The 53,360-nt window shown below is 41.1% G+C and overlaps 2 protein-coding genes across 5 annotated transcripts; both read left to right on the top strand.

Moving 5' to 3' along the window:
- Window positions 1–3,697: 3,697 nt before the first annotated feature.
- mfge8b (milk fat globule EGF and factor V/VIII domain containing b) lies at window positions 3,698–32,929 on the top strand. Of its 4 annotated transcripts, none has more exons than XM_030053766.1 (11): window positions 3,698–3,885; window positions 13,439–13,561; window positions 14,258–14,389; window positions 16,265–16,297; window positions 23,048–23,161; window positions 24,509–24,690; window positions 25,203–25,358; window positions 25,957–26,101; window positions 27,753–27,955; window positions 28,328–28,483; window positions 29,675–32,929. In XM_030053766.1, exons 1-11 carry the CDS (start codon window positions 3,783–3,785, stop codon window positions 29,816–29,818), a joined length of 1,491 nt encoding a protein of 496 aa, XP_029909626.1. In that variant the 5' UTR covers window positions 3,698–3,782; the 3' UTR covers window positions 29,819–32,929. The 4 variants fall into 4 exon arrangements, with proteins under 4 accessions (XP_029909626.1, XP_029909627.1, XP_029909630.1 ...); XM_030053767.1 differs by having other exon boundaries at window positions 3,699–3,885; window positions 27,771–27,955; XM_030053770.1 differs by lacking the exon at window positions 16,265–16,297 and having other exon boundaries at window positions 3,699–3,885; window positions 27,771–27,955.
- A 9,760-nt stretch (window positions 32,930–42,689) lies between these two features.
- On the top strand, window positions 42,690–52,216 carry hapln3 (hyaluronan and proteoglycan link protein 3). Its single transcript, XM_030054709.1, has 5 exons — window positions 42,690–42,766; window positions 43,810–43,975; window positions 46,753–47,151; window positions 48,257–48,559; window positions 49,915–52,216. The coding sequence occupies exons 2-5, from the start codon at window positions 43,843–43,845 to the stop codon at window positions 50,202–50,204; spliced, it is 1,125 nt and encodes a 374-aa protein (XP_029910569.1). The 5' UTR covers window positions 42,690–42,766; window positions 43,810–43,842; the 3' UTR covers window positions 50,205–52,216.
- The last annotated feature ends 1,144 nt before the right edge of the window (window positions 52,217–53,360 follow it).

Below are 53,360 nucleotides of genomic sequence, written 5' to 3'. Positions count from 1 at the left end.
GCTTCATAGTGTTTGTGAATACATGTGCTTTAGTTGAATGGTATTTCTTGAAAGGACTGGAGAATCAAGTCCTTCCAGCCACAACTGTGAAATTAGTGGTGCCTGATTGGCCAACAACTATTGACTAACCAGCTCCTCTACAGTAATTCAAATGACCACAGCCAACTGAGTGGAGGCTTTCCAGTTGAAATGCTAAAAATATGTCTGGTTGGAGGAATCCCTAAGACAAGTGACAGGAACACAGTTTTGATGTGTTGATTGAAGTCCAGAACAGCCTAAATAAGCTGAAATTCCAATATCTTTACTGTAGGGCACCTTTAAGTTTTACACCTTTTAATGCAATTAAGTTGTGTTTTAGACACCCTCAATGCAATTACAGATGCCTTAAAGCAAATTAGTCAACCGAAAACACTATATCAACAATACCAACAACCAGAGATGATACATACGTTAAAAGTGACAGCACAGGCAATAGCCCCCATCACTGTACCTAACCCATTTACATCACATTACGCTTGGTATGTATTTATGGAAACTACCTCAGGCTACCTCCATGCATTTAAATTTACATGAGATTTATGGAAGGAAGGACCACATAAACCATTTTTAAGGCATATTTTACCTCCTCAAAGAGAGGAGAGATATCAATTGTCATGATTTTTTGTTTCCTGTACTGCTCATCTCTCGGGTGCTGGGGTGAGAAGACATTCGATTCCAATATTATGGAGTATTCGCTCTCTCTTTGACCTTCTGCAAGCCCGCAAACTAATGAGTGGGAATATATAAGGAGCTTTGGCATCACACTATAGCTTAGAAATCCGCCTTTGATGTGAAAAGGTCATCTGGTGGAAGATATTTTTTCTCCAACAATGTGAGAGGAAGGGCCCTAGGTTTTGTACAGTTTTGAGACCAAACAATGTCTTGAGGTGCATTTCATTTAACTGTGATTGGGAAGATGGAGACACACCAAGAAATGAGATGTAATGAAAATGGACCATTGGACCAAAGCCTAGCAACCTGTTTTCTCTTTAATTGTACCAGCCGTCAAGCATAAGATAACTTTGAGCTGCATTTAAAGCACTCTGCCTTGTTACTAGGTTACAGGAGGGTAAATTTTACCCTGCCAATCAAATGGTGTAGATTTCATATCTGAGAATATTAGTTTTACAGTGAGCCACCCTGTAAGCCACACAGGCAGACATATTAAGAAAATACTTTGCATCCAGCCACCCAGGTCTCCCATCATTTAATGGTGACATTCATGTAAACTGGAGGTACACATGAATGAGGTTTACCCCAATCATTTTCTCCTAAATGTGAAGCAGAGTAAAAATTAACAGACAACATACATGACTGATTCATCCACAGGGGAGGGGTGAGGTGAAAGATTTAAAAAGCCTGATATAGCTGAATTGCCTTTTCACAGTCCCAACTACTGAAAACCATTCTGGCCTGCGCCCACTCTTTCTGACAAGAAGAAAACGGACCCTGACCCACCGCTGGATCTCGGCTCAAGCAACGCCCACACATCAACCTTTCAGCACACAATGATGAAAAGCTAGCCTTAATCTGCAATGTAGATGGGGATTTCATGCATGGCACCATCATGCGAATTTTCCCAGGACTATCAAAGAGCAGGCCTACACATCTGCCAGACTCAATAAAGAAATGATATTAAAGAGTAAGTTAGTGTTCAGTTCACCACTTGCTTGCCTATTTGCGTACAAAACAGGAGTAAAACGATGCATATCCAGTCTTCTTTACTGGGTGCTGAACAGCAAAAATGTTTAATTACATTTCCATGATAGCTGAAACATATAGCTATAGGCACATAGGTAAAGTTTATTTGACTGGCATTACAAAAATGTACCTTGAGATTAGCCATAAAAAGGAAATCATTAGAAATTAGGTTAAGTTTTCTGAAACTTTTCTATGTCAAGGTTCCACAGACAGATGTGCTTTAGACTCTGAACCCTGAGTTGATAAGGATTTCTCCCGATTTGAGGACTTGTGTTATTATATCTGACAAGGCAGGTAACACTGGGTAAAGTGAAACCTATAAAAAGATTAGTCATCAGCCTGTGTGTCTTCTTTGGTAGAGGGAAATAAAAGTGAAATTTAACTATTGCTCATTTTGCCAAGAATTCCCCAGTGAAACCACACTGTAGAAAGCAGTGAATTAGGTCAAAGGTCAAACAGAGTGGAACTATGACAGCAAATTAAAAATTTTGCTAACTTTTTTTTTTCACCCTTGAAAGTTTGTTGTTAAATGTATTTGTAAATGTTTTTCTTTGTCTTTCCTTCCATAAATGTCATGTACATTGGAAATTGTGGCCTAAATCTTGGTGTGATTTTTGACTGTAGTCTTTCACTAGTCACTCTTATCAAAAACACTATGAAAACTGCCTTTTATCACCTCCGCATTATTGCTAAATTTAGGCCGATGCTAAGTATGGCTGATACAGAAACTATTATTCATGGATTTGTCATGTCTCTCCTCGATAACTACAATGTTGTGTACTCTGATTCACCTGCCTCTCATACCAAATGTCCTCGGCTGGTCCAAAATGCTGCTGCCAGAATCCTGACCGGAGCAAAGAAGTTTGACCACATCACACCTGTCCGGGGCTCCTGTCATTGGCTCCCAATTCATGTCAAGACAAATTTCAAGGTCCTTTTATTGACTTACAAGGGGACACACACTTTCTGCCAGTTTAGGTGTCTCTCAGTCTCGTTTTCTTAATCGTCTCAACCTTAAGTCTTGACTGTTTTTTTTTTTTTTTTTAATCTTACGAACTTGTTCTCCTTTGTCTGTGTGCATGGTTGTTGTCTGTATTTTGCTGAATTGATGTGGCTCCTACCTTTAGCTCGGTGGCCTGGCTCTGTGCCCGTGCCCTGCTGTATCTGGTCCTGCTCATCCTGCACGGTCCTGTTTACTCCTACACCTTCCACAGTCATTACCTTTGCTGCATTCATGCATTTATGCACCATACTCTTTATTTGCTTTACTAAGTCCTGGTACCCCCCACTCTCTGTGTGTGTGTGTCTCATTTGCTTAAGTATGAATACCCTGTGTGAGTGTAACTGTCTTACTCCCAAGTGTGCCCACCCCCATGTCCCTTCATCCTTTCCCATCATCTTCCTTGTCCTCTTCATCCCCCTCATCCTTGCTGTGGTGGTGGCTACATGGCTGATCATTGTACTGTGCTCCTGTGACTCTGTGCCTTGCCTGTGTCTTCCTTTTCATTATGACTGTAATATTAGTAATTTACCCACTGGGTAGGGACCTATTGCACATGTGTTTGGCCATGAAGTAGTGTCTTCTCTCTGTCGTCCTTGTCAAGATTTCTTCCATTCTTTCCTGTTCCACCCTAGGAAGTTTTTTTCCTGCCTGCTATGAGGATTAGGTCATGGACTGTCCTCCTGTTAAACATGTGGGTCTGCAATGCCCTTTGAGACTGTAAACAGTGATATTGGGTTTTAAATAAGCTTGAAGTTGACCTTGATCTTCAGTTTACCCCGACACCTCCACATTGCGCCCACGTATTTTTTTCACGTGTAAATACTTTGTGGTTATTAATTTGCTTTTCAAACCAGCGACGGAGGAAGGCGGGGCTTACAATTAAAAACCACGACGTGATTGGATGAGAGCTGAGTTGCACGTGCTCCTTCTTTACGCCTGCTGGGGTCTCAACCTCACAACAAGCCGAGCTGCAGCAGCACTGCTCAGAGCGCCGCGAGCGTCCTACGTCCCGCGCTTCGTCCTGGAACAACCTTAACAAATGCCGGGAAAAGCAGAAACCATGAAGAAACAAACGTATTTTCCTCTTTTTCTGCCACTTCTCTCCGCCAGTTTGATCTTCGGGACCATTTCCACTGTAAACGGTAAGTTGCTTTTGTTTTTGTTTACAGTTCACCCGCCGTACCCGTCCCAAGCACGTTGTTGGTGAAGGTTGCTCCCACCGTACGGAGTTCGTGTTTTGCAACTTGCTCTGTTAGGGAAAAAAAAAACATCTATTGAGATGTAGTCGGCTCATTTGCTGGATGTTTCTGTGTTTTGTTCACATTGTTTGGTATGTGATGATGAATCCTAACCTGGCGCAAATGTCACCGCGAATTCATCACCAAAGTAACAGCAGTGGGTATTTGTGGGTGTCAAGTTGGAGAGATCCCTCAGTAACTGGACAGGACGAGTGGGAATCTGCATGTGGCGCTCTCTTTCTCTATAATTGCAATGGAAGACTAGACCGATGACTGCATTTTCAGTGGCAGACTGTTGTGGTGTTACACAACATGCAGCCTAAATAATGACTTTAAAATTACTTGCCAAATTGGTGAAATTGTACAGCGTGAGCTTATGTGCATTTTTTTTTTTAGGTTTTGTAGGCTCAACAGTCCTAAACTGGAAATGCGACTTTTGTTATGGGAGAATGCATGGTTTTATTATATTCCTTAAAGAGTTAATACCTAAGGGCATTCTGTGCAAAGTGCCTCTTTCAAGAGGCACAGCACAGACTGGCTATTATGCTTGACCATGTTAGACTCATGCCATTGGCACTTCGCTTTGTTTGCGTTTGCATGCAACACATCTAGGTCGACAGACAACAGGGAAAATGCCCTGATTCTCTGCACCTTATTTTTTTCTTCGTTATCTCCTCAGACCAAAGAGAGGACATCATGAGTTAACAGCAGTTTCTTTCATATCCTGATTTTTTTTTTTTTTTTTAAACACTGTTGAAGGATTCTTGTTTCTCTCAGCGGGTCTTAAACATTCATTACAGGCATAATTCATAACTCCATTTTTGGCAGAAGAAATATTTGGATTTTCTGACTTGTGAGATAACAAATGGTTGACCTTTGACTTTTCCTTCCAGTGCTTCAGGCTTCCTTTGGCCTATCAGCCAGAACACAAACAGTACAGTACTATCTGGATTAAATTGCTTTTCACACATACACTGTACATTTTGACTTAAGTTCTCAAAATGAGAATGAGCGAGTGACATCACTTTAGGTACGAAGAGCAGCCAGTTTGATGGTGGAGGACCAGAACCCCCTCTGCTGTGCTCACATTTGTTCACTACTTCAATTCCTCACACAGTAGCATATATTTATGAATTATTTGAACCTGTATAGATCTACAAGCCCCACTCATTACACCTTGACTCTTCATTTTGATGTACTTTCTTCTCCCAAGACATTTGTTTGAATTAAAACCAATGATGAATCCGGACCACTCTTTCTAAAAAGTACAAGTATTGCAGCAAGTTTGCTCTTCAACGCACAAGTACAGCCGTGGAGAATAGGTGTGGCAGTGACCGTAACACTGAGTCACTTTTCCGGATGTGGCCGCAAAAACAGATATGCCAGTGAACTTCCGCCCAGTAATAACCACTCAATCATCGCCTTCCCTGTAGCAGAAGCAGGGGCTTTATATCCTACCAGGGAGAGAGGGTCAGACTTGTTGCTGTGTCACAGAAAATGTTTACAGGGCAGAGTAGGAGCTGAGGGGTTTTTTTTGTGCATGTTTTCAGCTGATTGAGGTAGATGCCGCAGGTTATAACTCACTTGTTTGCTGCTGAAGAGGGAAAAGTGGAAAATGGTGTTCTGTGTCAGGGCTGAGGCAGTCTTTTCTCACAACAAGACCACTTAGGGCAGTTGAGTGAACCAGGGCTAAATATAGCCAGATGCTGTGCCAGTGGCATGGCATGAGCGTATGTGAAATTTCTGGATGCATGTGGGTGTATACACATTAACATGCTCACTTTTGTGTCAAAGTTCATTCAGATTTATGTGAGTGAATTAGGATTTGACCAATATATCAGACTGACATTGACCTTCTTATGAGTCAGCTGCTGGCCAGTCATATTGTCCACTGCTGATAGATGTAGATTGACTTACGTTTTTGTAAATTATTTCCTCATTTAAAGGCCTTCCTTTGCATCTTTGTGTCCTGTGGTCTAAACGGAATAGTGTGAAGATACTTTTCCATCAAAATTTGGGCAGGAAAACCGGAATGTGTGTAATGTTATCAAAATTGTCAAATTTAAAGCTATTGAATATTGGCACAAAATATCAGGCAGCAATGAAACCAGTCTAAAGATATTGGCATCCGCCTTCAAAACCAAAATCAGTTGAGCCCTAAAGTTGATGTGTCAGGTGTGTTCAAGTCAGCAAGTTTTGACGCCCTCAGGTCACGTGTATTTTAATATTTTGTCACTGTGTGTGAGAAAAGGACAGAGGCATGTGTGTGCCAATCTGTGTGTGTGCCATCTGCCAGCATGAGGTCTTCCCTTCAGGGCCCTGTCTCCTTCAGCCTTGATGACTTGATTACTTGTCCCTCCAACTCCCCCAGGGGGTGACAGACTCTTTTTCCATCTGAATTTTGAATGGCATCCTTTATCAATGTTTCACTGCAATATGGATTATCTTCTAAATTGGGCCCGTCTATTAGTGTCTTCCGCCCCACATTCCAATCTGCCGTGTTGAATATTTTACACGCCGTCCCATGGTTATTACACATCCTGCCTAGAAGAAAATTAGAATCATGTAAATTAACAGGAACAATACACAAATAGGAATTTGGTCTCCTCATGTACAGAGACACATTGACAACTTTGAGTCGCATGCATGATACGAGGACGAGAGGCGCTCTCATGCAGTATTTTTTTTTTTTTAAATTCTGCTTGCAGAGATTTCACCCAGAGTTAAAAGCTATTAGAGTGTTGTTGGCATGACTCTGCTGCACACTCTAATTCAGTTAACTTCAGAGAAAAGCTTGTTTTGTTGATGGTGTGTGACGTGAGTGTATTTTTAGCGGCCACTGTTTTTGTTTTTGGAGGAGCAGATGGCTGTGCTGCTCTGAAGCAGCACTTGCAGCTTACAGGAAGCTCACCTGCAGCTGGAGTCCTGGCAGTGTTAGTGTTAGGACAGTTAAGGAGCTGGGCAGGCCTGGCCCAGATAAATCAACCTCCTGTTACACATCTTGAGGTTTCCTTTCTTTACCCCCCCACTTCGCAGCACTGCAAGCATCGAGTGCCAAGTCATCAGACCGGATGAGTGCTCTATACGTCTCAGGCCTTTTTATTATGCTTCACTGCGCTCTTAAAAGTTTTAACTAAGACTGGATGTGTGTGTGTGTATGTGTGAAAAAGAGAGAGTGAAAGAGAGAATGTGTGTGTGTGTGTGTGTGTGTGTGTGTGTGTGTGTGTGTGTGTGTGTGACGCAGACTCCTCTCTTGGGCTCTTTGGAACACTGAGTTCCCACACTATCCAGCTAGCCTATATGCTTCAGCAAGCTGGGATGGTTAGTGGTGTGTGCATGACAGAGCTGAGGGCAGAGCGTTCAGGCCTCAGGATACATGAAAAATGCACACTGACGTGGCCGCACACACTCACATGTTCTTGCTCATTATTCTCTCCTGCACATGCATTCAAACCCTACATAAGCATTACATATTGAGAAGTCTTGACTCATTACAGCTGCAGTTTTGTGCCTTTTCTATAGCTTCCTTTGAATGAGTTAATTCGCTCAAAACACTTTTCATGTTATTTATTTAATATGTATCCCTGATTGACTTCACATCATCTTTGATAACTCAAGAGTCCTTCAGACTTAAAGAGATTTCGCCCGAGGCGGCATAGTGTGCATTTCCCCAAAGTGGGAAGACGCGTGCTTTGTTACGGAACCATTTCTAAAACACCGCAGCTTTGACAAATGATTTTACTGTGCATCAAACTGATTAAAGCTCACCTCCCCATTTATGTGAATTTTGTCCAGAGCTGCCATTTTTTTCTCTGTAAAATATTAGTTCTCCCCTTAGACCTGCCAAATGTCCTCAAAAGGTCCACTTCCATCCCCATGTCCTGAAATGCCTCCCCCTCACACCCCTCCTCCTTTGCTGCAGTGCCCTCAAATGGGTCCTGGGAGCATGTTAAGCTGTTTTCCAGTCATGTAAACAGCTCCTCGCAAGGTGCTTCTTTCCCTTGTTGTGACCAATCTCCAGCCTGGTATAAGGATTATTTCTCCCCATTGTCTTTCTGACACTTGGACCCTAATGCAGTCAGAGGGCGAGTGTGTGTGCTGTGCTGGTTGATTCCTCTCAGCAGCAGCTGGTTAATTTAGACCACCTCCTTATTTCTGGAAGCTCAAACAGGAAACTTAGCCATGTGCTGTCCTGTCTGCTGTCTTGTTTCCAAGAGGAGACGGCTTGTGGCAGTTTCTCATGCCAAACGCAACCCCCCCTCCAGTAAAATGTCAATGGATACATTCATTGAGTATCTGGGCCCAGTTTCCTTAAGTGTAAAAGATTCACCACACACAGGACAACTTCTTCAGCCAGCTTGCAAGTGCAAAGCTTAGGACAGTGCTTGTCAAAGTTTTTATGTATTGGCTGAGCTGTTAGCCGACAGAAGACATATGTATACACATCCGTCTAAGTGTAGGTAAAGACGCAATACTTTTTGATGCTCTTTGATAAATTATGATGCATGAAAACTGACATTGCTTCATAAATTTTGCATCTTTTTTTTTATGTCCATCCCTATTTCAGTCCTCATGCCCCAGGCTGAAGTTTAGGTAGTCAGATCTACACTCTTTCTTTGTGGACCTGATTAGGGACTGAGTCATTATATTGTGCTGTCTCTCGTGGCTGTGTGCTCTTGCTGTGGTATTTGGATCTCATTCCTGGGCTGAGGCATCATGGGAAAGGCATGGGCCATGACTCATAAGGAGTGAGAAAAGCACAATGTCCTGTGGTGTTGATTTGTCCAGCCAAACATAACTCCACATACCTTCCTAATCCATCACTGTGGTTGGGATAAAGTGGAACACAACATAGGTTACTTTTACTTTTAGGCATAGCACACCTTGACTAGATCAGTGGCATTTAAACTCCTGGTTGGCATATTGACTATACTATCTGCAAAAATTTTGTTGGCATACATCTTAGGATTACTCATAGATTTCATTGTTACCAATAGCTGAATTGGTTTCACTAGAATGCCATCCATTGTGTGGTTTTTGTGGTGATGATGAAAACATTTTAGAGTGAAACCCTTCATTTACATTACCACATCTGCATTTCACACAGGAATCAACATTAGGAACACCCTCAATGTCATTTCCCTTGTAGTTCTTGTAATACAGTGTTTTACATGTCTTGGCCCATCCATTTAAGTGCATTAATTCCTCACTAATTTTTGACTATAAACTTAATGTTTTTCCAACACACTTGTTAGGGACCTTCCAGTTGTATCTCTGACTGTGGCAAAGCTAATCAATCGATGTGATAATAGAAGTGTAGCCTTAGTGGAACTCACTACGCAGCACCTGACTCAACAGCCCAGCTGCTGATCAAACAGTTCAGCCATTCAAGCACACAGCAAGTCAGCAAGCCCCTCTGAAAGTCCACCCAATACTTCATTATTCATTCATTATAACTGTCAACATGACAAGCAACCAGCAGTGAAGGGTGCAAGGGTCAAAGACAATGGATGTAATCAATACTCCTCTTTTCCCAGAGTCATCATGTGGGAACAGAAAAAGCTGCAAATGCAACAGTATGGTGTAACCTCTAAGTGTTGAGGACATGTAGGAACATGTTGAACACCGATTCATTGTCTTTATTAGTTACAGGCAGTCTTCCAGTGGGGATTTTTCAGTAAACAAAACCGAGACTTCAGCCACCGATTTCCCTTGTAATGTCAATTCATGCTTGTCTAAAACATGATTTGTTTTGCTGTGCATTGCATATAAATAATGGGGAAGAACAACTCTTTGGTTTCCTCTGAAACCAAAGTGGAACATAGTGCAGCATAGGGTGAAAACCACACAACTACAGTGTTTGTGTTTTTCTTACTTTAAATCAAAGTCATTTATATTTTGAATGAGTTTCATGACCCTTGTTCATGCAAATAACCGTCATATCCTATTGTATTTCAAAAATACATTGGCATCAATGAGATATTAGGCATTTTTCTCTTCATTCCTGAATATACTTTGACACAGACGTGGTTTTTTACCAGACAGTAGCAGCATTTAGGGGATTTTCAGTGATGCTCTGGTGGCTTGACCACTGTCTGCTGCCTGACCACCTTGACTAATGTGTCAGTAATTTTATTTCCTTACCAAAACCAGTAGGCTCAGTGTAAAATAACACCGCAACTAAGACAGTCCACAGATAAAATATCTCTGATGCACTTTGCTACCTTCCTAGAGACGCTTTACTCCTTCCTTTACTCCTGAGAAGGGCTGTTAGACATTAAATGAATTTGGATGTTTCTAATTTTAGTTTTGTGTTTTAAACCCTTCTGTCTCAGGGAACAAAGGAGCAAATTATAAGATCATTTGTCTGTTTGATCCAGTGAAAAAACAAATGTGCAAATTACTAGAAAGGTCATTCTTTCAGCAGGGCAGTCTTGTTAGCTTGGCACTAAAAGATTTTCCTGAAGGGAGCTGCCACTGTAGGAAGAGGGGGGTTGTGTTCCTTCCTAAAGATAAACAGGCAGCAACATTTGGATAAGCATGTGGTGGCCGTGCCAGCCAACTCTGTTGCCTAACAGTCTCCTCAGATTGAAGACTGTGACGCTGGGTACAGCACTGATAGTCCTGGACAGCCTTGGGAAATACAGTTGCATTGATTAAAAAGTCAAACAGGATGTTGGTGAAAAGGATCTTTAACATAGATATCTGTCCCAAATCTCCAGGACTGCTAATCTGCGATCAATAGAGGACTTCTAAGTCAGTATATTTGAGGTTAAAAATGTCATTGCAAAGAACTCCCCGGACACCAGCTTGTACAATTTAGTCTTCCCACAGTACTGCAGTGTTGGCTGGTGTTCACCCTGAATAAACTTTGCTCAGAGTGCTCTTGTCCTTGAGTGTTTGGAGGAACAAAAAGATAGTGAGTTGGAGGGTAGAGGTGGAGGAGAAGAAACAGGGACGCACAGGAAGCTGGAAGACTCTCATAGAGCCAAAGTGCCATTTTCAACTGTGGCCATGTGGGGAAATCCAGACTGGTACAGGGCCTCTGAGAATTATACCCTCTGCAAAACTGAAATGCCTCCTTTTTTATTCTTGCTGTCCAAAAACATTCCTTATCTACTCCCACCAGTCTGCTTTATGTGAGGTGGGAGGAGGTGCCCCACTCAGGAGCTGAAAAAGAATAGGGTCAGTCTTCTGTTTTAGCCTGTATGGCAGACCGTTTGGTGTGAAAACCAACAATTTCACACTTGGGCCCAAACTTCTGTTTCCTTGACAATTATCCAAATGATAAGTGTCAACTTGGGAAAGACCTACGTTGCCTCCAGTCGAGTTAAGAACCTCAAGCTCATTCACTTCCTCCATAATTCATCCAAACGTCATAAACGTAAGGGTATAATTGAAGAATTCACTTCCAAAATACTGTTTATCTGTGATGAGAATAATGTAATTATTTGTGGTTCATTATTATATCTCAGTTGAGTCTCCTTTATGTAAAACTGTCGTCAGCCAGTGATTTAGGCTGCTGTTCTCCTCAGCACAGCTTGATTTTCAGTTTTTACCATTAATTATTTTATAAGAGGTGGTGTCAGATTTCTCACAGGGTGGCTTTCTCCTTTTAGAGATAGCCACCAAACGTGCTGACTTTAGATTATAGCTCTTTCAGTCTTGGTGTTTTTGAAAACCACTGCTTGCCTCTTAATGTTTCTCTTTCTCACTCACTCTCTCTCTCTCTCTTTCTCTTTCTCTTTCTCTTTCTCTTTCTCTTTCTCTCTCCCTCTCTCCCTCTCTCGCTCTCTCCCCCTCTCCCTCTGTTTTTTGTTTTTCTTCACTGCTAGCTGACACTATCTCCCTCGTGCCCCAAAAGCTGCCAGATTGTCAGGTTCAGGCCAGGCAACAGAGATGCTAGTGGAAGCATCCAGTATCTGTTTTGTGTGTACTGTGTAGTGATGGCTTACTCAGCTGTTCCAGACCGTTGCATCTGACCTACAGTAGGTCATTCCCTCCCTACTAAGCAGGGAAGTTAGGAAATGCCCACTACTGCAGGAGGAAATGTCAAACAATAGTGGAAAAAATATTTTTGCTTAGCTGAATATTCTCCATAACATAGATAATATTAAGGATTTGCATTTTTTTATAATGAATCTGCACCAGCAAGAAAAATGCACATAAACATAAACGTGTATCAAAACCAAAATTACTTAGCTAAAATGACTTCCAAGTCACCAGTGCAACAGTATCACATAGAGAAGAAACTGTACTATACTTGTGTCTTTCTGCCCTGATGGATGGACCTAGACCTGGAAGTATCAGATGTTGCTGCTTTGCCCTAGGGACAGCACAAACAGGAAACACTGAGCTGTCATGCATTTATGAATTTGCAATGTGGAGTTCAAACCAGAATAGGGTCAAACAGGATTTGCAAGTCCTTTTTATCATACTGAGGTGCCAGTTGGGTGGAGTTGTGTTGCAACATTGCACAATTATCAACTGATACATTATTTTGTAAATTAGTTTATAATTAATTGTCTAATTTAAATGAACCCTTGACTAAAAAATATATTTTTTCCACTGTTTGGAAATTTCTTATTTTAGATTGATGACTATTTATGAGATTTATTATTCTGTAAAGCACTATCATTGGGAGTTTGTTTTCATGCACAAGGCCTGTGCTGCTACTGCCTTTTATTGTCAGTAATCCCACTTCAAATATTATTGTTGCTTATGAAAGATCAAAACAAGTAAACATATTGCCCCACACCAGTGGTGCATCCCCACACTTTGATCAGGACCATATGTGGTATGGAGTTTTTCATTTAATTAACATGGCTTGAGATAAATGGAAACAAATTAATGAAACAAATAGCTCTGGTCCAGATTCTGTAATACATAGCAAAAGCAGAGGTGGGCATGGGCGTTTGTCAAGAAACTTGTTGGCTGCTACATGCTGAGTCAGGCAGCAAACAATAGCAATAGCTGGTTCTTAATTTAAAAAAGGAGTTTACTTCTGTTTTCCACTACTTTACTGTGTCACTTCCCGTATCTTGTATCACTTATGTACTTGTGTAGCTTTGTTTTTTTGTTTTTTTTCATGTCACTGACTGGAACTGGTGTATTAGCAAGACTAATTAGTTTTAAGTCAAGAGCAAGTGTTGCAGAAAGAAATGGCACAACTGGAGCCTGACTAAGGTTAGAATACTTTTAATTGTAATGAAAAGAGTTGTGTTTTTCTTTTTAAAGAGAAGAAGAAAAAAGCAGGGCCCATAAAAACCCACAAAATTGACTTTTTTTTTAATCAATTTAAGAGATTTCCATAAGGGAGAGATTGGAGTGGGGAAAAAAATAGCTTGTTAGTCAATTCTGTGGGCTTTTATGGGCCCTACTTTTACCTAATGGTAGACTGGCCCTGATTGAACATACTGCACTGTAGCAGTGACCATCCCCTCCCCCCTCTCTGCAGGTGATTACTGTGAGGTGAATGTCTGCAGTAATGGGGGAACCTGTGTAACGGGAGCAGGAAGTCCATTCATCTGCATCTGCCCTGATGGTTTCACCGGAGAGACTTGCAATGAAACTGAGACTGGTAAGTTCTGGCTAACGCTGTGTCCCAATCCAGGGGCCATCTCCTTCACAGGTCATTTTTCCAGACTGCAGATGTCAAACTCACTCGACAAGGGTGTCCCAATCCAAAATGTCCTCTAATTGCAACCCAGATATTATGTTGCCTTCTTTTACATGAATTTGGAAGACACAACAGATCCTTTGCTGTCCTCAGTATCCTATAATTCATTTTGCACAGTTGTCATTTTGGAAAGCTACAGTGGCAGCAAGTAAAATGGAAAGTGAAAAGTACATACAAATAAATCTAAGTTCAGTGTGGTGTTTCTAATGTCCATTTTACTTTAGAATAAAAGAAAAAATTGAAACCATCCCAGGGCTTTTATATACAGTGTGCTTCATCTCCTCAAGTAGTTTCTCACTGGGAGTAGACAAAGTTGGCCTATGCAGTGAGATAATTTCTGTTTATTTATCTGTATATGTCTGTCTGTTATGCTTCTGTCATCTGAAAATCTTACATTTTAGTGGTTTCAAAGTTCTATTGGGAGATTAAAGCTCATAATTTTTAAAATGAAATCAATGAAATTACAAGCCAGTTTTTCTCATTTTTTTTCGAATAGCGATTTTGACTTTGGGACTGTAGACTGGGATTGTAGACTGAGATTATACAGGAAGAGTGGTCATCTTCCTGTCTAATCTGATTCTCTTCCTTTTCCTCAAGGGCCCTGTAACCCCAACCCATGCAAGAATGATGCCATCTGCGAGGTGACGGGCCAATCCCGCCGAGGCGACGTCTTCAGCGAATATGTCTGCAAGTGCCAGCCGGGCTTTGACGGAGTCCACTGCCAGAACAGTAAGCCTCCCTCAGTCTACTCTTCCCACTGAGTAGTAGTTTTTTTTCAGGGTTTTATCATTCAATTTTCAATTCAATGCAATTTTATTTATTTATATAGCCCTGAATCACAAATTACAAATTTGTCTCAAAGGGCTTTACAGGAAAATACAACATCCTCTGTCCTTAGACCCTCACATTGGATGAGGAACAACTCCCTAAAAAAACCCTTTATCATTAATTATCAGTGTTTCCTGCAGAATTTTATTACAGATACAGGATGGGAGTTATACTGTGGTTTTAACACACAGGTTTACACCTTTTTGCTGTTTCAGGATCAGTTTCAGTAGATATTACAGTGGGTCTTATTTTCATATTCCTATCGCAATCTTTGGAAAAGTATTCTGCAATTTCATTTGTGTTATTATTTTTATTTTATGAAAAAATGTGAACAAAATTATCTGACTTTCCTAAGATACAACAGTTATAGCAGTACACACAGTTATGGCTTTGAGCCATAATTTGAATTTCCTTCGGGATGAATAAAGTATCTATCTATCTATCTATCTATCTATCTATCTATCTATCTATCTATCATAATGTAGTTTTTATTCTAGGCGCTGTAACCACAATCAATTATATTAGTATTTTACAGCTTTTTTATATCTTATTAGGGCTGAATGAAATGGTTTAAAAAATGTTATTTTGTAAGCAGATGCCCCTTTGGCCTGTTGGTGGCGCTGGAGTAAAGGTCATCAAGTCACCAAAATTGACAGGTTTCATAGAGGACTGGATCCCAACTTGGGAACCAATCAAAGGTCCTTGAGTGGGTTCCAGAGAGTCCACAGAAAACTAGGGAATATTTTAATTTCATAGATATGTATGGAATACCTACATCTTATCAGATGGGGATCCCTGAGACCACATCTGATCAAATACAAGTCCACAACCTGATGTGTATTAATCTCAGGGAACCACTGCTCTAAGCAAAATGAATGTTACTAAATTTCATGAGTGACATGGTGACGTAGAGGCCCCTGGTCCCAGTTGGGCAAAACATCAAACTGCAAAGACTTTGATAGATGTTGTAATTGCGGTATGTTTCTGGTTTTTGTGGAAATTATCATTTTTGCATCAGAATTTTTCCGCAGACAAATAAATAAAATGATGATGTTATTGATGCTTGAGTCTGTCCTAAACAAGCTAATCTCTGTAGCACCACAATACTTCATTTATGATATATTTTTTTTATCACTTTTTATCTAGATGAAAAAATTTAAGCTCCTGATTTGATTATTGCTTTTGGCCATTTTGCAGTTTAACTAATATTTCATTTTTTTTTATCAGCACTATATCTTACAGTAAAATCTTCAGTGTATTCAGTTGCAGCAGCGATACACTAATTTGTGCTTGCCGATATGGACCGATTAACTGCAAACCTCGACATTGTGACAATATTGTAAGGATGTCTGTTTCATAAGATATTTACACACAGGAGATTTCTAAAAAAAAACATTATAGTAATGTCACTATGATCAGAATCATGATATAGACCATTAACTGTACAGACCTATAAACTATACAGGTCCTATACACAACCTGACAGAGACAGCTGTTCTCATGCTGGCCACCAGGCAGACAGCTGTCGCCCTTATGTGAGCAAGTGACAAGCAGTCAGGTTGGTTCAATCAGGGTCAGCCTGGGTGAGGGAAGCAGTGCTGCACAAATGCTTAATGCCCTGCACACAGAGACAGATGGCGTCTGCTTGTAGGAGAAGGCAGCAAAATAAGAGTTGCCAAGTGTACACAAAGAACTAATTTAGTAGGAATCAAATTGGGCTTGTCGGAAATGTTGAAGTGTATTTTGTGTTTGATCATGTATACCTTTTTGTCCTAGGTGTCACAGGGGCAGACTTAAGTGCAAAAGAAGGTAATAATGGACCTGCCTATTGACTTTGAGAGAGAGAGAGAAAGAGAGAGTGCGTGTGCCTGCTGTGGTCTCTTTCCCGTCTTGAATCTAGGTGTTCTCTGTTCTCTTGGCTGCATGTGGGGGCAGAGGAATGCAACACACACATGCACATACACAGAACTGCTGAGGTTGGCAGTGTCCCTCCTTGTCTTTGAGTCAAGGCCTGCATCAAGTGCAACAGTGAAATCATATCAATGATAGGGCCTTTATCAGTTCACCCACCCTGATATGAAGTTGTGTCATACCAAAGATCTGTTGGGGGAACACAATCCTGCTTTAAAACCCCAATCTGTATTTATATTCCAAATGTTCTCATGTGACTCACAGAATTCACAGCCAAGTTTTGTATTTTTTTTTTTTTTCCCCAGAGAGCCTCAAATCATAGTTTATCAAAACCTGTATATCCATGCACAAGGCTTCTGGCAGGCGCTGGTGTTTTAGCTGCCAGAGTAAGAGTGCTCTGCGGAGCTAGCTTTTACGCTAATTGGGTAATGCCTCAGGAAGGATGATGAGGAGAATTCATTTGACCGTGTCGGTTTGTAAGGACCCCACTAAATGCTGCTGAGGGGCATAGGTTCCCCCTCCCTTACAGCTGATGACTGTCTTTTGGCAACTTTAGTGCTCACTAATTTGTGTGTGTGTGTGTGTGTGTGTGTAGGGGTTGGGGGCCAAGGACTGAGTGTCATCACAGCCAGCTCCTGTGGTCCATGTGAGCTGTGTGCAGCAAAGCAGGAAGCTGGTTGAGTGTCTGTGGTGAACCTCAGGAGGCATAGTGAGGTTAAACATTGAAGTAGCTTCTTCACACATTCACTCATTTACTCAGTTGAAAGTGTACTCAGATGAAAGTGTACAATGAGGCACTGAATGTCCAACCTCAGGGTCAGAAACTACAATGGCTGTGTCTGCTGTGGTACACACACATTCAAAATCAAAACCACATCTGGAGGACTTTGGTCTTAATGTGATCTTGGGACAAAAATGCCCTCAACAAAAAGGTCTAAGGGGGCAACTCAGCTCAGGGAAGACCATGCAAAAGTAATAATATTAGACAGTCTATATGCTTTTCTATGCTTTGATACACATCAGCTCAATTCATTCATAGAACAGGATAGCATTCACTTAAGCTTTTCTTATTAGCCTTTAAATCTGTGTTGTTAGCTATGAAAATTCTGCAGGGTTTTGAATGAACGTGTGAACACGGAGTGGTCGTCAAAACAAGTTAAGCTGGACTTCTCTCCAATATGGCGTGAATGCAGTACGGAGAGGGGATTTTTTTCAGTGCTTTCGAGGTGTGAAAAATTGAGCGTTTTTTGATTGGACAATGCACACAGACTGAGGCGGAAGGAAATATTGACACTGTGCACCAAGCAGTTGGAAAAAAGCGGATCCCGCACAGAGCACTGTGTTAGTAAAAATTTAAATACCCAATATGGTAAAAACCCAACAGTTGAGGGGTGGAAGATGGAAAATGGCACCATCCTGTTTATATGCCAATAAGAAGTGCAGATATATTATAGAGCAGCACAGGTAAATAAAATTGTCCCCAAGAAGGACCAAAATGCTCCTTAAATGGATCACTGGGGCAAAAATCATTTAATTACATCTGTGTGCATTTTAACTTAGTATTAGTGCTGGTTGCAACATTTTGGCGTTATACATCCTATATGGACATACACGCACGGCACATGCTTTCTATTATGTACAGACAAATACACAAGCAAACACATATGCACACAGATCATCCCTTGTGCCATTGTAGCCAACAGAAAGAGGCGGTCCACACCAAGTGCCCGCAGCGTCAGTGCCGCCACTGTTGCTGGGTGGAAAAGTGAACGCGGAGGCGGAACAGTGAATTAAGTGTGCCCTCCTGACAATGTCACACTCGCTACTCAGGTCTGACTGCAGCGCTTCTAACTGCCCTGTCAAATTGGCCTGAAAGCCTCAATGGTTTGCAGGGAAGGGGGAGGAGGAGGAGGGAAGACACTCAGAATCACTCAAAAAGGGAGATGAGGTGACAGAGAGAGAGGGACAGTCAGAGACGGGCATGTCCAAAGCTGCTGACTTCGCTTTGGGTCACAGTAGAGAGAAACAGAGAGGAGGAGGACTATTTGCTTTGCTCCTTCTAAGTCACAGATTTTCAAAACAGATTAAGGCAGCTCTTATTTGTTTCTTGGAAATTTAAAGATATTTGCTGCCAGTGGGCGGGTGTGTGTGAGTGTGTGAGTCACAAAAGGGTGAGTGTGCTGCTCTCTTAGTTGTTTTTTGGAGAGTTTTCAGCCCCTCCCAGGATGTGGTGGTGTGGGCAGACTGGGCTCCATGCCCCCTGGGGAGGAGAGGGTGTGCGTCTGTGTGTGTGTGTCTGTGTTAGTGCTGTCATGGATCTAACTCTAATCCTGTAGTACATTTCTTCCTTTAATACTTCTAGTATTAAACAGGCTAGATTAGAGCACTTAAAGCTCCTCATATAGAGTCACAATGTTCAGGGATAGAGCAGCTCCTCTGTGTTTTCTCTAAAGTGGAAGGACCTTAAACAGAAAATATCAACACACAAAACAGCTGCCAAGGAGCGCTGGAGGGTTATGATTTATTTGCTAGATGCTGTGATCAAATTATTAACACTTACTTGTCACAGTCATTGGGGAAAAACATTCTTCTTCACATCTGGTATCAACATCTCTATTAATATGTGCTTCTTTACTAGTGGATGCTCTAAATGAATTGTTCTGTGTCAAAACTTTCAAAATCACTGGTATGGTCTCTTTTTTAAAAAAAAAAAAAAAAAAAAAAAGTGCATACCAGGGCATACAAAAGCTTTTTTATTCACTCTGGCCTGTGTTATTCCACAATGCATTTTTTCACCTTTGCCACGAAGTCATATACATAACATTGTATGCCTCTTATGTAAGTACTTGGTCTTTGCGTGTGAACATGGCAAAACATCTTGCAACCCACTTCAGGGTACCGCCCTACCAGTTAAAGCTGCTACGTGTAGCAATCTGAGCTTCAAAAAGGATGATACTACTTAGTTGTCCTTCCTTCCAATCTTTGCGTCAGTCTGTGTGTGCTTGTTTTCAGGAACATGCAAAAGAAAAAATAAGTATAAAAGCTAATAGCGGTCCTTGATAATCAGCAAATATATGTTTCAACACGGTAAGCTTAGTTGCAGTTGCCTTTAGATTAGTGGAAATGGAACCAAGTTGTGTATTTCTTAGAAAGTAAAGAGGTCCTTGTTTTGTTTCATAAATTTTGTTCTGGTAGCACGGTGTGAAAGCAAACACACACACAGTTACACTCACCCGTTCCCCCAGCAAAAAGCGGGGCCATGGCAGTGATCTACATCAGAGCTATTCTGGGTGCCACTAGAGCTCCTTGGTATACTGCTGCCAGTCCACAGTACATGTCCACACAGCAAATTACACTTCTGGTCACATTTAATTTAGCAGTCTTTTTTATAATGCCTGTGTGGTTTTATCTGGGGGCCATATTGGCTTTGGGGTGCCCCCTTGGTTGTCGTACCATGGCAACAACAGGAGTGAAGATAAAAAAAAAATATATAGTATGTAGTTTCCTTTTTTGTCACTGCCATTGGTGCGGAGCAGAATGGCAAACCTCAGTGATGACACAGTCTGCAGGGAGCTGAGCTCCAGTACAAATGTAGACAGCAGACACTTTTGTGTTTTAAAGGTCAGAGGTCACAACTAAAATTTAGAGTTGATATAAACAAAGGTATACCTATAAATGCTTCTGAATGTTGTTGAGAAGATACTTTCACAATACTCTTGGGCTTTGCAGGGTAGTAATATTATCTACTTCTACAAACAGATCACAGATTTGAGTACAACTTAAGTGCAAACCACAATTTTGGGCGTATGGCAAATATAGCATGACATAATCTAGTCTTCTCTGGCACCAAAACATTAGCAGATCTGAGCAGTCTGATCTAGGCCTGAATGCATTTTGCTGCCGCATAGCTCCCGGTGCGTAGTTCCAGAGATTGCTCTGTGTATCGTCATATGCACAGCCAGCTGACCTTGGGTTTGCATTGATCGGGGTCAGGTTGCAAACAAGTCACATGAGATTTGTATTGGTTTTTGCTTCATGCTGAGACAGTGGCTGATATTGATAGTGTGGTAGTTTCATTGAGTTGTTTCCGTTAAAGCATAGAGTTGGCTGGATGCAGGCCATGGAGCACTGGTCTGTGTGACACATCCACTCTGCTCTAAAATCTATATATCTAAGTTGTGTGTTGATAGCAGATACAGCTAAAAATGCAAAAGCTATGCATGCAATTCTAACAGTCTAATAATAAAAAAAAAAATGTTAGGATTTGAATCTGTAGTGATCTATGTGCATTTGAGATGCAAAACCAATGACTGGGCAGCATGTGTGTGACACACTAGTGTGTTTTTTGCCTTTATCAGCTGAAAACCATCTCCACTTTTGGTCATTTTCAGGTTTTAACTTAAATTAAAGGATTATTTTCTTATCTGTGGGTGAGTTCTATGATTTGAGGCTGTTTTTTTTTTTTTTTAGTTCTTTAGAAGGTGTTGGAGATAAATTTTCACCTGACAGCAAAAATATGCAATTTGCTACTCTGTCAAGGTGTCTTGTGTGCCATGACAGCACACATTTTAAGTATGGTTGGCCACAGTGGAAAACAAACACTGATAGTGTCGGTCCTCAGGTCTCAGCCTACACCCCTCTGCCTCCCAGTTGTCTGCTAATTGGATTGGGGTTTGGCCAGGTATAGGCTGACTGGGCTTTATGGTCATCCTGGTGCCCAATCCTCTTAATGGCAGAGCGCCACCAGCTGACGTACTTCAGGTTTTGACCAGGGTGTCCATCAGTCTGTCATCAATTACTGATGTCGGTCTGTGGGTCGTTGGCAATGTGTTGTTACACATGTCTGTCCATCTGGAGCATGCTAACTTTTTGCCCGGTAAGGTTTTTGATAAACTGTTGTGCACCAAGAATATTTAGGATCTACACAGCTCCTTCATAAGTCTGAATATATCTTATATATATCCCATCTTTGCACAGTGTGCCAGCTTTATAAAATACACTGATAGGACTCATGGGAGTTTTGTGATTAATGCTGAGTAGAAAACACTGATTTGCCTTGTTGGGTCAATAGCCTATATATAAAGGTTAAAATTTCCAACTTTAAGACCAGACTATTTCAATTTTGATGAAACTTGGGTGGATGTCGTCTTTTGTTACTGATGAGCCCAACGGATGGCTGCATCATTTGTGACGGACGTGTTCTAAAAATACACCACGTTTGGCCATTTTATTGCACTTTGGCACAAAATAAATCCAAATACAGGTAAGGGAAGCTGCTACCTATCTTGTGCCATCAAGGTAAATTGATCAAAGAGTCTATTTGTAAAGTTGGTGTCGAGGGCTTGATGTTAAAAATATGCCGCTGCTGCTGCTGCAGCAGCTTGAAATAGTGTGTTTTGTGTGATGTGAGCTCCCAGAGCCAGAAGTATCCAGGCTGTGCGCCTTGTTATCCAGAGTTTGTGGATGCTTGTGTCACAATTACCGTATTCCTACTGAGACTATGTGAGATTGAATGTTTGGAGACAGAGCTATTTATGGAGAGTGTATGTGGGTAGAGATATTGCCATATGTGTTTGTGTTGGGAAGAAGCAGAGCATCTGTTTGCTCTTTATGTGCATTTTCATCCATAATAACAACCACTATGGGGATTAAACCCTGTGAGGTTAAGTGAAATGCCCCTTTTTTCACATGCAGTCATCTGCACAGCAGGCTAAATTTGTGCTTTTTTTTCTTACTTGTATGGTCAATATAGGACATGTTCAAAGGCAGTTTAGTCACGCTGGCAGTTCTTGTGGGCGAGAGACGAAAAAGACTTTGAGTTTATGCCCGTTCCATTCTGCTGATGCGCTTTCCTCTCCTGACTCATGTGTCCCAAACAGACTCTGGGCTGAATGGATTGTGTTGGTGAAGGCGCCATCAAGAGGTGATACAAAGAATCACAGCAATGTGAAACATCAGTTAACTTGGAATGAAGCAGAAAATTTACTTACCTTGCAAGACAGTGTTATTGCTTGGTTGAAAGCATAAGGTAGGAATCAAAAAAAGAGGAAAGGGATGTTGAGAGGCAGCTAAAAAATGTCATGTGGAAAAAGGTGAAGTGTCTCGGCTGAGAAAAATTCTTTGTGCGTTTGTGCCAACCAAAGGGCCTTTGGTTTCCTGTGCACTTGATTATAACCAGCATGCAGACAGAATGCAGGCTTTTTAGTTAAACCTAGGTTCACTCACACACAGCTGTGTAGATTTACACCTTCACCCTGAGTTACCTGGAAGGCTATAACTATATCATCTTCTCTTGTCCTTTGGTGCTGCTCTTAGATTTCTTGCTCAAAGGTACACTGGACAGGAGATGATACTCATTCACTCTCCCTGCTCAGGTTTTCAGTCTCATTGGGGAAATCAAACCAGTGACCTCACAGAAACAAGCTCATCTGCTTAACCTTCCAGCGACTACTCGTCCAATCCTTTTGCATGGCTGAAGCTAACTTTGATCTGAGACAACATAAGGAGGATCAAAAATTGTATCTCATGCATGATCTGTAACTCACTCACACCTCTGACTCTGTTGTGCTTTCAGATTTGGTGCTAACAGTCGACTAGACAAGCTGTTTGATTAGATGACTAAAGTGATGCTGTGGTTTATCTCTGTAGATGTGAACGACTGCGCTGGCCAGCCGTGTCAGAATGGTGGCTCCTGCAGGGACCTGGATGGAGATTTCAACTGTCGGTGCCCCTCCCCCTATGTGGGCAAACACTGCCAGCTCCGTAAGTGAGAGCAGTCAGCATTCACACACTCAAAGGGTGGCAACATGGTTTAAAAAAGGCACTCTACAACCAAGTTGGGAAATGGCAGTGTCTTTTATTAGAGCAGAAAGGGAGTAGTGTTGGCGAGGGAGGTACAGCCCATACAAACACTCATTCATAAATACTTTTTGGGAAACAAAGCAACCTGATAAAATACATGCATGTATGCATGTAAGAGGGCAGGGCAAAACAAAATTCAAATTAGAGTTTGTGATATAGCAGGAAGTGGATATTAGCTGTTGAAATGAAGAAATGTAATGAACAGTGTTTACTTTTTTAATTTGATAAATCGTTATCACTGTCATCACATGCACTTTGCACTCTGTAATGCTCTCAAGACTGTTGGCCTAGCCCATCCAACTGAATACTGTAAAATGGTAACCCTTTCTACAAGCACTGACTTTCATAGGGCTAAATGTTTACTGTTGCCTTAGCATTGCTTTTAAAAATCGAAGAAGAAATCTGACTCATTCTTTGTTACCATGGCTGCTCCCATGTCTCTCTCTCTCTCTCTCTCTCTCTCTCTCTCTCTCTCCTTCTCACTCACCCACTCTCTTGCTCACACACACACACACACACACACACACACACACACACACACACACATGCTGGATCCATATCAAATGGTTAAATGGTATGATATTACTGGTGTAATAGTAGTGCATTAAGATAAATGTGATTGAAAAAAGACATTAAAGTTAATGGGATTTGGAAGGCGGCCCAGCTGGCAAGTTTCTAGAATGATCAATAGGAGGCATGCAGAGAGATTGCATCCAAATGAGGAATCAATATTTTATTCTATTAAGCTGATTCCAAACTCTTTTCTATTTTTTATGGTTTTTACAACTCAGGTAGACAGTTAGTAAATACCTGGACGCCTTGAACACACAAGGGATTTGGATAAACTTGTTTTCTTATATATTTTTGGCTTTTTTTCCCCTTACATAGTCAATACCACAGGTTTTGAAGGTTATATTCCACAGAGGGAAAATTGGGGAATTTGATAAGTTCTCTGCAGAAATCAGGGACTATCAGACAATTATATGAATGGATCACACATTCATTGCATTAGATGGTGCATTTAAGCTCTTCTTCTCCACTGTAGCAGCAACTGTTGTGGACCCTTGACACCACACCACTTTACATTTTTTATGAGCTGGAGAACAACAAAATTTTGCATTATGGCAACAGTTGGAACACTGACATCGTGATAGGATACTGGAAGTATATAAAGACCCTATGACTAGTTCCTGTGTGTTATACTGGGTGAATAAAGAGACGCTGATTCTCCCTCCCCACGCCCCAAAGGCTGTATATCCCTGCTGGGCATGGAAGGAGGTGGAATTGCTGAGTCCCAGATCACAGCCTCGTCCGTCCACTATGGCCTCCTGGGCTTGCAGCGCTGGGGCCCTGAGCTGGCCCGCCTCCACAACAAGGGCCTGGTCAACGCCTGGACTGCCGCTGCACACGACAGGAACCCGTGGATAGAGGTGAGACACAAGACGTAGCAGAACTGACAGTGCAAAGTTGTGAATGGTTGGGTAGGTAGATTGACAAATATATAAGCACAATAAATAGGTAGAGTGAGATTTTTCTTAGGGTCTTGACCTGATTACAAGTGCATCTCCTGTATTTAAATATCTGGGGCTGATACAGCTTCGGAACAAATTGAAATTCTTAGAAGTAAAAGTTAAATTACTGGGGATAGAAACCGTTCCAAACATGGCATTGACACAGTTTGTTCAGATGGTTTTGGGTTAAGATTGATTCCTCTGTGGCTCATTTGGAAGGACAAACAAGTAAGTCACTTTCAGGCTGATAATCTTTGAAATATCTGATATTTTTACAACCATCTGCCATCTGCATTGCCCAGATTCATTTGTATCACTTGATGTTTTGGTTGAACTTATATAGAGACTCAGGCTCTATGTAAGGGGAAGGTGACCATTTGCTTTTATTTTCATGTATAACTCTTTGTCGGCTGGCTTGCCCACAATTCCAGATCAACATGCAGAGGAAGATGCGCTTTACAGGCATTGTGACGCAGGGCGCCAGCCGTATGGGATCAGCAGAATTCATCAAGGCCTTCAAGGTGGCCTCCAGCCTGGACGGCAGGACCTACACCATGTATAGACCAGACGGAGACAGGAAGGATCATGTGAGAGGACAACACAATACAGAACAGCCCACCTCGACACAGTGCAACACACCAACTTTTCAGCTGCTTTATTTACATCATTGCTACTTTGAAAGATACAACAGTGCAGATATGGCAGTTGAAACACAGGAAAATTAGGGTACTGGGGGGATTATTTTAGGGAATGGGGGATTGGTTTTTGACTAAAGCAGGAGTTGTACAATGGCATCAACCTCAAACCAGGTCACCACATTTCCAAAAGACAGAAATGAACCACTAGAGGGAGCAGCAAGCTGATGTTTCCTGCACAGTTCAGTCATTTGCACTCTCACAATCATTTGCAGAAGAATCATTGTGTCTCACTAAAACATGGCCATCTGCATCAGTCAAGTGACAATAGACATTTTACTTTAATGGCTCTTCTGAGAAGAGACATTTTAAGGAAAAAGAAGAAAGTGTTCCTTAGAGAATCAGAGAATGTTTCAGATCATACTATGAATTCTGTCCAGTTTTTTGGGAATAAATCAGAAATTTTGCATGAAATTCTGTTATTATGACCACCAATACTATTAATAATAATGCAGTTGACATTTATCTAAAAATTCCCTTATTCATGTAGGTTTTTGTTGGGAATGTGGACAATGACGGCACCAAGACCAACCTGTTTGACCCACCAATCATCGCCCAGTACATCCGCATCATCCCTGTAGTGTGTCGCAAGGCCTGCACCCTGCGCATGGAGCTGGTGGGCTGTGAGCTCAATGGTAAAATCTTTCTCACAAACTGCATAGGCACACACACACTTTATTTACAGCCAACTGTTGTTTGTTTTCAGTTTGTTGATTTGTGGTAGCAACTGAACCATGCTTTTCATGTTCGAAATCAGTTACCAAAGTAGGAAAATAACTGTCATCTACTGTACATTCATTTACCAGCATTTAACTGGTGTTTGGTGCTGTTTTTACACACTACATGTTACTTCATTAATAGTTTTCTTTGAATCCCGCACACAGAGATTGATCATAATATAAAGGTTTTGCGTCATTGTGAAGATAGCAAAAATAAGAGCAGCATGATAGATGATGCACACCGCCTGTTGAAACCTATTCCAGGATGATCCTTCAACACATTTATCAAGACCATGTGGACATATTTTGTTATGGAAACATTGGCAAGGATATATAGGGTGCAGATTAGTCAGACTTTTTTGGATGCAGAGGAAGTATTAGTCATATTCATCATCTAAATATTGTTGTCCCAGCAGGCCAACGTATTATCTGGTTCTTTTAAGTCGTCTTTACTGCAACAAATGTCTGTTCATCTCTCTGTTCCTTTTTATCTGAAGCCAGTGTGGTTCTTGCCAACTGGCTGGCCTCATTACACTGGCGGATGTTTGTTGGATGTTCTCTTGATGCTTGTCTAACAGTGATCAGATAGCGTCTGTTCTTCTCCTGTCAGGCATGCTTTCCTTTTTTGTGCATGACTGAAAATTTCATGTTTGTAGCTTGTCTTGGTTTGGGGTCACACGTCTCAGTCCGGCTCAAAATCCCAACATGCATGTGCTTTTTGAGACCACTGTGGGTCATATTCAGTCTTTTCTAAGGCTTCATTAGTTAAACGTAAGTTCTAACCCAAAATCCTCTATATCAGATTTAGTGGGGGGTTGTCATTAGCTGGAGGAATTATTCAAGTCATTCAAAATTCAGAAAGTCCAGAAAGTGTTAAAGTGTTTCCATTTTTCCAACAAGGACATCTATCCTTAAATCACCAGAATTGAGTTATGAGAGGTGTTAACACTATAAAAGGGCATGTGCTGTAACTCTATTTTGATTTAATTTCACTGATTGATTAAATCACTCAAGTGTAAAACAATGCTGTATAATTGAAGGAAATTATGCTTAAACAGCAACTCGTAAGCTCGGCTGCTACACTGACCTACAGTAATTGAAAAACATAGAGCCTTATAATTATACAGTGAGATCTGCAAATACTTGCTTGATTTGGGTCCATAGTCTTTCTACTTTAGATTTGAAATGAAATGATTCGGTGAAGATGAGGATGAGCTGATGACCTGTGGAGGATCACTGTATAATTGCATAACGTGGGTTTGATCGACTTAGACTATAGCTGTAGAAGCAAAGAGCTGATTGCACTCTTTGTCTACCATGTCAGCCTAACTCTGCACGTTCATAGCTCCGCATTCACCTGCATGGCGTATCTGCTCCTGTTGCATCGACCACTGTTGCCGTCCACCATAAGCTCTCTGGCTGGCCATCTTTTGCTTCACATCGCTGGCTGGCTGCTTTTGGCTGCTTCCTGTCCATCCTCTGTCTATCATACTGTCTCTCTCTCTCTTTCCACTCCTCCCTTTCTCTGTCTCTTCCACTGCCTCTCCTCCTGGTCTCACCTTCACAGTGTATTCAAACACGGCAGGTTGTTCGGAGCCAATGGGCCTGAAGTCACGGTTGGTGTCGGACCGCCAGATTTCTGCTTCCAGTACATTCCGCACCTGGGGCATCGAGGCCTTCACCTGGCACCCGCATTACGCCCGTCTGGACAAGCAGGGCAAGACCAACGCCTGGACCGCCGCCACCAACAACCGATCGGAATGGCTGCAGGTAGGGGAGGAGAGGATGGGACAGAGCTGCAGATACAAAGACTATATCTAAAAAAGAATGTAATTATTAGTATGATCAGTAGGCTATAATTAGAGGATGTTGATATAAAACAAGCTTCATAGATATCAGAAAGTAATGCAGTAGAGGTTAAGTAATAATCTGTGACAATTGCGTATCAAAGTTGATTCTTTCCCTGATTGATAGGTAATATCAATTGTGATTCAGCCGAAGCCCAGTACATGAAAACTTTTACATTCGTCATCCTAACCAAAAAGTGTCTGTGCTCTAAATTAGTGTGCACACTTAGGTGAGTGTAGTGCTCACTGTTGGATTTGAGCAGTATGTATCACAGCGTTTCTTCTGTGTCCGCAGGTTGACTTGGAGTCTCCCAAGAGGATCACAGGGATTATCACCCAGGGGGCCAAGGACTTCGGCAACATCCAGTTTATCAGCGCCTTCAAAGTGGCTCACAGCAACGACGGACAGTCCTGGACTATAGTGAAGGATGACACCACCAAAACCGACAGGGTCAGTTCAGCTGGACCCGGAGGCTCTTTTTCACATGTTGAGATAGAGGAAGATAAAATAAAAATAATAATAAAACTTAATTGATCCCTGTGTAAAAATGCTTAATTGCAAAAGCAAAATAATAAGTTTTATTTTTGTTCTTAATGAATCCTAAGTACAAATTTATCTAATAGGGGGTATTATTACAAGTAACTAACATTTCTAATTTTAATGAATGAAAAGTCAGGGAAAAATGGGTTTAGAGCATTATGAAGGCAAAGTAACAGCAGTGAAACATACTGAGACAAAGAAGAAGAAATGAAAATAGGTGTGATATGAAAATATGCTAGAAAATTTTAAATGTGCTGTGTGAAACAGTAATAATAAGATTCATAGTTGATTCAGTTCAAAACAATGCTCATAGCCAGTCCTAATAACAAACGTGAAGATCACAGGCTAAGCCATAATTGTTGTTTATCTTTCAAGGAAAATTTAGAAAAAAGAAAACAGTGATCACTAAGGTTACAGCTGAAATGCATCTCTCAGAGGTGGAACCAATTAAGTTTACACTGGGCTTGATTAGTGCTTGATATGTATGCAATGATCCAACTATATTTACCTGCCAGCTGTACACCAGCATACAGCGAAATGGTCTGAATGAAGGGCTGTTTGTTATTAGCAAAGTTTAGTCTCCTACTTCACTTGAATCTGTCTCTTCCAGTGTGATACAGGTATTTAAAAAGTTTATGTCAATCTTTAAGGTTGTCTGCACATAGAATAGATATCAGGGCTTGTTTTCACTGTGGAAGATTCCATTCATTGTTGTAAATTATAAAAAAAAAAAAAAAAAAAATTCCTGAGCTTGATAATCCATCACAGTGCACATGAAGACTTGCTGCTTATATAGGGAGTCTTTGTTAGCCTGGACATCAGTTAATAACATGCTTGGTTTGACACTTAAGTTTATATTTTAAATCCAAAGAAAAAATAGCAAAAACTAAAAATTTAGGTATACATGGCATGCACTGAAAAAGTACAGGGTGAAGTGTAATCAAGGCACCCAGTATCAAATAAGGTATAACTCTAAATGTCACCTGTATTCCTCTTTTATGTTTGATCAAAGGAACTTCATCAAAAACAAGAACAAAAATGCTTTTTGTTATGTGGAGATTATATGATAACAATCATTTCTGTTGCTCTGACTCTGTCCAGATCTTCCCCGGCAACAGCGACAACAACGTCCACAAAAAGAACGTGTTTGAGCCGCCATTCTACGCCCGCTACATCCGTGTCCTGCCGTGGGCATGGCACGAGCGCATCACCCTGCGAATGGAGCTTTTGGGCTGTGATGAGTAGCGTCACCTTCTATTCCTCCCCTCTTCCTTTACCTTCTCCCGTCACCCTATTACCCCTCCTCTTCTCTCTCCCTCCCCTTCTCCTCCTGAGCCACGCCTGCACTGCCTTGTTCTCAGCTCTAGGGGGCAGCAAACACCAGAGTAGCACACCGCCACCCTGACCCTGGCTGGTTTGAGGTGGGAGAAGTTACCCCTAACCGCTGTCACTGGGGCCCTGGTTGAGTCAAACCCATATGCATTCCTTCTTGATTCACTTCCTGACTGGATCACTCATCTTTTTGGTTAGAATGAGCGCTGTGCGAAGGTAACACCACTCTGGTTACAATAGTCTGTGATCACTCGGGAAAGATAAGAGGAAGCATACACATCTGACCCTGTGCTGAGCCAGGGTCACATTTTGTCCCACCTGGTGTCTAGTTCAAAGGTGGTGAGTCTCTGATCTCAGGTCAGAGGTTAGGGGTAACAGGACTACTGCTGTGTCAGTTGGTGTTGTCTGGACTCTGAACCCGGATCACTTCTACCTGGGACATTTGAACGTCCAAGACCCACAGCTTGTGATGTACATAAGCTCCATTAACTAGCTTGCACATGTTCTACACTTTATGTCCCCTCAAGAGACACAGAATCCAAGCATATATTGATAAATTTGGGTTTTGGTTGTTTATTTTTCCTCGCATATTAGTCAGTCAGCACGTCACCAAGCATAATTCAACTTTCTGGCACATAACCTTGCTGTCCTCATTAAAACTGGAGGATGGCATTCCTGTGGAATGCTCGAAAGTCACTTTTAAGGTAGCGTAAAGACAAGTGTCTTTTGAGGAAAAATAACAGACAAAATATTCAAAGTCTAGAGGTTGCCCTCTATCGATAGCTGTGTGTGGTATTCCTAGTATTTCCCTGCAGTGGTTTGGACAGAAATAATCCTCAGTTCATATTTGACTTGTTCTTTTTCTGTGGTTGAACTGCTTAATATGGAAACAATCACAGGTTGACCCTTGTATTCAGTAACCTTTAGGTAAAAAAATGTACATACATATATATGTTTAGCAGCCAATAACATATGAGCTAAGATCCCTCTTATTTCTTTTTCCCCTATCCATACGCCCTCAAAATCAGGGTAATGTCATCGATTCATTCTGTGCCAACTGGACCTCCGGTTTTTATTGTGTCTTTGTGTAATTGTGTGTAATTTGAAAGACACAGAATGGATTCAGACAAAATAAAAATTGGACAGAGACACAGGACAAACACAATAAATCTCCATGAATGTGGGACATAATTGGTTAATGAGCCATCACAGTCATTTCGGGGCATTTAGAGGACACTGGTACAGAGTGAGCTCTAAAGATTGGCACCACAAGGCTGAAATGTTGCTCCTAATTGCACTTGAGGCAAGAAAAAATGCTGAGATTTAATTATACTGTTAAGTCATGGATTGATTTTTACATTATCCATCCAAAAAATATTCTTTAATGTGGTTTTCAGTAACTAATGTATTAAATGCTTACCTCATCCAGCTAAAAATGTTACTTCCAGCCAGTTAATCGTAACATCACTGACAATACTTTTACACAGTCATTTACGATTTTATTGTATGATGTTATGGGCTTTATTAAATTTAGCTTTATTACATTAAAGGGGGTGACTGCATTATTAGCATGTACTGTGTTATTGGCTGCTACAGATTTTCAAGAGGTGGGTTATTTAGACAATTGTGAAGTTTATGGTGTTGGTTGACTAGGTCGGTAAATTGCAGTAAGTGTCTCATTAATGAGTCTTGTTTTCTTCATGCTGCTTCAAATAGAGTGTTTAGGGGAAGAAGCATGCATTGAAATGTGTAGGATTTGTGATTCTCAAAGCCACTTCTTTAGGACAGTTTGATCGATTTCTTGCATATAGGTTCCTTGATGTTATCTGTCATTCTTGTTTTTTTCAAGAACAACAGCAGTGAATAGATGATCAAAGTAAAGCATATATTACTAATTTACAAATGTTGCAAACTCCGAGATTAAAAGTAGTGAATAGACTGATGGATGTTACTGTCTCAGGTCAAGGCGGATCTGCTCACAGCGTATATGCTACTGAAGTGCTTGTCATTATTATGCACCACAGACTCGTATTTACTTCACTTGGTTGTGTTTTCACTTGTATTTACCCAGTTTCATTTTTTTTTTTTTACTGGCATTTGTTAAATCTGATGTTTTCATTTTGACATTTGGAAAACAGGGAAACCAAAAACAGTATTTTACATGGAAGAACAAATGGTAAATATATGAATGAGTTACTATGGAAAAAAGACTTCAGTTTCTTTGTTCACTCTGTATAGAAAATCACTGTAGGTTAAACAGAAATGTAATGGAAAAATCCCTCTATTCAGCAGTCTGGTGTTATCTTTTGATGTACATATATACCATACTTTTTTATAGTAATGTGTTCAAATGGTTAAATGTAAATGTTTGCAGTTGACACAACCATTGCCATCCATTTTGGTTCCAAAATTATGCATCCGATTCAAAGCTGCGGCCCTGCTGATAAGGCTGCAAGAGAGAAACCAAATTAAAAATGATTTATACGCTTCCACTGCACATGTGACACGACCTGCCATATCACCCGCTCCTGTCGCCCCAGTCACAGTATTCTAAAAACCTTCTCCACCCCATGAATTATGAATTATGGGCTTGTGCAATATTAAATTGTATTAGTTTTGATGAGAATGAATATTAATTCTATGTAGGTTGCTGCAAAACAGGCAACATAGTTAGAAATGCATGGGCGATAGCAGTGCCACTGGTTGTGGATGGATGCTAGTGTCAAACACTGTACAATATTTATTATTGTTGCAGATGGTTCCAGAAGCGGTTACCTATGTTATTGAAGTCTGCATGAGTTGTATTTAGTAATTTCTCAGTTTCAGTTGAATTGATTTGGACTTAGTGGTGACATAACTTCTTTTTCTCCTTTTTCCAGCCGTTCATCAACATTGAAGTTATTGTAGATATCTCGTTTCCCTCTTGTTCAGGTCAGGTTTTCTATGATTGATCCAAAAAAAAAAAAAAAAAAAAAGAAAGAAAATGTGTTTTTAAGGTATTATGAGAGTTAATTTCTTGCTATACTGACCTTAGACCTCACAGTATTTTGACTGGATTCGAAGCTTGTTTTTCCTCATGTATATGTTTCTTAAGAGGATTCCCTTATGGTTGGCCTTTATATCTTTAAGATGAAGAATAAATAAAGAATTTAAAAACACTCGCCTGTCTAATTGATTTGAACTGGGTTGAGTTACACTGCAATAGGCTTTACCTGTGTATTGTGGAATGGGGCACTTTGGATTAAAGAGATTAATCGGAGCGCTGAATTCATTGGAGCTGTTTTCCATTTTAAAAAGGTGGAGGATCAAAAGCACATGGCATGATAGGCTGTTTGGCCTGTTTAGCATTTATACACCCTGGGGGCCAAATCTCCCTTTGTACTACAGTCTTCTAAAGGTATCTTCACTCACAAGGGCACGTTCAGAAATCCCCCTCTTCTTCTCTCTGCACTCTGCAGAGGTCACACTCAAGTGGTAAAATCCCTCCTTAAGGTGGGAAGCACAAAGATATGGGTGTAAATTCATACTGAGACACCGTGTGGAGCTTGAATTCTCTTCCATGTGCATGCAGTGGAGGAGGAACTTTGTTTTTTTGGTGAATTAATGTTTGTGCAGTGTTTTGGCACAAAGTAAGAAGACGGAAACAGCTGTTGTTTTGGTCCTTTACAAAAAAGAAGAGTCGACCCCAGTTAATGAATATTGTCATTTAACAAAAGTAAGATTCCCTTACATGAATTAATAAATACTAGGCAATTATCAAGTAAAACGAGGTGTCATATAATTTGCAGGTAGTTATTGGCTTCCCCAGCAGACCATCTGTTTGTGCAGTTGTAGCGTCAGAGGAGCTAATAACAGCTTTCTCCTCCGTGACCCTTTTAAATCTCCATTATGCCTTCCCCACCTATTGTCTTTTCCTCTCTACAGCTTGAGGGCAGTTGATCTCATAGTAAAGCAATGTCTAGTGGAATGCTGATTGTTTTGTTTGGTGTATTCCTCCTTTAAATTTCCAAGGGTGGGTTGCCAGATAGGGCTAGTTGTAACCCCGAGAAATGGCAGAATTCCAGAGGTTTTTTTGTTTTTTGTTTTTTTTTAAACCCTTCCTTTATTTTGCCAGATTTGGATATAATAATGTGACATTTTATTGCTCCATGTAGGAAAATTCACTTTTTGCTCTATTGCCCTTCCATAGGGAGGTCAGAGGTCAGGGTCAGATAGCAGCTGGTCAGAGCTCAGTGTCTTGCTCAAGGGCACTTGGGCAGAGAGGATGCTGGCTGAGACAGAGGCTTAAACTTACTATAGGTCTTCTGGTTGAACTACAGCACCCAAGAGTTATTTTGTAAAAACATCTCTCCAATTATATTCAATACATGCTTTTTTCTACAGATAATATCAATAAAAAAAATCGATATTTCAGAAACTGTTTTTGCTGTAAGTAAAAGTCTGCAATTCATGTCTTGTATTCAGATCATGTTTGTATGTACAAATATGATCTGAATACAAAACATGTGCAGACTTTTACTAATAATATCCCCTTTTTTTTGTTTTGTTTTGTTTTGTTTTGTTTTGTTTTGTTTTACATTTTTTTGCACCTATGCACTAAGCTTTTTGCTGAATTGAGTGTGTTTTGCAAATCAACTTTCAGCCAATCATGAAGCCATTTGAAACATGTGACAACTACTGCTGCTGGAATGAGTATAAAACACATGAACTGACATTACTGAATGTATTAGGTTTGTTTAAAAATAGGATTTCAGGGAGGCGCCCCAGTAATCACCTGGTAAGAGTGTCTGCCACTTGTACAGGGCTGAATCCCAGCCGCAGCATCCTGAGTTTGAATCAAAGCCCAGGCCATTGGCTGCATGTCATCTCCTCTGTCTCCCCTACCTTTCCTGTCTCTCTCTACCTTGGCTATCAAACAAAGCAAAAATGCCAAAATAATAATATTTCAACAGAAGTGTTTTTTTTTAAATATTGGGCTAATATTGAGCATAATATTAAACATGATTTCCTTTTTTCTCAAATGAATGTCCAACATTTGAAATAAAAACCTTTGAAGATATTTGGTTCTGTGTGTGACATGGTGTTGAGTTCCCACAGCTATGGAAAACCTCAAAATTTCATGGAATATGAAAACCATTTTCAAAGCCTAGAAGATTAACCATGGAGGAAACCATACATATCCTAAAACGTACAGATGACATGCAAAATTGCTGAAATTCTTATTTTTGAGACTGTTTATAGAATGTGGCTGCTGGTACATCTTATTACCTTAGAGAGGAATAATGTAAAATACCAAGCTCCTGATTATTTAAATCTGAAGTGTGAGTTGTACTTGGCCAAACCAAGACTTGGGAGTCAACACTGTTGCTCAACACAAAAATATCACCGCATCTGAACACAGATGCTGAAAAATATTTACTATATAAATTGCACAATGTGTCACAGAGCTGTCATGGAATATTCAGAGATTTTGATGTGGCAGATTGCACCCTCTCCTCCCCACTCCTCCTCCTCTGCTGCACCATGTCTTTTCTCTGCTTGGTTTCCTCATATGGCAGCTGGCCGGCAGAGGAGAGGGGCAACGTGCCAAAGGAGGCAGGAAGCTCGAGGCATCCCAGTGGTTTTTCCAGGAAGGATCCTCCTGGAAAACAACTGCTATTTTGGATCAGGTATTTTCCAACACTGAGAATATCTCGAGGAATGTCATCTGTAAAGAGGGGGGAAAACCGTATGTCATTCTCAATAAATAAAATTAAAAACTGACAGCTGATGAAGTGCTGTTGCTTTGTGATGTTAGTAAATGTGTCCATTTTGCAAGTTTAGTTGGTGCCAAACATGGGTCACTGAATAGCAAAAAAGAGAGGAAATTATAGTGGTTATTGGTTATTAGAGCTAATTTTGTCTACTATCTTTTCATCAGCTTGAGAGCCGTCACCCTCAGGCCTGCATTTCACTCTGATGTTCGCTTTTTATTGAAGCCATCCTCTTTAATTATTTGAGTCAAACTGACACACCACAAACACACTCTCTCTCTTTCTCTCTCTCTCTCTCTCTCTCTCTCTCTCTCTCACACACACACACACACACACACACACACCTTTTGTGACTAACAGTCTTCAAGAGTTTCTGCTAATAACAGAATAACTGTTCATACTGACTAATTCAACCACTGGGCTCTTCAATCAAACCACCATGTCTCTCTCTCACACACACACACACACACACACACAGATGTTCACACTTGTGTATTCTTCCTTAATGTCTTCTCTCTGGACTCCAGGTCCAAGTCAGACTCGCCTCCCTGGGCCTGAGTGTTGCTGGCTGCAGAAATTACACCCTTCAGATGCCATAGTCACCCAGCAGTTCACAGGGGCCATTGGTATTTGGGGCCCCAGGCCAAAAGCTTTCATCTGGGGCTTTGGGAAGAGCATTGGCTGGTCTCTTCAAACACACCAGGAGATTATGGCTTAGAAACACACAGGAGGGGAAATGGTTGTCAAACTGGATGAGTGGGGGCTACAGCAGCAGAGATATTCAGGGGAAGTTTCAGGTTTTCAGAGGCTTGTCTCCTTGATGACTTATCACATTCGCTCATAAAGGGATAGTAAGCCCAGTTAAAAACAGGGATTTCCTTATTTAGTAATATTCTCAAGTACTATCTCCACTCTTCACCAGGATTTTAGAGTTCCTAACAGTCGATAACTGTAATAAAATGGAGTTTTAGGGGCTGTAATTAGTGCCTCGGAGTGAAGCTCAGAGGTCACTATTGTTATCCTGCGTGTTTCTTATTCTTCTTATTTCGACTTCCTCTTCTGTAAAATTTTGGTTCGCTACTCCTCCCGCAGTTTCAAAGATACTGTGGGAGTATCTTATAATTATGAAAACGTGCGTCTCAGTCGGGAATAGTGTGCTATGACTTTTGTATATTTCAGGAGTTACCACGGCGACAAAAATCCCAAAAAACTGTGCAAATTTCCCATCCGCAATGAATGGCCAAAACTTCCCAAGGCTCCAGGGCTCAGAGCTTTTGACCTGCGTCCACGCACCAAATACGAAAAACGTGCGTCTTTTGGAGAAGAAGCGATGTGTCGATTTTCAAACCGATCGGACTTTGCAGTTTCTCATAATTCAATTTTCAAATCGCGATTTTGCCCTCATTGGAAAACAATGGGGAACCGGCCAAGACCCATGCATTTTCAAAGCCTCACAGCTCCCTCATTCTTTGGCCGACAGACTCCATTCAAAGCTTAAACGGGTCAGCAGAAGTTCAACTTTATGTGTGTCATCTTCAATTTTTCATGTATGTTTTAGTTTGGCATAAAACACAGTTTAAGTTTGGGGTCAGTTTTTGAGACAGCTCTGACTTTTGAATGGGTGTGTATTGCGTGAGCTAGAGTGCGTGACATCACAGCTAGAGTGTAGCAGCCCTGAAAAATCGTCTACAACTTTTGTCTTAAACTTGCTCTCCTGGCCACAATTTTCACTCCACATGCATCATTTTTTGGAAAAGTAGTAGGAAAAATAGTTCTGCTTTGAAAAATGTAAATACAAAAGCAAAGCAACGTATACTTTTTACACACTGACACTTGACGAGGCAGGAGTGCCAGCTCTCTCCCCCATTGTGGGTTCCATTATACAGTACAGGCCAAAAGTTTGGACACACCTTCTCATTCAATGCGTTTTCTTTATTTTCATGACTATTTACATTGTAGATTCTAACTGAAGGAATCAAAACTATGAATGAACACATGTGGAGTTATGTACTTAACAAAAAAAGGTGAAATAACTGAAAACATGTTTTATATTCTAGTTTCTTCAAAATAGCCACCCTTTGCTCTGATTACTGCTTTGCACACTCTTGGCATTCTCTCGATGAGCTTCAAGAGGTAGTCACCTGAAATGGTTTTCACTTCACAGGTGTGCCTTATCAGGTTTAATTAGTGGAATTTCTTGCTTTATCAATGGGGTTGGGACCATCAGTTGTGTTGTGCAGAAGTCAGGTTACTACACAGCCAACAGCCCTATTGGACAACTGTTAAAATTCATATTATGGCTTGAACCAATCAGCTAACTAAAGAAAAACAAGTGGCCATCATTACTTTAAGAAATGAAGGTCAGTCAGTCCGGAAAATTGCAAAAACTTTAAATGTGCCCCCAAGTGGAGTCGCAAAAACCATCAAGCGCTACAACAAAACTGGCACACATGAGGACCGACCCAGGAAAGGAAGACCAAGAGTCACCTCTGCTTCTGAGAACAAGTTTATCTGAGTCACCAGCCTCAGAAATCGCAAGTTAACAGCAGCTCAGATCAGAGACCAGATAAATGCCACACAGAGTTCTAGCAGCAGACCCATCTCTAGAACAACTGTTAAGAGGAGACTGCGCCAATCAGGCCTTCATGGTCAAATAGCTGCTAGGAAACCACTGCTAAGGAGAGGCAACAAGCAGAAGAGATTTGTTTGGGCCAAGAAACACAAGGAATGGACATTAGACCAGTGGAAATCTGTGCTTTGGTCTGATGAGTCCAAATTTGAGATCTTTGGTTCCAACCGCCGTGTCTTTGTGAGACGCAGAAAAGGTGAACGGATGGATTCCACATGCCTGGTTCCTCCTGTGAAGCATGGAGGAGGAGGTGTGAAGGTGTGGGGGTGTTTTGCTGGTGACACTGTTGGGGATTTATTCAAAATTGAAGGCACACTGAACCAGCATGGCTACCACAGCATCCTGCAGCGACATGCCATCCCATCCGGTTTGCGTTTAGTTGGACGATCATTTATTTTTCAACAGGACAATGACCCCAAACACACCTCCAGGCTGTGTAAGGGCTATTTGACCAAGAAGGAGAGTGATGGAGTGCTGCGGCAGATGACCTGGCCTCCACAGTCACCGGACCTGAACCCAATCGAGATGGTTTGGGATGAGCTGGACCGCAGAGTGAAGGCAAAGGGGCCAACAAGTGCTAAACACCTCTGGGAACTCCTTCAAGACTGTTGGAAAACCATTTCAGGTGACTACCTCTTGAAGCTCATCCAGAGAATGCCACGAGTGTGCAAAGCAGTAATCAGAGCAAAGGGTGGCTATTTTGAAGAAACTAGAATATAAAACATGTTTTCAGTTATTTCACCTTTTTTTGTTAAGTACATAACTCCACATGTGTTCATTCATAGTTTTGATTCCTTCAGTTAGAATCTACAATGTAAATAGTCATGAAAATAAAGAAAATGCATTGAATGAGAAGGTGTGTCCAAACTTTTGGCCTGTACTGTACATGGAACCCACAAGCTGGGGAGAGAAGGAGAAACACACACTTTTTTAACTTGCTGAATCTCGGGCATTTTGGGGAGTTGGCAAATAATTTTGACACAGTTTGAAAGCCCAAATCCTTACCTTTCTCATGATACCTTATATTCAGACTCAGACTCACTGTCATTGAGAAAAAATCATTTGTTTGAACACTACTTTTAGGCGATTTTCTCCCAAGCGCCACTGTCACTCATGCTGTGTGCTTATAGAGCCTCATTTCTGGCTCAGGCCACACTACATTTACAAACGATTTACGCAGATGTTTTGAATGTGCAAACAGTTTTAGTTATTAGAGAGAAGAAAAAAAAAAAAAAAAACATCGACCAGTTGCTTTAATGGACATCTAAGCTGTTTTTATTGTTTAGCCACAGTTTAAAATAAAAGACAGTGTAGATCATATCAGTCAGCAAGATAAAACTATTTTTCTAGCCACACACATTTTTTTACCCAACAGAAATGTTTAGTTTAAACTCACACACATCAGATGGTAAATGAGACAGTGAGGAGAAGTGGGTGATGGAGGGAGAGGAGGCAGGAAGCGAAACAGAAGAAAGGAAAGTTCGACATGAAAGGATCACCCTGGTTTCATGAATTGTTGTGTCAATGACGATGATGATGATGATGATGATGATGCACTCTGTGTTGTGTCGATGATTATGAACATAAGTATGCTTCCTCACCACAAAAAAATGAACGTGAAGAGAAACAAGAAGTAGTTTGACATTGCATAGCGCAGTGGAAAGTGTGGAGGCTGGTAGGCAGATGGTCAGATAAGATTTACCTGCAGCTTCTGGCAATCCAAGTTCAACTGCCAACTCAAAGAATTTTACACCATGTGTGAAGTTTTCATCGTCAGCAAAGGCTTTTTCTCATTTAACCCAGACCACAGTTTTCGTTTTCACTGAGAGAATATAACCCAAAATTAACCCAAGCTGTTTTACTCACTTTGATGTAACTGTAAGATAAAAGTCACATGAGGAACAGGTTAACAAAAACTGCCTCAATTCATTCAAAGCAAGTGAATAAACATCCAGAAACAAGGTTTTATTGCATTGCAGCAACATGTACCACATCATCTTTTTTGAGAAAAACTAGTGGTATTAGGCTCAGTAGAAGTGTTGGCAGTAGCAATAGATAGCAATAGATGGACAGAAATAAGGCTTGGAAAGAGAATATTATATAATCATGCTTTAGGAACACTATTATTTCTGTTATTATTATTATTTAATTGTTTCATGTTGTGTTTTATCTTTGGTATGTAAACTAAGCTCGTCTGTCTCTCAGCAGGATAATCTAAAAAAAAAAATAATAATATTTTTATCCATAAGTACGTTTGCAGCGAAAGCAAATCAGTTTCTTTTAAAATGATGTGATAGGAACGGTGTTTCTGGATGCAGAATAAAGTTGGAGAATTGTGCAGCATTGGTTTGAAACTGGTGTCAGTGTTTAAAAACACTGTATGCAACTTGCATTCATTCATACATTCAGCTCACCTTCATGCGTTCAATATGTTGACTGATCAGTGTGTGCATTGAGCATTTCACTATGTTGACAGCACTTTGAAATCAAACCCCTCACATCCTGCTTGTTTTTCGGGGCCTTGGTCAGCTTTTTCCTCAACCATCCCCCCTCTCAAAGAAGTGTTGGTCTAAAGTTTTCATTATGTCTGCTGAATGTTAGACAGTCACACTAGAAAAACAGCAGTGGCTACAGAGGGCAAACCACAGAGGAAACGAGGAAACCATTGCATGCAGGACTCAAAATACTGCGGGGCTGTTTTTGGGGGCATTTGAGAGGTATCTGAGGGGACGGTGAGGTGGGCATTTCTTTAGCATGGAAGGTGCAAAGACAGAGAAAATGTGTGTGTGTGTGTGTGTGTGTGTGTGTGTGTGTGTGTGTGTGTGTGTGTGTGTGTGCCCATGTCTCGTGCCATACAATGCCAGGCCATGCTCTCAGGAGTTTATGAGCTGTTTCAGGAAGGCATCTGCACTGTGACTGACTGGGGCGGCGGCCGAAGACCAACACATTCTCCAGGGCCCCAATGGAGAAGTGGAATTGCTTTTGTTTTCCACCACGGCTACTATTATTGCAGCTTATGACTGAAATATGAGTGCATGCGACAATATTTGCAGTGTTATTGGAGGCCAAGGCAAAACACAGGCATGGAATATGTTTAATCAGCCTTAACATACCAGAAATACAGGAGCTGGCAGCTGAAACTTGCAGCTTTGACAATGCTGCTGTTTGAAAAGACAAGAGAGAAAATATAAACTTTGTCCATTGGTTATTTGCCAGCATTTGTATTGAAAGACCACAAAGGAAAATGACAATATTTTTTCTTGTTTATAAGGTTCCACCATACCACATTTTAAAATTTCTAACAATGACAGTCATGACTGATATTTTCAGATCTCAGCTCAGACTGGTACTGGTCAGAGTCAGGCCATGCTGGGTTGCATCATCCAGAAAAAAAGGCAGTAAAGTTCACCTGTGTTGTAAATTGTTTATGAGGATTTTTTTTCCCCCCTGCCTTTGAGCAGAACAAAAACCTTGTAAAATTGTCAGGCATTACTGTTGTCATGATGGAATGCTTACATTAAACTATGTGTAAGTGCTGCACAAATTTATCTGTTATCACAAACAATTTGCCAACTTTTCCCACAAGGATGGATTATTAAAGAAAAGCCGAAAGTTGGGCTTTGGCTGGGTTTGTCTGCAGGTTCCACTGAGGACCAACTAGAGTTTTTTGCGGGATGTCAACTGGGTGAGCATGACCCCCATTAATTTTAGCACGCATGAGCACCATTCAGCTTACATCTGGATGCAACATGGACTCATATGGTATTACTGTTAGTATTAGCATAAGTATTAACACTAGTGTTGGTAGCTATTATTATCATGCTTATTTTTCAGAAGATGAGGTCACTTTTACAAGCTGTCTTAAACTTCAAAGTGTTGCACAACTATAGCAGCTGTTAGGATCACAAATAGTGTTGGTATTAGTAGCACTAGTTTTATACTGTATGTTATTTTATCACTGAATTAGGATGAGGTAATTTATAAAGTTTCACTCATTTCCATGAACTGTAAACGTGGTTGTTCAGTCATTAGTATAAGTGTTAATATTCTGTTAGTGGTATTTAGGTCATATTTGTGATGTTAATTTCGCTATTAGCGTTATATGTTTGGTGTTGTTGTCATGTTATTGTCTGCCCATGCCATGCGTTCATGATTCATACTGGATGAGGATGAGGACTTTTCAAGCAGTCATTCATTTGACGGTATTAGACGAATACATCTGCTGTTTTTACTGTTATTGATATCACCCTTGGTGTTATATTTTTGGTATTTATGGTAGATCACTGTCTGTTATCTGTTCATGTTTTATATTGGATAAGGATTACGTCACTTTTTCGAGCGGTATTCACTTCAAAGGGGATGCCGAGTCCCGTGACGTCACCCTGCACTCTTTTCGATGGCAGGACAGTCCGGTCAGCACAAATCAGAGAATAACGAGAAGATGAACTGAAGCCGCGCTTGGCGGAGAACAGCTTATCTGTGAGTGACTGCATTTTTACGACTTAAGGCTTTTGTTTTCATTAAAAGGTGTTAACTGAGTTCATCTTTGCTCCAACCAGGACTTTGTGTTTTACGAGAAAACTCAGCTGGTAGAAAGATAGCTTTGGTAAGACTGGACTTGAAGTGGTGCTCAGAGGCTCAAGGAGGCAACATAGCGCCTTATAGGTACACTGTAGGTAAATGGTAATTGTTATAATCAGAACGTGATACTGACCCACAATAGATATCTTGTAGATTTAGAGCTTTGAATAGGCGACTTTATGGGAAAACTGAATCACATGATATTAGACGGGACGTTATGTTCTGATGTGAGAAATTTCTCTGCTTTTGATGAGCTTGTGCGTGTTTAATGCATGTCAGCGTATTTCAAGTAAGAGCCATCAAGCTTTGTAAAAATCAACGGAATTTATAACTGATGATAGTGATAATAATACTCTTTTTATGTACACTAGCACCTTTAAAACAGAATTTAGCCTACAAAGTGCTTTGACAGACACAGCAAAGCAGGATAATCAGAAAGCCGAATAACAGCAGAAAGCCGAGGAGAAATTTGAGGATTAGGTGATCAGCGGGAAGAAAAAACACTGCAAAGCACCACAATATCGAAGATCAAACACAAGTAACCTGTTTAAGTTTGTCACTGTAGGCTATTTGATGCACATCATGAGCCAAAATGTCAATCATGTCTTTTCTCGTGAATTCCCTGCTAGAAAAGATCAATATGTACATTGTCTGGTATACTATTTTGCAATTACAATGCAGATAGGCTATATAAGCGCTATGAAGAAATCGTCTAAATGAAAAGTGCGCATCGGACAGGCTCTCATCTGCGGTTCATGTCAGAATGTTTTATGGGTACAGTTTGAATTTGGACTTTTTATAGATAATTGAAGTGACACTAATATTGCATTTTATTCTTCATGTCAATTTTCCACTATAGAAGAGAGAGCTGAGTAAAGAATGTTAAACCGAGGTCAGTGCTATGATTTTTTTTTTTATTTTTTAACTCCATGTCTCTACAGAGAACAGTGTCCGTCAGCGCCACAGACAGTACCATGCTGAGTTTACTGCGCCCCCTGTTGGCCGTGTGGCTGTACCTGCTGATCCCAGGCCAAGGGAGACACAGATACAACAACGGCTTTCACTACCAGGACATCACTAACGGCAACGGCAACGGCAACGGAGAGAGTACGTCCCGTGTGCGCGTGCGTGCGTGCGCAGAACATGCTATGATTTGTATATATCATAACACAGCTGGGTGGTAGTGGTCTAACTCGGATGTGGAGAGAAAACAACGGTAATTTATGAAGCCCAGACACTCAGCCTGGTTATCAAAACAAACTCTGCTGGTGATAGATGTGGGTTTCTATCCCAGTCAGTCTAATCCTGTGTGTGTGTGTGTGTGTGTGTGTGTGTGTGTGTGTGTGTATGTGTGTGTGTGTGTGTGTAACTGGAAGGGGTCCAACTAAATCTGAAAGGAGCAGTGCACCCCAGAATGAAGAGATTATCTGATCACTCTGTGAGTCAAAACTGCAAATAAAGCAACAGTGAACTTTGGTAGAGTGCTGGGCTGAATAGTTTGCTGGGCATTATGAATTCACATGGTGGTGAAATATCCGCAGAATTAGTTGCTCCGTGCTCCCCTGGGCTTCTTCCACAATATTGTATTTGTGGCTCTCCCTTCACTTCCATAGTGCAGCAAAACAGCTCCCGAAATAACACTTAAAATAACACAATCGTTTGAATTCATTTTTTCTCTCATTAATCTACACTCAGTACCCCATAATGACAAAGTGAAAACAGAAATGTAGAATCTTTTGTAAAATTATGAAAAAGAAAAGTATTCAGACCCTTTAGTCAGTACTTTGTTGAAGCACCTTTGGCAGCAATTACAGCCTTGAGTCTTTTTGTGTATGACGCATCAAGCTTCGCACACCTGGACTGGGGGATCTTCTGCCATTCTTCTTTACAAATCCCCTAAAGCTCGGTCAGGTTGGATGGGGGCCATCGGTGGGCAGCCATTTTCAGGTCTCTCCAGAGATGTTCGATAGGGTTCAAGTCAGGGATCTGACTGGGCCACTCTGGGACATTCACAGAGGTGTCCCTAAGTCACTCTTGTGTTGTCTTGGCTGTGTGCTCAGGGTCATTGTCATGTTGGAAGGTAAACCTTTGGCCCAGTCTGAGGTCCTGAACGCTGTGGAGCAGGTTTTCATCAAGGATATCTCTGGACTTTGCTCCATTCAGCTTTCCCTCAACCCTGAACAGTGTCCCAGTCCCTGCTGCTGAAAAACAGCCCCACTGCATGATGCTGCCACCACCATGCTTCACTGTTGGGATGGTATTGGGCAGGTGATGAGCGGTGCCTGGTTTCCTTCAGACATAATGTTTATAATTGAGGCCAAACAGTTCAATCTTGGTTTCATCAGACCAGAAAGTCTGAGAGTCCTTCAGGTGCTTTTTTTTTTTTTTTTTTTCAAACTCCAAGCAGGCTTTCATGTGTTTCGCACTGAGGAGAGGCTTCCGTCTAGCCACTCTGCCATAAAGCCCAGATCAGTGGAGGGCTGCAGTGCTGGTTGTCTGTCTAGATCTTTGTCCCATCTCCACACAGGATCTGTGGAGCTCAGTCAGCGTGACCATCGGGTTCTTGGTAACCTTTCTTACTAATGCCCTTCTCCCACGATTGCTCAGTTTGGCTTGGTGACCAGCTCTTGGAAGAGTCCTGGTTGTGCTAAGCTTCTTCCATTTGATAATTATGGAGGCCACTGTGCTCTTGGGAACCTTCAGTGCAGCATAAATGTTTTGTAGCCTTCCCCAGATCTGTGCCTTGCAGCAGTCCTGTCTGTGAGCTCTGCAGGCAGCTCCTCTGACCTCATGGCTTGGTTTTTGCTCTGATACGCATTGTCAGCTGTGAGGCCTTCTTTAGAGAGGTGTGTGCCTTTCCAAATCATGTCCAATCAATTTAATTTGCCACAGGTGGACTCGAATCAAGGTGTAGAAACATTTCAGCTACGATCAAGAGAAATGGGAGGCACCTGAGCTAAATTTCAAGTGTTGTTGCAAAGGGTCTGAATACTTATGTCAGTGTGATATTTAAGTTTCTCCTTTTTAATAAGAGCCCTGACTTGAACCCTATTGAACATCTCTGGAGAGACCTGAAAATGGCTGTCCACCTACGGTCTCCATCCAACCTGATCGAGCTTTAGGGGATTTGCAAAGAAGAATGACAGAAAATCCCCCAGTCCAGGTGTGCAAAGCTTGATGCGTCATACACAAAAAGACTTGAGACTGTAATTGCTGCCAAAGGTGCTTCAACTAAGTACTGAGTAAAGGGTCTGAATACTTACATCAATGTGATATTGCAGTTTTTTCTTTTTAATAATTTTACAAAAGATTCTACATTTCTGTTTTCACTTTGTCATTATGAGGTACTGAGTGTAGATTAATGAGAGAAAAAATGAATTCAAACGATTGTAGCATCAGGCTGCAACATAACAAAAGTGAAAAAAGTTAAATGGGTCTGAATACCAAACAAATTTAAAACATTTGGGATTTTGGATTTTTAGTTATTAAGAAGAAGATATCTTAAGTCATTCACAAGAAGATATCTTAGTCATTCACATTCATGTGGCTCTGTCAAAAAAATGGGCCTAGATGAACATCATCAAGCGATCCAGTGATCACCTAGCTAGCAACCAATCTTCAACTGTATTAGGTGGTATTAATGTAAATACATTGAAACTGAAATGTATGTCTCTGTGCTTTGTCAGCCACTAGAGAGAGCATTTACTTCACAAGTTATGTAATTAATGCTGCATCTTTAATCTCATTTTCTACAAATGACACTTGACATGAGGGAGCGTTCAGGTGATATTCTTAAGTGGGAAACTCCTGTACCCAATAAATCTAACAGCATATGAATACAGGGTTTTACTTGCACTCATCCCTGGTGTTTTTGCTCTTCCTAGTCTACTTCAATGGGGTACGTCTCCACGTGGAGTCCCCGCAGCTTTCAGTGTCGGCCACCAGGGGGAGCACCGTCACCCTGCCCTGTCACTACCGCTATGAACCTGAACTGAACACTACCCGCAGGACCCGCGTCAAATGGTCCTGGTTGCCGGCTAACACCATCAACGCACACGTCTCCTCTGCTGCCAATGGCAGAGAAACCGAAGTGATGGTTGCTATGGGTAACCGTCAGCGTAGCTATGGCAGTTTCCGGGGCCGTGTGCGCCTGCGACGCTCGGCACCAGGGGACATGTCACTGGTGATCAATGAGCTGCACCTCAACGATACGGGACGATACCGCTGTGAGGTCATCGATGGTCTAGAGGATGAGAGTGTGACAGTGGAGCTGGAACTGCGAGGTTAGGAGTGTGTGTGTGTGTGTGTGTGTGTGTGTGATGGGTTAGGTGGATTAGGCTGACATGGTTAAGTCAGGAATTTGAAGAATTTACTAAATAGATTCAGTGTGCAGAGTAATCAGAAAATAGTTTCTGTTCATATTCACCTGAAATTTGCTCTCTAAAATGGAAAACTTCATGTTTTCCATTTATCTGCCTTGGCCAGTGCTATTTTCTGCATCCATGTGGCACGTGTCAGTACTGTCTCTAGAAAGTTAAGACTAAATTCCAAAGTATGATATGCAGACTGATACGTCTTCTTACTTGGTATAGTGGCAAGATTGCCTCCAATGTTTTGAATGGGTTGTGTTTGAACTCAAGCCACAAATGAACTGCATTGACATATCGAGGGTGCTCCAGCTACCTCTAATAATACCATGGAGCAGTGGCTTGGTCAAGGACAGCTCAACTGGGATGGACACTACAGCTCAAGAGATGCTGGATTTGGGGGCTGATACTGATATCTATATTTGTGAAGAAAAAAGCTTCCATTCATGTTATAATTGACAATTATGACCAGGTTTTTATAGATAATAACATCCATTTGCAGCAACAAATCATCATCATCCCAATTTCCAAATACTTCTATTAAAATCATGTTTTGGGGGCTTGATATACTACAGCTGAACAATGCACTTGATGTCTTAACCCAACCTGTACATCAAAATGGTCAGCTGTGATACACTGCCAAATCACGAAATGTACAAAATAAACAATGTAACCAGTGGAGTCTGATGGACAAACTAAAAGAAACTGTTTTAAATGATTTCACCTGTTTTTTGTTGTAGTAGGTACTGTCCGGTTTTGCATATTGGCCAGCATATATGCCAGTATCAATATATCTGTGATTAGCCAATATTGGCTGTATTGACTGCCAGCCAATATACTGGTTGGGCTCTAATAGGCACATTTGCTGTTGTGGGATCAAACATATTACTCTCCCATGATGTAACAGTCTTTCCAACAATTATATCACTTTGCCTCCCCAAAAGTATCTGTAAATGAGTGTGCATGATGTGTGTGTGCAAATACAAGTTGTCTGTATCACCGCTCTCCCCCCCCTGTACAGGAGTGGTGTTCCCTTACTTCTCTCAGAAAGGACGCTACCATTTCAACTTCCTCGGGGCCCAGCAAGCATGTGAGGAGCAGGATGCCACTCTGGCCACATTTGAGCAGCTCTTCACGGCTTGGGAGGAGGGTTTAGACTGGTGTAACGCCGGCTGGTTGGCAGATGGGACAGTGCAGTATCCAATCGTTGTGCCACGTGAGGGCTGTGGGGGCGTAGATTTAGCCCCTGGACTGCGCAGCTATGGGCAACGGCATCGCCTCTTCCACCGCTATGATGCCTTCTGCTTTTCCGCCGCAGTCAAGGGTCAGTGTGTGTGTGTGTGTGTGTGTGTGTGTGTGTGTGTGTCTGTGTAAACTACCTAAATAGCCATAACATGACACAATGTCTGTAGTAGTGCCTATTTACAACCAATGCATGGTATCACAAAGCAAGGGCATCATTTGGTTATGACAAGGTGTGTCACTTCTTGTACCTTTGTTCAGTTTGCAGTTTTTATCATTATAATGGAAAACAAATACCGGTAATACATTTCCAGAAATGTATTTGACAGAAAATAAATTGTGTTAAAGTAGCTTTCAAATTAAAGTTACAATAAATGAAATCACAAGAACAAGGACAGTTGAGACTCAACTGACAAAAATGTGCAATAAGCATGTAATTACCTTCACTACCCTTCTCTGTGTCCTTGGGGCAGGGCTACACATCTGGGAGGAGTAACATGTAGTCCTTGGCTGAGATTCCATTAGCAGGACAGCTGTGAGAACCATGTAAAATCTACCATTGTCCTTATTTCACATGTTTGTCAGCTCAGTCTAATTGGTCTTCGCTAAAATGATCCTTCAGAAATATTGATTATTACAACTTTAACTGTTGGAACTTGATGGATGTTATACATATGTGATATGATATGCATATATTCTCACAAGCATTGGAAAACTCCAACATTTTGGGTGAAATAGCCTTTTTCCAGCTTACCCAGACTGAGACAAGATGTTTGGTAACATTTATACCTCTGTACATACAGTGGTTTGGTTCCTATTGGCAGCATTTTGTGTTAGCTTAGCATAAAGACTTGAAGTCTATGGGAGTCATTAGCTATGTTCTGTCAAAGTGAAAAACCTTACAGCAGCTCTAAAGCTGTCTTATTTACACAATGTATAATGTGTATTTGAAATACAAGTCTTAGGAGAAGTTAATTTGTGCTGGATCTACCTTCAGTGGTGTGCAGATTACTGCGATAGACAGAAGGACACATTCATTGGTTACAGTTCCACCATCCAACTTCTCCTGAAACAACTCTCATTAAAAAAAAAATCCAAGATGTGTATTTCAAATACACATGATACACTGTGTAAATAAGACAGCTTCAGAGTTGCTGTAAGGTTTATTTTTTCACTTTTACAGAGTGAAAGTCTTAATGTTACACTAACACGAAATGCTACCCATATGAACTGAACCACTGGACATACAGAGGTGAAAATGGTATTGGACATCTTGTCTCAATCTGGGTAAGTAGATGTCCAAAGTGATGAAGAAAAATCCTTGTATATATTCCTTTAAAAGTGACTTTTACATGAGGCTTTAAATAATTTGTGATAGTATCTATCACAAATTATTGAGTGCTAACATGTATTGATGCCTCTGTTTGTCTTGTTTAGGGACTGTGTACTTCTTAGAGCACCCATCCAAGCTGAACTTCACTGAAGCAGTCCAGGCCTGTGCTGACAGTGGGGCCCAAATTGCCAAAGTGGGACAGCTTTATGCCGCCTGGAGGTTGATGGGATTGGACCGCTGTGATGCAGGCTGGTTGGCTGACGGAAGTGTGCGTTACCCCATTGCCAAGGCCCGGGCTAACTGCGGGCCGTCAGAACCAGGGGTGCGTAGTTTCGGGTTCCCCCCTCAGCACCAGAAATTTAGTGTCTACTGCTATCAGGCGACTTTGGTTTAACTCCTTGGAAACAACTATTCTCACAGTGCACTGATTTAGAGGACGACACAAGTGTTTTTACATGTTTTAGCTTATTTATTACATTGCACACGTCCTTTACGTTTCTGCTGTCAATTTTCCAAAGCATATCTGAAGCATAGTGACTTTGAAGATGTTTGAACATTCCAGCGGCATGTGAATGCGCCACCAGACATATAGAATTTATGTGGGCATTAAACTTAGTTGTCACACAATATTGAAATAACCTCAACAAAAATAAATCTGGGCAGGATGTTCATTGTGATGGATATTTGATCAAAAGCAATTTTTAGGTCTCTTCAAGTTGATTTTCGTACAATCCTGAAATAAATCTAAGTGAATGGCTACCTGGGAAGTAGAAAATTACATTCAAACACCCAGAGAGTGTGATAAGCTTTGGAAAATGGTCTGTAGAAATTTTAAATATATTTGAATTGCAGTAAATAGGCTAAAACACATAAAACTCCAGTATAGTCCTTGGAAGCTCTACTTGGGAGGCTAGATTAGCTTTAGCCTGGAAGCAAGTTAGCAGTAGCTTTAGCCAGTTTGGTTTTCTCTGAGCCAACTATTGTGAAGTCAGTTCATCTGGATGAATCATGTTCCACCTCTATGAGACTGCAGTTTATCTCTTTGTACTGAACCCAATTACTGGTCAACATGTTTTGAACTATGCCTATGTGTTACTTGGTGCCACTTACTGTACATTTATTAACTTTGCAAAGTTTGATTTGTTCTTGACTTAACTCAAGTAGACAGAAAACTTTCCTTCCAGTTCTCTTCAAGCTTGATGTGGCAGAGGCAGTTTCTGAACTGGTGACTAATACATTGACTACTCATTGACCCACCAGCACTGATGGACACACACTGTCTTTAGTATCATACCATCGACTTTAAATCATTTCATTTCAAACTCAGGGAAGGTGTTTTAGACACAGAAAAGTCTTAATATTCTGTTTATTTCACCACTGATCAACCATCCACCAGTTCCTTACTAGAGATAGCCTATATGGAGATATCTGAGGCCACCGCTGGGGGGCAGCGCAAAGTGGTAATACTGGGCTAAACTGGGCTGGCCTATAGGGAAAAAAAGAACTTTTTTTTTCCTCTGGAAAAAAGTTTGCATAACCTCAATGCTAGTGGAAATCTGAAATTTCAATAAATCTACAGCCATGAATTTCACATCAGCTTATACTTATGTCTTTATTATAAATATTGGGCCATCTAAAAATGACAGTGATAGTCTAGTTGTTGGTAAATATGGAATCAAATATAGTTATCATTTTATAGCATTTAGTCTCATGACCACCAGCAAGTGTTCATCACTGCCCCCAACGGCCAAAAGACTATACTGCACTCTTTTTTTTCTGTCTCACAGCAATCTGTGCCTGTAGTTCAGTTTTCTCTCCCTATAGACTTTGCCTTAACCTTCCCTATATTTGTTCAGGAAAGGTTTCCTGCATGGTCCTTTTCAGCAGCACCCCACAATGCCTCACATTCATACAGTTACATGCTATACGTTCACACCTGTGAGCTGCCCAGCACAACCTGGTCACTGGACTGCTCAGCTGGAGCTGCTGTGGGTTAAGTGCCTTGCTCAAGGGCACCAAGATGGTAGTCGATAAGAGAGGGGAGAGTGTTTCTCGTTTCCTTGCCAGATTTTCCTTAATGATCCAGTAGTTCAACCTGGTCATAAGCCCATTTCTCTTATCCTCACTCTACTACCACCACGGGTATGTCTCACAAACAGGAGTGCCATTGTTAAATATACTGGATTCCTTGTTCACCTCCTCATATGTCTATGTATCCCACTGTATAAAGTATGATGAGTATCTCTTTTTGATTTTTCCAAGGGAGATTAAGAGCATTGATGATGATGGAGAATGCAGAAGTTATGAGTGAGTCCCTGTAATGTGGTATATTGTCATGATGTCAAACTGCTTTTTGGAAGAAGAGACAGTGCTTGGTTATATACCCTTTTCTGTATCATTATATATGGCTGCATATTTTTTTTTTATTATTTTCTACAAATTAATAAAAAAAAATTAAAAAAAAAATACTTGTGAGATACATCTGTTAATTGAAACTAGAGGATTTAGAAAAGCTTCAAATCCTGCAGAGATGAACGAACACATTGTTTCATTTTGAACTGGCAGTGAACTTGCAGTTGGATCTAATGCTAAATTTTTGGGTGTGAATGTCATTCATCACACCACAGTCTTTAAGTATGCAGCACTCAAACTTAGATGATGACATCTGAAAAGATATTCAATCTAAAAAAAAAAATTAAGCCCAATGTTTCTTTGATGGAGGAAATCCATTATTAAACACTTTCAGCATCTTTTCACTAGCAGATTTTTAAACACTGCTCACATTTGTATGCAGTGAATTCCTCCTAGTTCGTGAAAATCATGGAGGCACCAGTGGTTCATGTGCTCACAAGTTGGCAACGCAGTTTCCCAGGGTATGCCAAGGTGGAGAGGTGAAAGGGGATACTCAGCCATACAAAATGACCACTGTATGTAAAGTTAGTGCAGTAGATCCAAAACACGCGCCACTCTGTCTCGGCACGATACACTTTTAGTTGGGGGAAGTCGAATGCATCGCTACGCCCTCCTGACTCCAAGTGTGAACAGAAGACCCAGTGATTTTATGGCCAGCAGGCCTCAAAGGTACATCCTATTTACAACTGATGGCCAAACATGGGTGGAACGCACGTAGGTTGTGCAGACACATACACAGACACTGCTGACACACATGCATACGTGCACACATACACCATGTATATATGTGCACAACGCCATGTAGGTACAGTCCATCTGCATGCATCATGCAACACTCACAAACACAGCACAAACACATAGCTACATCTGCACACATGCACACACTTGTACATAAACTCTCACTCTCTCTTTCACACACACACACACACACGCACTCACACACATACATACACAGATTTTTCCACACAGAGCAGATCTGTTTGTGGTGCCTGTAGTGATGAAGGTAGCTGCTGTAGAGGCTGAAAAGAGGACTATTTACTGTATGTTTTTTTCATCCTTAGGCTCCAGAGGAAGGTAAAATAAACTAAATGCTGTTTTTGTTCCTCTGCCTTTGAGGTTTTTCCTAACGTTTCACTGC

This window comes from Myripristis murdjan, chromosome 6 (genome assembly GCF_902150065.1).
Source record: "Myripristis murdjan chromosome 6, fMyrMur1.1, whole genome shotgun sequence".
NCBI lineage: Eukaryota > Metazoa > Chordata > Actinopteri > Holocentriformes > Holocentridae > Myripristis > Myripristis murdjan.
Note: the sequence above shows the minus strand (reverse complement) of the source record. Positions and strands in the feature narration are given on the sequence as shown.

Coding starts and splice junctions, on each gene's coding strand:
- hapln3 (XM_030054709.1), top strand. CDS start 43,843: ATGCTGAGTTTACTGCGCCCCCTGTTGGCCGTGTGGCTGTACCTGCTG. Junction 43,976..46,752: donor CGGCAACGGCAACGGAGAGA/GTACGTCCCGTG, acceptor TGCTCTTCCTAG/TCTACTTCAATGGGGTACGT. Junction 48,560..49,914: donor CTTTTCCGCCGCAGTCAAGG/GTCAGTGTGTGT, acceptor TGTCTTGTTTAG/GGACTGTGTACTTCTTAGAG.
- mfge8b (XM_030053766.1), top strand. CDS start 3,783: ATGCCGGGAAAAGCAGAAACCATGAAGAAACAAACGTATTTTCCTCTT. Junction 24,691..25,202: donor ACAGGAACCCGTGGATAGAG/GTGAGACACAAG, acceptor CCACAATTCCAG/ATCAACATGCAGAGGAAGAT. Junction 25,359..25,956: donor ACGGAGACAGGAAGGATCAT/GTGAGAGGACAA, acceptor TTATTCATGTAG/GTTTTTGTTGGGAATGTGGA.